This window comes from Neoarius graeffei, chromosome 3 (assembly GCF_027579695.1).
Source record: "Neoarius graeffei isolate fNeoGra1 chromosome 3, fNeoGra1.pri, whole genome shotgun sequence".
NCBI classification, from domain to species: Eukaryota; Metazoa; Chordata; class Actinopteri; order Siluriformes; family Ariidae; genus Neoarius; species Neoarius graeffei.
The window spans coordinates 43,860,609-43,932,697 of record NC_083571.1 but is presented as its reverse complement, the minus strand read 5'-3'; the positions used below and the strand labels follow the sequence as shown (position 1 = coordinate 43,932,697).

At 43.2% G+C, this 72,089-nt stretch overlaps 1 protein-coding gene across 1 annotated transcript; it reads right to left on the bottom strand.

The window, feature by feature from the left end:
* Positions 1-18,281: 18,281 nt before the first annotated feature.
* On the bottom strand, positions 18,282-50,806 carry fbxo28 (F-box protein 28). The gene is made up of 5 exons (XM_060915914.1): positions 50,612-50,806; positions 42,994-43,103; positions 38,072-38,210; positions 22,875-23,070; positions 18,282-19,348 (listed from the first exon to the last, which is right to left on the bottom strand). The coding sequence occupies exons 1-5, from the start codon at positions 50,798-50,800 to the stop codon at positions 18,855-18,857; spliced, it is 1,128 nt and encodes a 375-aa protein (XP_060771897.1). The 5' UTR covers positions 50,801-50,806; the 3' UTR covers positions 18,282-18,854.
* Positions 50,807-72,089: the final 21,283 nt, after the last annotated feature.

The following is a 72,089-nucleotide window of genomic DNA, read 5'->3' as shown; positions in this document are numbered from 1 at the left end:
GTTTCCTCCGGGTGCTCCGGTTTCCCCCACAGTCCAAAGACATGCAGGTTAGGTTAACTGGTGACTCTAAATTGACCGTAGGTGTGAATGTGAGTGTGAATGGTTGTCTGTGTCTATGTGTCAGCCCTGTGATGACCTGGCGACTTGTCCAGGGTGTACCCTGCCTTTCACCCGTAGTCAGCTGGGATAGGCTCCAGCTTGCCTGCGACCCTGTAGAAGGATAAAGCGGCTAGAGATAATGAGATGAGATAATATTTCTGTAATATGTCAAAAAAAAAACAACAGGCCATTCTGTGGCTGGGAAGTTATTTAATTTGACGGGATTTCCAAGTAAATAACGTGCATGAAATAGCTCGTTTCGCGCAGTCAAGCACGCAGAGAAAGTCCATGTGCGCATGTGCAGGTTTACCTTGACTGTGCACCGAGTAGTTACATCATCTTGTCACTAAACGAACAGCTGATCATGCCAAGGTGCTCGCTGACTGCCGAGATTTATTAGTTTGGTCCTGCGTTTCCTTTCCTTCGCAACACAGCATCTTTTTCTTCTCGCTTTCCGTTACTGTAGTCGGGTCTTTTAAGGTTCATTTGTATGCTCACGTCCTCCATTTTTCTCTCCTGTTTCAAATTTGTATCCCACAATGCCTTGCACGAACGGGGAAAGGCCACCACGTGATGCATGACGTAGTCTCTTGTTTTGCGTCATGGTGAAGCAGGAAAGAATAGCGGAGAATATAGGGCCACGTGGCCTTAAATTCATTAATTGTTCTATTTTTAAAAAACGAATAAAATTGGAAGTCTGTGATTCAAATTCAGTAACTTTTGGTTCACTAAACAAAAATAATTGGGTGTCAGGAAAAATTATTTTTATGACCTACACTTGAAAAATCTGAAAGGCAGTACAGCTTTAAATGTTGAGTGAATTATGACATTCGTTCATTGGAACAATTTGGATCAGATCTAACCAGGAATATTTTTTTTTTAATCGCTCTGATTAGACACTTGAAGCACACCACACATTTATGGTTTACAGTTAATGATAATAGTACTATTTATGGATCTTTTTATGGATTTGTAGCTTAATGCGTTTACCCTCCAAGTACACTTTCCTTTAAAGCGTTATCTAATTAGGATCCAAAGATTTTTGTTTCCTTATTTAACTGCTGTTATGTATCACATTGTCTGTGCCATAGTAGTGATTAAACTGCAATAAAACATCAAGTGTTCAATAACATTTGATTAGCAGAGTGTATGTAACTTTGGTATCGTGAATCCCAGTTAAAGTCCAGGGTTCCTTGTCATTTGTGAGAAGGTTCCCGGGAGAGATCGCTGCATGAGGGTGGTATTTATTGCAAACCCTGCATCATGTGTCACTTTTGTTTTGGAAGGTCTCCACATGCATAATGTGTACTGCAAATAGTGATGCTTTCATGAGGCAAAGGTCCCTTGAGGGGGAGTAACGAGTAGAGATAAAAATGGATCAAATTACTTTCAAATTTACATGAATGATACAGTGGTGCTTGAAAGTTTGTGAACCCTTTAGAATTTTCTACATTTCTGCATAAATATGACTTAAAACATCATCAGATTTTCACACAAGTCCTAAAAGTAGATAAAGAGAACCCAGTTAAACAAATGAGACAAAAATATGATACTTGGTCATTTATTTATTGAGGAAAATTATCCAATATTACATATCTGTCAGTGGCAAAAGTATGTGAACCTTTGCTTTTAGTATCTGGTGTGCCCCCTTGTGCAGCAATAACTACAACTAAACGTTTCCGGTAACTGTTGATCAGTCCTGCACACCGGCTTGGAGGAATTTTAGCCCATTCCTCCGTACAGAACAGCTTCAACTCTGGGATGTTGGTGGGTTTCCTCACATGAACTGCTCGCTTCAGGTCCTTCCACAACATTTCGACTGGATTAAGGTCAGGACTTTGACTTGGCCATTCCAAAACATTAACTTTATTCTTCTTTAATCATTCTTTGGTAGAACGACTTGTGTGCTTAGGGTCGTTGTCTTGCTGCATGATCCACCTTCTCTTGAGATTCAGTTCATGGACAGATGTCCTGACATTTTCCTTTAGAATTCGCTGGTATAATTCAGAATTCATTGTTCCGTCAATGATGGCAAGCCATCCTGGCCCAGATGCAGCAAAACAGGCCCAAACCATGATACTACCACCACCATGTTTCACAGATGGGATAGGTTCTTATGCTGGAATGCAGTGTTTTCTCCAAACATAACGCTTCTCATTTAAACCAAAAAGTTCTATTTTGGTCTCACTTGTCCACAAAACATTTTTCCAATAGCCTTCTGGCTTGTCCATGTGGTCTTTAGCAAACTGCAGACGAGCAGCAATGTTCTTTTTGGAGAGCAGTGGCTGTCTCCTCGCAACCCTGCCATGCACACCATTGTTGTTCAGTGTTCTCCTGATGGTGGACTCATGAATATTAGCCAATGTGAGAGAGGCCTTCAGTTGCTTAGAAGTTACCCTGGGGTCCTTTGTGACCTCGCTGACTATTACACGCCTTGCTCTTGGAGTGATCTTTGTAGGTCGACCACTCCTGGGGAGGGCAACAATGGTCGTGAATTTCCTCCATTTGTACACAATCTGTCTGACTGTGGATTGGTGGCGTCCAAACTCTTTAGAGATGGTTTTGTAACCTTTTCCAGCCTGATGAGCATCAACAGCGCTTTTTCTGAGGTCCTCAGAAATCTCCTTTGTTCGTGCCATGACCACAAACGTGTTGTGAAGATCAGACTTTGATAGATCCCTGTTCTTTAAATAAAACAGGGTGCCCACTCACACCTGATTGTCATCCCATTGATTGAAAACACCTGACTCTAATTTCACCTTCAAATTAACTGCCAATCCTAGAGGTTCACATACTTTTGCCACTCACAGATATGTAATATTGGATCATTTTCCTCAATAAATAAATGACCAAGTATAATATTTTTGTCTCATTTGTTTAACTGGGTGCTCTTTATCTACTTTTAGGACTTGTGTGAAAATCTGATGTTGTTTTAGGTCATATTTATTCAGAAATATAGAAAATTCTAAAGGGTTCACAAACTTTCAAGCACCACTGTATGTTATCGCAACAAAAACTGTTATTTACAAAATCAGTTTAAAGGCGTGAATCCGGCGGCACGGTGGTGTAGTGGTTAGCGCTGTCGCCTCACAGCAAGAAGGTCCTGGGTTCGAGCCCCGGGGCCGGCGAGGGCCTTTCTGTGCGGAGTTTGCATGTTCTCCCCGTGTCCGCGTGGGTTTCCTCCGGGTGCTCCGGTTTCCCCCACAGTCCAAAGACATGCAGGTTAGGTTAACTGGTGACTCTAAATTGACCGTAGGTGTGAATGGGAGTGTGAATGGTTGTCTGTGTCTATGTGTCAGCCCTGTGATGACCTGGCGACTTGTCCAGGGTGTACCCCGCCTTTCGCCCGTGGTCAGCTGGGATGGGCTCCAGCTTGCCTGCGACCCTGTGGAGGGATAAAGCGGCTGGAGATAATGAAAATGAGATGAGATGAGGTGTGAATCCTATATAAAGGGTGTTAATTATATGCAGTTTGAGGGTGGTGCAGTGGTTAACACTGTCACCTCACAGCAAGAAGGTTCTGGGCTCGAGCCCCAGTAGCCAACAGAGGGCCTTTCTGTGTGGAGTTTCCTTTGGGTGCTCTGGTTTCCCCCAAGGACATGCAGTTAGGTGAACTGGCTACTCTAAACTGCCACATAGGTGTGAAAGTGTGTGTGAATGGTTGGTTGTCCGGGAACCTAGCCACCGTTTGGCACCGGTCCCAAGCTTGGAAAAAGGAAAGAAGGAAGGGTATCTGGTGTAAAACCATGCTCCAATTAATATGATGTCCACATAGCAGCGACTCCACACACATAAGTGGAAGAAGAATTATTACATGCAGTTTGAAACAATATTTGATCCAATCTTGTGTATTTACTCACATCTTACCATCTATCAGTTTACCTCCAGAATAGTCGAAAACCAACATGAAGAACCTATCAAAAAAACAAACATTATGTGCATGGTGCCCTGCAATGGACTAGCATTCCCCATCCAGGATATATTTCCACCTTGTGCCACGTGTTCCCAGGATCCACTGCAACCTTGGCCAGGATAAATGAGATGACTGAATGAATGTTTTGCAACAAAGGCTTCTATTCAAGGATTAAGGAAGAACATGCCCACTTTTAACAGACTGAAATCTGATGCCTCGGGTACGCAAGAGATGTACAAAGGATGGATTAGGATAAAGCCTTTTGTTCACTTTGCTAGCCAGCTGAAAAGGCTCGGAGACGTCAAAGCAGCTCAATTTTACAAAGCAAATATGCTACCGAGTCCCTTCCTACTTTTCAGTCAAATACTCAGAAGTTATTTTCCTATATGCATCACATAATACATTCGACAAAAGTATTTCTTTGTGGTGACATCCAAGACATCCTACACTGCAGATTCCATCCAACCATTTACCATTACATTAAACAGTCGTAAAGAGCTAATAGATACCAGCTCGTGTGAGGCTAAGCCACCTACATTTCCTCAGTATTTCTGTGCCCGTATCAACTTGTACTCACAACCCATAATCACAAACTTGAGCAGGTTTTTCAGTCAAATGCACATTTTGTATACAAAATATGTGGCCACATAGCTAGCCCAATTAGTTACAAATGAAGTTCCTCTGAACCAGGGGTCACCAAACTTTTTTCTCTGGGGGCCACATTGTTGTTCCTGACTGCGATGGGGGGGCCGGGGTCGGGTCAGCTATATAACATAGAATTGTATGACCCAGACAAATACTGTATGACCACCAGCAGGCCTTATTGTGTAGTAGAGATTACTAGCCTGGCACAGCCATCCCCACTACTATATCAACACTTGATTCCTGGCACATATTTATCTTTACTAGTGGTTTGCAAAAAAGTAGTAATCGAGTCTTCACACTTTGTTTTAATTTGAAATAACACAGATATTCCATTTATTTTTCTAATAAAAATAACATCAAAGCTGTCAAGGTAAGAAACATCTGCCTAGTTGAGGTGATTGACACTGGCAAAGGTGAGTGAAAAATTATAAATTGTAGGTAGGCCTGTTATTATTAATATTTAATAATTGTGTGCAGCACTTAATAAAGGTCAAATAAATAGGCCTATAAAATAAATACATTTTAAACAGTGAAATTATAATAATATGAGCAATAGATCAATAGATCACAGCAGTTGTGCTGTGTCCTGCACGTCATTGCTCTCATCCATGGCCAAAGCAAAAAACTTGAATTCTGACTCCTTCTCATTCAGCTGGTCATACACGTTGTCCCCCAAATCTTCGGTTCGCCTGGTCATAGTATGGTATGTACGGAGAGACTTACCGCGTTGAGCGCATCCTTCTTGTCGGGACACACCTCCTCGGCCACAGCAAGCATGCATACTTTGTTAAAGTCCTCATCAGTAAACGGCTTTCCATGGGTAGCTAGTAGGTGAGCTACCTTATAGCTAGCTCGGACAGCAGCCTGGTTGATCTGGGTTTGGCGAAGGAATACATTCTGTTGTGCAGCCAGTCCGCATTTCATCCTCCGAATCCTATCTTCTCTTGTTTGCCCTCGCAAACTAGCATACTCTTTGTGGCGCGTTTCGTAGTGACGACGCAGATTATATTCTTTGAAAACCGACACACTTTCTTTACATACAAGACCAACTGCACGGTCCTTACACTGAACGAAAAAATAATCGGTGGTCCACTGTTCTTTAAAAACTCTGCACTCTCTGTCAACTTTTCGCTGACCGCTAGCCATTTTGCTGTCCTGAACACTGACTGTTCTCTGCGCGTGCGCTGCCTGTCACTGCTTGATTGCGAGCATATGACGAAAATTCGGAAAATATGAATAGTTCATTTTATAACTAAATATAAATTTTAATTTATAAAATCAACAAAATACAAGATGCAGACATGTTATTATTTGCCAAAAAGCTATTTTAAAAAAATAGGCCATGACCACTTTTGGGGATTGCCTCATAGGGCCGGAGTCAGCCCGCGGGCCGTAGTTTGCTGACCCCTGCTCTGAACTATGTATATCGATCGTGTTGGCTAAATTTAAAATGTATTTTAATCCTATATCAAACTTAACGGAAGAGCTAATCACAGTGATTATACACAGCATTGTATATAACGATACAGTACAAACGATAATCAACTACCCTGTGTATCTTCCCAGTAGAAGTCACACCACTGACTTAGTATAATGTACAGTAAGTTATTAAAACGGTATAACCAGAGTCAATATTTGCTTTTCTCCAGCCACATTTGATTGACACGTCCGTTTACACCAGCTCAACAGTAGGTAGAACAACTTTATTCATCACACGTTCACTTGTGAAATTCCTCTCTGCATTTAACCCACACACACACACACCCAGAGCAGTGGGCAGCTATGCTACAGCGCCCGGGGAGCAGTTGGGGGTTAGATGCCTTGTTCAAGGGCACCTCAGCCCACAGCCGTCCCACGTTAACCTAACCGCTGTGGGGGAAACCCACACAGACACGGGGAGAACATGCAAACTCCACACACAAAGGCTGCTCAGCTGACTTTAGCCCCCAGGCTCGAGTATGAATGACCCTGCTGTTATCTTGAATACTTGTGCCATTGTTAAACATTTTAAAAAGAGAGTGTCAGTTGTGCTTGAAAAAGAAAAAAAAAAAAAACTACACCAGAATTGCAATAAGAACGTTAGTAGCCTAAAATCCCAGACCTTTAAGACTATTTAATACTTAATTCTAATGGGTTGTAAAACAATTTCAGATACAAGTGGTTTTTTTTTTTTAATCTTAAAGGGGACAGATTATGAAAAACTCACTTTTTCAGTGCTTGTGCACATACATTTGGGTACCCAGAGCCACAAACTCTGAAATAAGACAAAACGCAGTCAGTTTGTTCTGGGTTACATATTTCAGAAAACGTGTTTCAACAAGCCGTTCAGATTTGTCTCCCTTTTCTGTGTCACAATGGGGCGATCATTAGAATCATACTGCTCTCTAATCTGATATGAGTATCTCCACTCAAGGCTTCAGAACAGCCTTTGGAAATTAATATTTAAGAAAAAGTGCTATGTGATTGGCTGGCAGAAGAGGGGGGTGGAGTGAGCAGTGGCTCATAATCATTTAAAGGAACAGGCACTCATATCAGCCATTTTGAACAGGGCTGTTTATACAGAATGAGAATGGAGCTGTGGTTCTTTATCCTTGTGGTATTTTGATAAACGTATATCACAGATATCTGTGTTATTTACCAGCTTAAGTTCGGTCCGTATGGTGAAATACCGTGACCAAGGTCTTGAAAGTACTGACGGAGGCCCTCTGGGCCGAGGTCACAGTATTTCACCATACAGACCAACCTTAAGCTGGTAAATAATATATTTATTTTTTTCTTTACCAAATTCTAACAGAAAACGAGAGCGTCCGAAAGGGAAAACCAAGCCGAGCCGCCATTTTGAATCCTCATTCACGGCTGTAATGCAAATGGTTTCCTCCTCGGTATACAAGTGCACTTCCATGGCAGGAAAAAAGAAACTCCAATTTGCCGCCTACGTAGTCCCCTATTTATACAAATAGGAGTCATTCAGGATTCAGCCATGTTTTTGCTCGGCGTTTGCAAGTTAGAGGTTTTTAGCTTTCTCCTGAAATGTTTTCTTTTATTTCTTCTTCCTCAGGGTAGTAAAACTCACTTTCGCTGTGAACACTGTCATTATCGCTATCCATGCTGTAAAATTAATGCTATTCTCCTGAGAAATGCTGGCAAAAACATAAGATTTTTGATAATCTTATAAATCTTATTAAAAAAAAGATCAACATTGACAAAAAATGCTACCATGTTTTTTGTTGTTGTGAACGAGCAAGTCGCCAGAGGTCCGTAACCGGGGTCCGTAACATAGGCTATGGACCCACTCGCCAGCCAATCAGAGCACAGGATTTGATGGAACCCGCACCGCGAAAAAAATAAATTTCATTAAGACCTCAGGGAACCGTGTCATGTTTCATCAAATTGCATTGCTTTTCTGAGCAAGTTTTGCTTCTGAAGTCAACACTGATGTCGAGTCTATGCCAGCAGGCCTAGACCTATAGACGGGTCAAACACCTTTCACCTAAGCAACTAATATGCTGGAACTGTCTAAGACGCCAAATGGGGAATGGTGAGGGAAAGTTATTTAGTGATGACATGCTATCATTTGAGGGCGGCACGGTGGTGTAGTGGTTAGCGCTGTCGCCTCACAGCAAGAAGGTCCTGGGTTCAAGCCTGGCGGTTGGCGAGGGCCTTTCTGTGTGGAGTTTGCATGTTCTCCCCGTGTCCGCGTGGGTTTCCTCCGGGTGCTCCGGTTTCCCCCACAGTCCAAAGACATGCAGGTTAGGTTAATTAGTGACTAAATTGACCGTAGGTGTGAATGTGAATGGTTGTGTGTCTCTATGTGTCAACCCTGTGATGACCTGGCGACTTGTCCAGGGTGTACCCAGCATTTCGCCCATAGTCAGATGGGATAGGCTCCAGCTTGCCTGCGACCCTGTATGACAGGATAAGCGGCTACAGATAATGGATGGATGGATATGACTGTATTTATTCTCAATTTTAAATAGCATCAGGAAACAAAAAAATTTTTATACATAGAGAACCAGTCAAGGGTGGCACGGTGGTGTAGTGGTTAGCGCTGTCGCCTCACAGCAAGAAGGTCCTGGGTTCGAGCCCCGGGGCCGGCGAGGGCCTTTCTGTGTGGAGTTTGCATGTTCTCCCCGTGTCCGCATGGGTTTCCTCCAGGTGCTCCGGTTTCCCCCACAGTCCAAAGACATGCAGGTTAGGTTAACTGGTGACTCTAAATTGAGCGTAGGTGTGAATGTGAGTGTGAATGGTTGTCTGTGTCTATGTGTCAGCCCTGTGATGACCTGGCGACTTGTCCAGGGTGTACCCCGCCTTTCGCCCATAGTCAGCTGGGATAGGCTCCAGCTTGCCTGCGACCCTGTAGAAGGATAAAGCGGCTACAGATAATGAGATGAGATGAGAACCAGTCACAAGTATGGACACCTCTACTCATTCAAATGTTTTTCTATATTTTGACCATTTTCTACATTGTAGAACAATCAAACACATGGAACTTGTATGGAATTATACGTGAAACAAACGTGTCAAAAAACCAAAATGTTTCATATTTTAGATTCTTCAAAGTAACTCCTGTTTACCTTGATGACGCTTTGTACACTACTGGCATCATCCTAACCAGCTTCATGAGGCAGTCAACCTGGAGTGCTTTTCAGTTAACAGGTGCCTTGTTAAAAGATAAAAACTTCTTGTCTTCTTAATGTGTTTGAAATAATCAAACAGTAAATAGTAAACAACAACAACAACAAATACAGTACAGTGCCCTCCACGATTATTGCCCCCTGTAAAGACTAGCAAAAACGGTTAGGAAAAGAAAAAAAAAATCCACCTTTTGGTGAAGTCGCTTCATCTCACACTGAAAAAATGAGAAAAATCCAACCTTTATTTGAAAAATGTATTCAGAGAAAAACAAGTATTTAACAAAAACACAGTGCTAATAATTGTGGAGAGCACTGTAAATAGTCCTATTGGTCAACTGTAGTAATCCATATCATGTCAAGAACAGAGGTGGAAAAAGTACTGAAAAATTGTAATTAAGTAAAAGTATCTTTACTTTGCTTAAATTCTACTCAAGTAAAAGTACCCATCTAAAAATCTACTCGAGTAAAAGTAAAAAAGTACTCAATTTAAAATGTACTTTGAGTAAAAGTTACTTAGTTACTTTCAATTATTTGATGTAAAAAAAGAAAGGACAAGTCATAAATCAAATTGTTTTTAATGAATTATTGGTCCACATAACCTTTCAGGCAGTATAATGTATAAAGCTTTGTTTGGACTACCCCATAAAACATTTTCAAGTACAAGTGGCATAACTTGTAAATTCTATCATCCACATATATATATATATATATATATATATATATATATATATATATATATATATATATATATATAAATTATACGTGTGTGTATATATACACAGAGTCTACCTGTAATGTGCAATTTTTCCGAGCCTCTCAATAAGGCAATTTTTCTATACTTTTTCACGGTAGATAATGCAAATAGCCCTCTGTATTTAATCCTTCGTTTGTCTAATTTGTATTTCAGTTTTATTTGTTATCTGTTTGACATTTTCTTGCTACTGTAACACGTGAATTTCCCCGATGTGGGATGAATAAAGTGAATCTAATCTAATCCAAACTATTAAAGCCAGCAGACTTCCTAAATGACACATATGAAACGTAAACCAACCAAACTCAAAGTGTCCTGGGCTCTAACGATTTAAAAACAGCTAAGCGATTCCTTAGTAACACTGTGCTCTTCCTTATATAGAAAATATAATTGACAAATTAACTGCATAATGTTTAGAACCTGTCGAGAGGTAATGTGCAAACTATTTTGAGACCACCCCATAAAACATTTTTAAGCAAAGTGCCAAATTCTGAATTGCATGGTCCAACTCAACACCACAATAAAAAATGAAAAGAAAACCAAACTCAAAGTACCCAAGACAGTGAAAATGTTTTGATGGCCTATCAGTGACCTCCCAAAGCTCTAGTCTAGGCTACAGCTAACAACCCAGGAGCTAGTCTATACAGGAATTAGGATTTTTTCATAAGAGACCAATTGCAACTAAAACCATGCACTCGTATTATTTCTGACTGTCGTTCTGATAAAACAAATTTGTAAACGTGAGGTGATTCATTTCATTTAGGCTACTTCACTTGAAACGTTAGTGATCAGTGTGGATGCTCGGCGGCCAAAAGAATTGATAATGAAGGCACATTTTACTTAACAGTGGAAGGTTTTAACCAAACAAAATATAACGTTTGGGATACACAGGAAAACGCACATATCTACTTACCACCACATGCTTCCACAGATTTGATGTGGAAGTTTTGTAGACTGATAGCTCTGTATGGCAGGGCAGGCACATTTTGCATTGCATTATTATGTTACTGCCTCGTTTGCATTTGAATGCAAAGTACTGGCTGAGATACGGCCAAGGATTTCCCTCGCTGTCCGGCGCATCTGTTCCACGGGAATTCTCTTCTTGGCAATCCTCAACCTCCTCCATGACCTCCTCTATCTCTTGCTCGGCTACCTCGGCACCAGCCATCATCCAACCATACATGTAGGCTAATATGGATATTCCGTGCGCGCACCTGCACCAGTTTCCTTTCAGTTCAGGCCAATTGGTTTTTTTCCCCGCATTTAAACTTTTTTACTCAGTAACAGGCAGTTTTCGAATGTAGCGAAGTAAAATACTTGGTTCAAAATGTACTTGAGTAAAAGTAAAATTACCCATTTCAAAAACTACTTAAAAAATTACAAATTACACAAAAAAAAATCTACTTAATTACAGTAACGTGAGTAAATGTAATTCGTTACTTTCCACCTCTGGTCAAGAACCGCTCAGCTAAGAAAATAGAAACGACATCCATCATTACTTCAAGACATGAAGTGTCTTAATTAATAAATATAAAGAAAAAACATTGAATTCGAAGGTGTCCAAACTTTTGACTGGCACTTTCTGTTAAAAGATGTTTCTCAAGCAACATTCTTAACAAACATAAGAGAAATTCTTCAATGTGCCTTCCAAACAGAAGAACGCTCGTTTCATTTTATGACTTTTTTTTTTTAAATAAATGCAGTGTCTTTTAGAATGGGGGGGGGAAAAATTGTGTTGTATACGCATACAATTTCTACAAGGAAGAAAATATAGTTAAAGGGCAATTCCACGAAATGGTCAAACCAAGGGGTGAGAATTCATTTTGTATATATGGTGTTAAATTTGATTGGGTTATTATTAGTAATGATTGGTTCATTCACTGCAGTCAATATTTTTGTGCTGAACTCATGTCACGTGACCGGTGGCCATTTTGAAATTGGCAGATCCAAGCACATACTTCAAACCCAAAACTAACAGACACAAAAAGGAGTACTCAAACTGCTGTCAAAACCATCTGCAGCTCAACACCTCGAAGACCAAGGAGCTGGTCATTGACTTTGGGAGGTCCAGACCAAGGTCACGACCAGTTCTGATCGAGGGAGTCGAGGTGGAGGCTGTGGATTCCTACAAGTACCTCGGGCTGTGGCTGGACAGCAAGCTGGACTGGACTTGCAACACCAATCACTTATACAGGAAGGGACAGAGCAGGCTGCGGTCCTTTAACATCTGCAGGAAACTCCTGTGGATGTTCTATCAGTCTGTGGTCGCCAGTGTCCTGTTTTACACCGTGGTGTGCTGGGGGGCAGCATATCCAAGGACACATCCAGGCTGGACAAACTGATCAGGCGGGCCGGCTCTGTGGTCGGCATGAAGCTGGACTCTCTGGTGACGGTGGCAGAGAAGAGGTCTATGGACAAACTATTGAACATCATGGACGATGCCAGTCATCCTCTGCACACCGTCATCAGCAACCAGAGGAGCCTGTTCAGTAACAGAATGCTCCTTCCCAAGTGCAGGATGAACAAACTCAAAAACTCCTTTGTCCCTCATGTCATCAGACTGTACAACTCCTCTCTGGGGGGGAGGAGGGGGAACAGGAGGACAGAGGACGGGAAGGAGCAGCAGCCTAGCCTAACAATAAGCAATACCAGACAATGTGCAATATCTTTCCTGCCGCCCCCTTCCTCTCCCTCATATCTTATTCTTTTTATATTTGTATATGTAAATACTTAATTTATTTTAATTTATTTATAAGTTTTCTCTATTTCTTTTCTCTGTTTATCCTGTAATGATGCTGCTGGAATCTTAATTTCCCTGAGGGAACCTGCCCAAAGGGATCAATAAAGTTTTATCTAATCTAATAGTCCTCACCAGGTAAGTTAAACTGCGTTTTATATCAAATGGACCTTATTCTTGACATCTCCATGAAAATATTTATTCCATTGAGTATCACAGCTTTGGGGCCTTTTCGATCTAACAAGTAGCTTTGTTCACTGATTGATATTATGACTAAAAGAGAAAATTACCACATTTCATCTCTGGACATCAAATCATATGTGAATTTGGGAAGTGTTGCGTCAGTTCCCAAGAATGTTGCGCGAGTTATTGTGCATTCCATGATCTCAACTGTCAGTTCTAAACATTTTTCATAGTTTATTTCTTTCATTGTATCGTATGGCATGTGAAAAGCAAAGCTGGAAAAAAATATTAATACAATTGCAACAAGTTTCACAGAAATTAGCGTTTGTACTTGCGTGTTGTCGAATTCTCCAAGTTGCGTCAGTTACCAATGTTATCTGCATGCCAGTAAATTAATTATTCATATCTGGGAAAAACTCCGTGTTGTCCAAGATGGCCTTTGGGCCTTAAGTCATAATACATTTGTTTGAGTTTGCTCTTTCTATAATAGCCACACAGTTTCATTTTAAAGTGCATATCACGGGTAAATTCAGGAGCAAGCTCAATGTAATTCTCCTATTTTATATTAAACTTTGGTCAAATATCTGTAACATTCTGCATTCTCTGCAATTTTTTTTACCTTGCGCAATACCAGAAAAATTCAGTTGAAATCAAGCCATTTGAGGCGAATTGGTCCGCCTCTGAAAAAACTTGCCATTTGGATTTCCTGGCAAACACTGATTTTCGTGACGTCGCGTGTGGGACGCCTCCCTCTGAATCCTACGTCAGCGCTGGTTTGTTTATGAGGAAACGACCTGGTGGTTTTCTGCAAATTTCTTCAACGTTATCGCGTAATTATTAAAATGGTTAACAGATGTATCGTAGGAGGGTGTAGCAACACCAATCTTGATGGGATTAGTACTCATCGTTTTCCAAAAGACCGGACAATGAGAGAGAAATGGGAGCGCTCCGTACGAGGCACCCGGAAGCCGAGGACCAAAGCAGAGCCGAGAAAAAGACCAAGAAAATCGGCGATTCACAAGTTGACTGTTGCCAGGATAAGAAATAAGAGAGACTATACTCTAAATTAGGTGTTCCTGTGTTTGTGTGGTACACGGATAATGTTATTTATTGACACACACAAAAGTGCTGGGCAAGAATACCCTTACTTCATATGTGTCAAGGGATGTGTGTGTTGGGGTTTGAGATCTTGGGACCTGTCAAACAAACCCTGCTTAGCCGATTCCATGTGTGTAGCTTATGAAATCTTTCTCCTACAGTAGCCAGCACTCTTCTAAATGAATATATAAATACATAATAGTAATTAGAAAAAATAAGGATAAAGCGGCTAGAGATAATGAGATAATAATGATTTATGTAACAATAGATAGATGAGCATTGATACATGAATCCATGGGTTTAGAAGCTCAGGCAACAATTCCATATTTCAATGCAAAATCGCTAGCTGCTAAACTTGGTCTACACAGACTGTGCACTGAACCCATGCAAGCTCTCTCAGCCTGCTGGCGGATCCGCACGTGACATCACGAATCTGGCTCCAGACTCCCTTCAGATTTTTCCAGACGCATTTTTTTTTCTGCTGTAGGCAGATGTGCAAAATTACCCTTCTGGATGAGTGTGTAATGGGACATACTTTCATATAAAAAAAACCCCATGAAACTGGTCCAGGATGTGCACTTTAAACCCTCTGAATGTTGTGTCAGTTACCCATGGAACTGCCCTAATCCAAGTAATCAATTCTTAACATATACTACCGTTCAAAAGTTTGGGGTCACTTTGAAATATCCTTATTTTTGAAAGAAAAGCACTGTTCTTTTCAATGAAGATCACTTTAAACTAATCAGAAATCCACTCTATACATTGCTAATGTGGTAAATGACTATTCTAGCTGCAAATGTCTGGTTTTTGGTGCAATATCTACATAGGTGTATAGAGGCCCATTTCCAGCAACTATGCCCATGTTTACATTAGACCGTATCAGCGGATCATCAGATTAACGTTTTCAAAACGATTAGTGTGCACACAGCAACACCAATACACGATTTGCGTGCACACAGCAACACCAATACACGGATACGCTCGGCTCCGCAGGCATCCTGCGCTCCAAATCACTCCGCCCTGAACAGCGAGTGCCCTCTGGAGGGTGCGCACTCCGGCCCTGCGCAGCTCACAGAGCGCGCGAGTGAAGCGCACGAGCAGTGATTCGGGACTGAGCCGCTGTGTGTGTGATCCCAGCGCATATCACTTAACACTTGCAAGTGGAAGGATGGCAAGCCTAAAGACAATCATAACTACACAATGGGCAGTATTTGCAGTATTTTCATACTTTTATACTCTTTAATGAAAGGTGATACAAGGCGGAAGTCCGCGCCGTTTTTCAGCAGTCGTGTCACATGACCAACGCCAGCGAATCAGGAAGGTGGATGTCACAGTGACGTTGTCCAATGACGACGCCAGCTAGAGCTCAGCACAGCGTATCCGCATATCTCAATGTTTACACAGCACCGGAGCTGACATGATCTGGATTGAATACGTGGACGCTGGCGGATTCCCGTTTCCCGGCGTTTCCAGGCGGTTTAATGTAAACGGACAGTGCATCCGCGAAGAAAACGAGACAGATACGGTCTAATGTAAACTTGGCCTATCACTCCAGTGTTCTAATGGTACAATGTGTTTGCTCATTGCCTCAGAAGGCTAATGGATGATTAGAAAACCCTTGTACAATCATGTTAGCACAGCTGAAAACAGTTGAGCTCTTTAGAGAAGCTATAAAACTGACCTTCCTTTGAGCAGATTGAGTTTCTGGAGCATCACATTTGTGGGGTCGATTAAATGCTCAAAATGGCCAGAAAAATGTCTTGACTATATTTTCTATTCATTTTACAACTTATGGTGGTAAATAAAAGTGTGACTTTTCATGGAAAACACAAAATTGTCTGGGTGACCCCAAACTTTTGAACGGTAGTGTACGACTGAATAAACACTCATTACTCATGGACCAAATGGTTCTGCCTTAATGTGATTTAATAGGATTCATTTGTACATTTTTTAACAGTAATATGTGCAACAACTTTTTTCCTCTCTGCCACAAACAGGCGAATGTACAAGATTAATTTCCCCTTATTACATACATAAAATAATCCAGTCTTCTCTCTGAAGTACATGTTTACAGTACAGGCTTTTTGTTTTCTAAAATGAGACAGTCTTGCATTAAGCCACAAGTTATAAAGTATTTCAAGTGTGCCCTGCTTATAATATTAAAACATACATGCGAATCTAAAGCAAGGTTTCAGAAAGTCGAGCTTGCACGCGTTCATGACGTCTGCTTTTAGGATTAATTGGATCCCCCTCAACATCAACCTGGAGTTACTTTGTGTGGATAAACCTTAGCAAAAATGGTGATATAGTTCATGAATAAGGAGGAATAAGCTGGTTGGGGTTTAAGACAACCTTGTCTGGACCCTGAATGGTCTTTCGAGAGAAAGAGATTTTCCAAATTAAAAGTAAACCCAAACAATGCTAATATGACTCACAAAAAGAAAGTTATTAATGCTAGCAAGGTAACAAGCTAGACTGTCTTTTATTCACTAATGGCCATTATTATTATTATTATTATTATTATTTGACTGAACTGACTGCAGTGTTTCTCTACTCGGAGGTTTCTTTCACTTCTAACCTTTTACGACAGGCAGAAGTAAATAATTTACAAGTTGGTCGAGTTAAAGAAATGCACCCTGTTAGTTCCACTGTGTGAAACTGTGTGTTTATGCGGTCAGGGTCGAGATTTCAGTCATACTTCAGTAATGTCAGGATCACAATGATATTTACACGACAAGCTAACCACGATGAATGTTGTATCTCGGTGACGGAGATAAACGATGATTAAACAGCCTTACGGTTATGCTTTAAAGAATCAAGTTGTCAACACGATATAAAAAAAAAAAAAAAAAAAAAGCACTGTTCCAGGGAAGCGAGGGCTAATTATTGTGCAGCACTGCAACAAATTCCTTCAGGGTTTAGCATCACATGACCAGGACTAAATCTGGTTCTTATGTCTTTAATTAATTTAAATGCAAGACTTGCACTTGTTCTTGCTTTAAGATCTCCTCTACTTCATGAGCATTTTGAAGAATCTCTACTCGGTAAAGAAGGATAGCCAAACGGGCAACATAGCAAATGAAAGCTAACATTATTCAAATTAAAATTAAAAAAAAAAAAGTACTAACCAAACAGCATTGGTTTTCATTTAGCTACAAGATGATTGGGGAATGGAATAACGAAAATGTAGCAAGACGAGAGGAACAGAAAAAGAAATCGAACGTTAATATGTCGTGACAAGGCTTTCAACAAGTCTTATTGCACTCGCAGCTCTATTTAGTAAGCGACTGTACAACCGCAAAAAAAAAAAAAAAAAGGTAGCTAGAACATCGTCAAAGGTGTCTTTTGCAATAGCTAGGGATTGGTAGGATGCGTTTCGAAAATCATCTTAAATTCTGACGTTCTGGATATTTATCGTTTCAACGAAATATGCAAACACGTGCTTTACATAACTTAGATTTTTACGGCCACGCTTGGGGCAACAGGTTCCGTGTTGCAGCCAGTGCGTGTGTGTATATATATTATTAGATAAAGTGCTCTTTCTCACCTTTCTCTGAAAGTTCAATTTTTCAGCAAGGGAAGTAAAGAACATGCTCTTGGGCTTGACTCAGCAACAGATGTTTAATTACAACTTATCTTTCTTCCTTTCACCATGAATTGCAGGATCGACGCCGTAACAACAGCAGCAGACACAGAAGGCGAGCGTCGCCCATGGATGCAAACGGCGCGCCTTTTGGCGGATGCCGCCTTTTTCACGGCTGTCTGGGGGACTTGTGTGAATCGCGCAGATCCGATGAGTTTTTTTTTTTTTGTTGGGGGTGGGGGGTGGGCGTTGGAGTGTCTGATTATAATTTCATCAGAGTAAATTCTGTATTAAAATTACTAAATAAGCAAATGCCGTTACAGTCCATGAAACATAGGAAGTATAAGTATGAGAAGAAAACAGTAAATCAGAAAGCTGCGCACGTAAAGCCAATTACGTAACTTGCGTTGGACTGATGGAAATCCTTGCGCGTGCCGTGAAGTGCAGCCGGCAGCAGATAATGGCGCGCAGCCAACTGGCTTTACGTGCGCAGCTTTCTGATTTACTGTTTTCTTCTCATACTTATACTTCCTATGTTCCATGGACTGTAACGGCATTTGCTTATTTAGTAATTTTAATACAGAATTTCCTCTGATGAAATTATAAATCACATTCATTATGTCTTCTTATTAAATCAAGTCATTAGTTTTCTTTTGTTACAGACATGTAAAAGTTTTTTCCTTTACCTGACAGGTTTCATGTAACATCAGCTGATTATAAAAGCACGTCACACACCAACATCCGGGTGACCCTCTGATGAAGACGGAAGTTACACCGTCGAAACATGTCAGGTAAAGGAAAAAACTCTTACATGTCTGTAACAAAAGAAAACTAATGACTTGATATAATCAGACACTCCAACGCCCCCCCAAAAAAAATCATCGGATCTGCGCGATTCACACAAGTCCCCCAGACGGCCGTGAAAAAGGCGGCATCCGCCAAAAGGCGCGCCGTTTGCATCCATGGTCACCTAAAGCCATTACACCATCAGCCTTCAGGCGTATTAGTGTATGATACAAAGGGACACAATAGCATTTGCTTAAAACACATAAAAACGAAAGCAGATATCCATCACGCTCTGTCCAGGTTTCGTGCCAAATGTGGGCGGGTGCAAAGAAAACAGATTGGAGAAAGCTAGAAAAGACCCTCCAATAACACCCCCCCCAAAAAAAAAGAAAAGGAGCAACCCATCAAAACTAAAAGACATCCCTTTACTTCTTGCTCCGCAGGCGTTTGGAGTGGCGTGGTAGGTCTGAATTCTTGCGGCGCCGTTTGACAGGGATGCCACCTTCCTCCACTATGCTCGCTGCTGTTGTGCCCAGGCTGACTGAAGAAGTGGATGCTATGGCTACGTCGCCAGTAGATGAGGAAGTTGAGGAGGAAGAGGAGGAAGTGGGCATGGCCCGAGGTGCACTGGCACCCACGGCACTCTCCATGAGTTCGCGCAGCTTGTGCTCGAGCTCAGCAAGGCGTGCGTTCTGCTCGCCGATTACCTGCGTCTGTTCCAGCAGCTTCTGCTCCTGGTCCTGCAGCTGCTTCTGCTGCTCCAGCTGCTTGACACGAACCTCCTGCATCTCACGCCGCAGCGCTGTCATGGATGCTCCGTTCACCTTCACCTGCTGCTGCACCTTGATCATCTCCGTGCGGGACGGCGCGTTTTTAGCCAGCAGCGTCATGGTGCTAAGAGAGCTGGACGGCCCGGCCACTGAGGAAACCGAGGTTCACAGGTCAGGGGGTTAAGAAAACGTCATGTTGTATTTAATACCTTGTATTGACTTGATTTATACAAGCAATCTGTATCCTCAAGATACAGTGGTGCTCGGAAATTTGCGAACCCTTTAGCGGTTTCTATATTTCTGACCGAAAACATCGTCAGGTTTCTACACGAGTCCTAAAAGTAGAACCTGAGAAACAAGTTACAATATTTGGTAGTTTGTTTAATTGAGGAAAATGATCTAATATTTTCCGATAACCATCATCTTTTAAGTGCATCTGGGTTTATCTTTGGACCAACATTGTTGATCTTAACTTTAATCCAGTGAACGCCTCGTATGTGAGGTGTTTCCATGTCCTTTGGGTATCACTGCTGGGCATTTTTTTTTAATATGTTTTCGATACTTGTGCGCGCGCACGCCAAGTTCTGGGGCAACTTTTACCTGCCAACTGCTCGCCACACCTTGAGCATGACATCACAAGCACTTGAATATTCCCTTGCTCAAAGGGCCAGCAGCGGCAGGTCACACTGACTAAAAAACGTTAACCGTTAAAGGGGAAATGAAAGCAAATTTATCATCAAAATTCTATTTCTCTCATTTAATAAAATGTAGGAATGCATCTCTGATAGCTATTTTGTCGCTGCTATAGCAAGTTATGAGTGTCTGAAATACGCTCTGTAATATATCAGTCCATATGTCAAAGCAATGGCTGTAAACGAGATTCACCGAGACCTGTGCGAGACATCGTAGGACAGAAGTAAAACGTACAGCGGAAATCAAAGTCCCCGACATCTGCCAACATTATCAAAAGATGCGCACGCCCTCTTTCGAATGCGGACGTAATCAAGCCGGAAGTTTCCCGTGTCCGAAATCGCTCCCTACTCACTATATAGTGTGGACGCCATTTTGTAGCGCTGTCCGAAACCTTAGTGAGGATCATGTAGGAAATGCGCTCAGTATAATGTGTATTTATCACAAAAATACATACAGGCATGTATTTATTATTTTAAAAACCCACCAGCCGCCTAATCTGGCATGTTTTAATTGCGCGACAGTAATGACGTAAATACCAGCGCAACGGACGAGTCCTTATCCCATCGTCTTTCCAACTCTTCTCAGTTGAAGTCGTATGAAATAATGTCCGTGTCACGTACACGAGGGAGGCGGCTGCATGTGTAGAAGTACACAGTTGAATAAAGTGCAGAATATATACACAGTGAGAGAATATATACACGGGCAGGCGTGATCAAAAACGAGAATACAGGCAAAAGGGTCAGTCGAGACGCAAACAGTACGTCAAAGGCTAAGCGAGGACAAGAACAAGAAACAGGAAATCAAGACAACTGGTAGAAAGGCTCGGTAATGTGTACAGTAATACTTCGAGATGCAAATGCATCAGCACAGTCCTTAAATAGGCAAACACAGTTCCTTAATTGAGCTCAGGTGCGCACGCAACCCAAGGCGCGCCTTCAGGTGCACGCGCTACAGCGCGCAGGACTGACACTCCATCACTGACGAAGCTGGCAAATCTCGAAATTAATCTAAATTGGAACGATACGGCGATCTGGCCGCCGTGTAAACAGTTTTCAAAATGGCGGCGCCGACACTTCACGTTTGAAGTCTCGCACAAGTCTCGTGAAGATCGCGCGGATAAGCGACGCCTGCCGTGGACCAAACGAACTACATTCAACACGGCTAAAAACCCAAAAAGGCCGATAAGTGTACAACCCCGATTCCAAAAAAGTTGGGACAAAGTACAAATTGTAAATAAAAATGGAATGCAATAATTTACAAATCTCAAAAACTGATATTGTATTCACAATAGAACATAGACAACATATCAAATGTTGAAATTGAGACATTTTGAAATTTCATGACAGCAACACATCTCAAAAAAGTTGGGACAGGGGCAATAAGAGGCTGGAAAAGTTAAAGGTACAAAAAAGGAACAGCTGGAGGACCAAATTGCAACTCATTAGGTCAATTGGCAATAGGTCATTAACATGACTGGGTATAAAAAGAGCATCTTGGAGTGGCAGCGGCTCTCAGAAGTAAAGATGGGAAGAGGATCACCAATCCCCCTAATTCTGCGCCGACAAATAGTGGAGCAATATCAGAAAGGAGTTCGACAGTGTAAAATTGCAAAGAGTTTGAACATATCATCATCTACAGTGCATAATATCATCAAAAGATTCAGAGAATCTGGAAGAATCTCTGTGCGTAAGGGTCAAGGCCGGAAAACCATACTGGGTGCCCGTGATCTTCGGGCCCTTAGACGGCACTGCATCACATACAGGCATGCTTCTGTATTGGAAATCACAAAATGGGCTCAGGAATATTTCCAGAGAACATTATCTGTGAACACAATTCACCGTGCCATCCGCCGTTGCCAGCTAAAACTCTATAGTTCAAAGAAGAAGCCGTATCTAAACATGATCCAGAAGTGCAGACGTCTTCTCTGGGCCAAGGCTCATTTAAAATGGACTGTGGTAAAGTGGAAAACTGTTCTGTGTTCAGACGAATCAAAATGTGAAGTTCTTTATGGAAATCAGGGACGCCGTGTCATTCGGACTAAAGAGGAGAAGGGCGACCCAAGTTGTTATCAGCGCTCAGTTCAGAAGCCTGCATGTCTGATGGTATGGGGTTGCATTAGTGCGTGTGGCATGGGCAGCTTACACATCTGGAAAGACACCATCAATGGTGAAAGGTATATCCAGGTTCTAGAGCAACATATGCTCCCATCCAGACGACGTCTCTTTCAGGGAAGACCTTGCATTTTCCAACATGCCAATGCCAAACCACATACTGCATCAATTACAGCATCATGGCTGCGTAGAAGAAGGGTCCGGGTACTGAACTGGCCAGCCTGCAGTCCAGATCTTTCACCCATGGAAAACATTTGGCGCATCATAAAACGGAAGATACGACAAAAAAGACCTAAGACAGTTGAGCAACTAGAATCCTACATTAGACAAGAATGGGTTAACATTCCTATCCCTAAACTTGAGCAACTTGTCTCCTCAGTCCCCAGACGTTTACAGACTGTTGTAAAGAGAAAAGGGGATGTCTCACAGTGGTAAACATGGCCTTGTCCCAACTTTTTTGAGATGTGCTGTTGTCATGAAATTTAAAATCACCTAATTTTTCTCTTTAAATGATACATTTTCTCAGTTTAAACATTTGATATGTCATCTATGTTCTATTCTGAATAAAATATGGAATTTTGAAACTTCCACATCACTGCATTCCGTTTTTATTTACAATTTGTACTTTGTCCCAACTTTTTTGGAATCGGGGTTGTAATATAATAATATGCCAGTACGAGTCATGATATAAGGTTTCTAAAACCGAAAACGTAATCGAAATAAGACGTTAATTAAGAAATAAAGCAAGTTTAAAAATGACTTCAGTTCCCCTTTAAGATACCACTCTCACTCTGGAAGCCCTCTCGGTCATCTTACAGTGGATGGAGTGCTAGATTTCTGTACATCTTCAACTGGAGTGCACGTCACCTACCAGGTGCAGATCCTATAAGGCGGCCAGACAGGTCAGCACCTGGGAGCTTCTTCTTAAGGATGGGGACAATCTTCTCGTCAAAGTACTCCATGGCCATGGATGAGATGTCCCGCAGCTCTTGAAGCACCTCATGAGCCCTCTGTGGTGCACGAGTCGAGTTTACATAGCGTAATACTCGGTAAATTTCATCTATCACCTGAGAGAAACAGGAAACAAGGGGTTTGTCAAGTTTTTTTTTTTTTATAATAGGAAAATCACGACACAGCCGGAATTTAAATAAAATTTTAATTCGAAAAAAGGGTTTTATATATTAACTGAAAGTACAGAAATAAAAATCTACATTTAAAATGTATGCATATTACTTTTCTAAATAGTATGTTTGTAATAAACATTTGATATTCTAATATATTTGCATTACTCAGTTTACTTTTCTTTTTTGCTCATGAAAATTTCAGGCTAGCTTTTGGAACAATAACTAGAAAACGATAGTGTAGTGCACCGTTTCTCAAAGTGTGGCCCGCAAGTTGAGGTCATAAAATATCACGTTTTATCAGTGTTTCTCAAATCGCCCGCAAAGCCAAGTTATGAGTAGCACAGACGAGTTGAGTTGTTTTCTATATTGTATAAAAGTCGATGCAAATTCAAATAGTAGCCTATTATCGGAATTTGTCCGACATGAAGCAAGCCAACAGTTTTGCGACACTGCCTATAGCTACAGTAGCATGCAAAAGTTTGGGCACCCTTACTGAAAATGTCTGTCACTGTGAATAGTTAGGTGAGCAGAAGATGAACTGATCACCAAAAGGCATAAAGGTAAAGACGACATTTCTTTTCAACATTTTCTGCAAGATGTGTATTATTTTTGTTTTGTACAATTGGAGAGTGAAAAAAGAAAAGGAACACCATGCGAAAGTTTGGGCACCCCAATACATTTGAGTTCTCAGGTAACTTTTACCAAGGTTCCAGACCTTAATTAGCTTATTGAGCTGTGGCTTGTTCAAATTCTTCGTTAGGAAAGGTCAGATGATGCAGATTTCAAAGCTGTATAAATTCTCTGACTCCTCAAACTTGTCCCTAAAATCAACAGCCATGGGCTCCTCTAATCAATTCCCTCGCATTCTGAATAATAAAATAATTGATGCTCACAAAGCAGGAGAAGGCTACAAGAACGTAGCAAAGTGTTTTCAGGTAGCTGTTTCCTCAGATTGTAATGTTATTAAGAAATGGCAGTTAACAGAAACAGTGGCGATCAAGGTGAGGTCTGGAAGATGAAGAAAACTTTCTGAAAGAACTGCTCGTTGGATTGCTAGAAAGGCAAATAAAAACCCCTGTTTGACAGCAAAAGACCTTCAGAAAGATTTAGCAGACCCTGGAGTAGTGGTGCACTGTTCTACTATGCAGCAACACCTGAACAAATACGACCTTCATGAGAGAGTCATCAGAAGAAAACCTTTCCTGCGTCCTAGCCACAAAATTCAGCGTCTGAAGTTTGCAAATGAACATCTAAGCAAGCCTGATGCATTTTGGAAACAAGTCCTGTGGACTGATGAAATCAAAATAGAACTTTTTGGCCACAATGTGCAAAGGTATGTTTGGAGAAAAAAGGGTGCCAAATTCCAGGAAAAGAACACCTCTCCAACTCTGAAGCATGGGTGTGGATCGATCATGCTTTGGGGTTGTGTTGCAGCCAGTGGCACAGGGCACATTTCATTGGTCGAGGGAAACATGGATTCGAATAAATACCAGCAAATATCACACCATCTGTAAAAAAGTTGAAGTTAAAAAGAGGATGGGTCCTACAATAAGACAATGATCCAAAACACACCTCAAAATCTACAATGGAATACCTCAAGAGGCACAAGCTGAAGGTTTTGCCCTGGCCCTCACAGTCCCCTGACCTAAACATCATTGAAAATCTGTGACTAGATCTCAAAAGAGCAGTGCATGCAAGACAGCCCAAGAAACTTGTAGAACTGGAAGCCTTTTGCAAGGACGAATGTGTGAAAATCCCCCAGGTAAGAACTGAAAGATTATTAGCTGGCTACAAAAAAAAAAAAAAAAAAAAGTGTTTACAAGCTGTGATACTTGCCGGGTGTGTGTGTGTGTGTGTGTGTGTGTGTGTGTGTGTGTGTGTTAGTGTTACTAGGTACTAACCATGCAGGGTGCCCAAACTTTTGCGTCAGGCCCTTTTCCTTTTTAGTCATTTTGAAAATATAAAAGATGAAAAAAAAGTTTTTGCTTAAAATATAAAGTGAATGAGTCATCTTTAACTTCATGCCTTTTGGAGATCATTTCATCTTCAACTTGCTTAACTGTTCACAGGAACAGCAACTTTGACCAGGGTGCCCAAACTTTGCATACCACTGTACGTCAGTTTATATTACGCTTTCATATCAACGTCACTTCTGAATGTGGAGGAACCAAATTAGACTTAACATAAACCGTCAAAGATAATGGATCAATGGCTGAAGACCGGGTCAGTCAAAAGAAAAGCACAAGAAACATCCGACACGAGCAAAGACACGATGATTCATTGTTTGAGAAAACAAAGCAGCGCAACCGGATCAGTGTGGCCCCTGATATGAAATTAAAACTGTCCAGTTTGGAGCCAGACAGATGCATCAGAATAAGCAGCACCATTCTTCCCATTAAGAGGACGACAACAATGACTGAGCTGGCTATACTGTTTGTAAAATTGTCATTTCCTTCGTGTGTAATTCGTAATATACTGATGAAGTAGGCTCATTGCTTTTTGTTCAAAGATATTTAGGGGCTTAGGTGGTCAGCAAAATTGTTTTTTTTTTTTAAACGGATAAAGCGGTCCTTGGTCTGAAAAACGTTTGAGAAACACTGGTGTAGTGTGTGTCCATGTCCAAATCATTCTTTGCTGGAGCCAGTGCACCTTCTAGTGGCCAAAAGTGTCTATTACATTAGGTGGCTTCAATAATGAAATCATTTCTACCTCGCGTCCCTGAGGAACAATAAAACAAAAGAGTTTGTCTGAATATTGCTCATGAGGTTAACATCACGCGCACACAGTATTTCTGGTAAATAAGAACACGAAGCATAGGAGAGTACGCACTGTGGAGAAATTACTACACAACCAGCAATAATGGCAGGGCAAGACATACTAGTGCATCTCAAAAAATTTGAATATTGTGAAAAAGTTCAATATTTTCCATCAGTTATTTAAGAAAGTGCAAATGTTATATATTATAGACTCATTACACAAACTAAAATGTTTCAAGCATTTTTCTATTTTAATTTTAATCAGTATGGCATACAGTACAAAAACATAAAAAAACCATCTCAAAATATTAGAATATTTCATTTCAAGTTTGAGTAAAACAGTATGAACACAGTGTATCTCTCTGTCTAATTCAGTACACACAACCACAATCATGGGGAAGACTGCTGACTTGACTGTTGTCCAGAAGATGATCACTGATGCCCTCCACAAGAAGGGTAAGCCACAAAAGGTCATTGCTGAAAAGGCTGGCTGGAAAAGGTGCACAAGCGACAGGGATGGCTGCAGTCTTGATTGTCAAGAAAAGTTGATTCAAGAACTTGGGAGAGCTTCACAAGGAGTGGACTGAGGCTGGTGTCAGTGTATCAAGACCCATCACGAACAGACATCTTCAAGAAAGGGGATACAACTTTCACATTCCTAATATCAAGCTACTCCTGAGCCAGAGACAATGTCAGAAGTGTCTTATCTGGGCTAAGGAGAGAAAGAAATGGACTGTTGCCCAGTGGTCCAAAGTCCTCTTTTCAGATGAAAGTACATTTTGCATTTAATTTGGAAATCACGGTTCTAGAGTCTGGAGGAAGAGGGGAGAGGCACAGAATCCAAGGTGTTTGAAGCCCAGTGTGAAGTTTCCACAGTCTGTGATGATTTGGGGTGCCAGGTCATCTGCTGGTGTTGGTCCACTGTATTTTATCAAGTCCAAAGTCAACACAGCCATCTACCAGGAGATTTTAGAGCACTTCATGCTTCCATCTGCTGACGAGCTTTTGGGAGATGCTGATTTCCTTTTCCAGCAGGACTTAGCACCTACCCACAGTGCCAAAACTACTACCAAATGGTTTGCTGACCATGATATTACTGTTTGACTGGCCAGCCAACTTGCCTGACCTGAAAGATTCTCTATGGGGTATTGTCAAGAGGAAGATGAGAAACACCCGACACAAAAATACAGATACGCTGAAGGCCACTATCAAAGCAACCTGGGCTTCAATAACACCTCAGCAGTGCCACAGACTGATCACCTCCATGCCACACCGCATTGATACAGTAATTCATGGTAAAGGAGCCCCAACCAAGTATTGAGTGTATAAATGAATATACTTTTCAGAAGTTGGACATTTCTGTATTGTAAATCCTTTCTTTGATTGATCTTAGGAAATATTCTAATAATTTGAGATACTGGATTTCTGATTTTCATGAGCTATAAGCCATAATCATCAAAATTAAAACAAAAAAGGCTTTAAATATTTCACTTTACATGTAATGAATGTAGAATATATGAAAGTTTACCTTTTTGAATTAAATTATGAAAAAAAAAGGAACTTTTTCATGGTATTCTAATTTTTTGAGATGCACTTGTATATATTATTTACCAGCTTAAGTTCGGTCTGTATCGTGAAATACCGTGACCGAGGTCTTGAAAATACTGCCTTGGTCAGCATTTTCAAGACCTCGGTCACGGTATTTCACAATACGGACAGACCTTAAGCTGGTAAATAATACATTTACTTTTTTCTTTACCAAATTCTAACTGAAAACGCGAGCACCCGAAAGGGAAAACAAAGCCAAGGCAAGCCGCCACTTTGAATCCTCATTCACGGCTGTAATTCAAATGGCTTCCTCCTCGGCATACAAGTGCACTTCCATGGCAGGGAGAAAAAAAAAAAAAAAAAAACTACATTTTGCCGCCTATGTAGTCCTCTATTTATACACAATTGAGTCATTCAGGATTCAGCCATGTTTTTGCTCAGCGTTCGCAACAGTTACAGGTTTTCGGCTTTCTCCTTTAATGGTTTCTTTTATTTCGTCTTCCTCAGGGTAGTAAAACTCACTTTTGCTGTGAACGCTGTCGTTATCGCTATCCATGCTGTAAAATTAATGCTATTATACTGAGAAATGGGAAAATAAATGTTGACAAAAAATTGCTACCATGCTGTTTGTTTGTTGTGAACAAGCGAGTCACCAAAGGTCCGTAACCGGGGTCCGGATCGTAGGATTCCGGACGGCTCGCGAGCCAATCAGTGCGCACGATTTGATGGAAACTGGACCGCGAAAAAAAAAATCGTCAGTTATTTCTGAAGAGTTTGTAGAGTAAATTTTCCTTTTCTCTGAGTGTTGCCTCTTCAAGGACGAACGACTCAGAACATTCTGCACCGAAACATGTTCATCATGCTCATTACGTGCGTACAAGCCAGCGATTAGAGACGATCCAATCAGCTTTAGAGCTGATCACGCTCCTGGAGCATGATCAGGGCATGCAAATTGCAATGATGTAATGCAATAGAGGTCTCTTTTTATCTAGTAAAGAGTATATATAGATTTGAGAACAAAGGGACGGTATGACGGGTGTGCCGAACCCTCATCACCATGTGTCTGTTTCTGCAATAAACCTTCTTTCACTTGCAAAAGGACCAGACTGGTGTTGGTATTTGGTCATTTTTATGGCAAAAACAAAATCTAGAAATACACTACCGTTCAAAAGTTTGGGGTCACTTTGAAATGTCCTTATTTTTGAAAGAAAAGCACTGTTCTTTTCAATGAAGATCACTTTAAACTAATCAGAAATCCACTCTATACATTGCTAATGTGGTAAATGACTATTCTAGCTGCAAATGTCTGGTTTTTGGTGCAATATCTCCATAGGTGTATAGAGGCCCATTTCCAGCAACTCTCACTCCAGTGTTCTAATGGTACAATGTGTTTGCTCATTGCCTCAGAAGGCTAATGGATGATTAGAAAACCCTTGTACAATCATGTTAGCACAGCTGAAAACAGTTGAGCTCTTTAGAGAAGCTATAAAACTGACCTTCCTTTGAGCAGATTGAGTTTCTGGAGCATGACATTTGCGGGGTCGATTAAATGCTCAAAATGGCCAGAAAAATGTCTTGACTATATTTTCTATTCATTTTACAACTTATGGTGGTAAATAAAAGTGTGACTTTTCATGGAAAACACAAAATTGGCTGGGTGACCCCAAACTTTTGAACGGTAGTGTATACCCTCACTGTTCACTTTGTTAGGAAAACCTGCGCACCTGCATATTAATACGGTTACCCCGTCAGCCAATCATGTGGCAGCAGCGTAATTCATAAAATCATGCAGATACAGGTCAAGATCTTCACCTAATGTTCACATCAAATCATCAGAATGGGGGAAAAAAACGTGATCGCTGACCCTCACCGTGGCACGGTTGCTGGTGCCAGACCTGTAATTTTCCAAAATCTTGGAATGAATGGAATCTCTTGACCTGTATGATTTTATGCACTGCGTTCCTGCCATGTGATTAGCTGACTGGAGAAGTGCATGAATGAGCAGTGTGTTCAGAGCCGTGTAGCCTAGCAACCTGAGCTTAATTTGGTTAGAATTTGATTGAAGAATTAATCCAGAAATTTATTCAGGAAGCAAACTGACAGCTGATAAAAATCGGCCCATGTATTATTATGGGGAAGTGCTAAAACACAGGGAGTGCGATTCGGCCAAAACACTTTCAAATGGTGGAACTCGAGATGATCATTACGGTTTGAAGTGACTAAAATGATCCTAAGCTATGCTTAATGACTGGACATCTAGACATCTCGTAGAAACTTGCAGCGTTTATACTGCTCGTCTCGTCTTCTTCCGCTTATCCAGGACCGGGTCGCGGAGGCAGCAGTCTAAGCATGGAAGCCCAAACTTCCCTTTCCCCAGACACCTCGGCCAGCTCCTCGGGAAGAACACCGAGGCGTTCCCAGGCCAGCCGAGAGACATAGTCCCTCCAGCGTGTCCTGGGTCTTCCCCGGGGCCTCCTCCCGGGGGGACATGCCTGGAACACCTCCCCAGGGAGGCGTCCAGGAGGCATCCGAAAAAGATGCCCGAGCCACCTCAGCTGGTTCCTCTCGATGTGGAGGAGCAGCGGCTCTACTCCGAGCTCCTCCCGAGTGACTGTGCTTCTCACCCTAAGAGAGCACCCAGCCACCCTGCGAAGGAAACTCATTTCAGCCGCTTGTATCCGCGATCTTGTTCTTTCTGTCATTACCCAAAGCTCATGACCATAGGTGAGAGTCGGAACGTAGATCGACCGGTAAATTGAGAGCTTCGCCTTTTGGCTCAGCTCCTTCTTCACCACGACGGACCGGTAAAGCGACCGCATCACTGCGGAGGCTATGTTTATACTGCAATAGATATAATTGAAAAGCCTACAAGTAGGCATGTAACGATTCACCCGATTCATGATTTTATTCGAAAAAAATTACATGAAAATTTTATTACCAAAAATGCGACATTTGGTCTTAGTTGATGTGGTTTCTCCTTTACATCGATAGCAACAGACTGTTGGTGCGCCCAAAGACCGACTTTCTTCCGATTTGAGTTTATGTCAAGCGTACTGCATTAACACCGACACATATCTGTTCCCGATTAGTCTGGTTAACACCAGACCATATCACAAGTGAAATATGGTCTGGAATCCACCTATTGAATTTCTCGTAGGGGAGGTGTGGTTTACGATTGTCAACGGCCATTTATTGGACGTTGCGAATGTCTATCATTTGGCGTATACGTAGCCCATGGCCAATCATGGCAGTTGTACCCGGTGACGTAGTTAGAGCGACGAAGAGGCGAAGAAGAGAAGGAAAGAGAAAGAGAAGGCAAAACAAAAATAGGAAAACAATGGCACCGAACTTATTTCACTTGTGATATTGTCTGGTGTTAACCAGACTAATTCAGAACAGTGTCTAAAGCTTGATCAAAAGTTTGGTTCGTATTGCTCGCCGCCATGTTAAATGTGATCCGTAAACAGTCCCAAATAAACTACAAGCTTCCGTTTGTCGAGTAGTACGCGTCATCGTCTTTCCACCCCTCCCCACTCTCTGATTGGCTCCCTAACTCAGGCGAGCCTTTAGACCATAGTTTCCATGCTGTCTTTTCAGATCGGAACGATTGTGCAAAGCAGCATGGGATTTCCCAGGCTAGTTCCCGATTGTCTTTTTGTTTGAATTCCAATGCCGAGGAAGATATTATGGTAAAGACTAGTTCATGGTACGGCGATGGGTTCACCTGTTTCTGTTGTGGTGGCCAATCTTGTTATGGAGGACTTCGAGAACAGAACATGAACATTTTTGAACCCACCTGGAATGTATTGCAGGTATATGGCTGATATAGCTTGTATGATACAGAGAAAGGATTCCACAAAATCACAAGATCAATATGTCAAGTTTACACTTGAACGATATGATTCTGAAGGTCTTCCATGATTGGACACTCTGAACGTTGTACAAGAGGATGGCGGTATTAATGTATCGGTCTATCGCAAGAAAACAGAGTTTCATCCTAACGACTCTCGAGGCCATTCACAACCAGCCCCCAGTTGACCCACACCAACAGGATGACTCAATGGCACCTTAGATAAGCTTTTCATCCATGAGAGGATAAATACCTGATGCTCCCTACCGGTCAGACAGAACTGAAGAAGCCTTTCGGATGAGAGGTGAAACGTCTTCAAGAATCTTCAAGCAAGTCCAGTTGCTCTCTTTTACCACCCACAGTTTACTATGACCTGGATGACTGAGAATCTTCACAGACGTACAGAGTGCACGGCTCGAAATTCGCAGTGGTCCGGTCGCCTGAGGCGACTTAATTTGTCATTTGGCAGGTACACTACCGTTCAAAAGTTTGGGGTCACCCAGACAATTTTGTGTTTTCCATGAAAAGTCACACTTTTATTTACCACCATAAGTTGTAAAACGAATAGAAAATATAGTCAAGACATTTTTCTGGCCATTTTGAGCATTTAATCGACCCCACAAATGCGATACTCCAGAAACTCAATCCGCTCAAATGAAGGTCAGTTTTATAGCTTCTCTAAAGAGCTCAACTGTTTTCAGCTGTGCTAACATGATTGTACAAGGGTTTTCTAATCATCCATTAGCCTTCTGAGGCAATGAGCAAACACATTGTACCATTAGAACACTGGAGTGAGAGTTGCTGGAAATGGGCCTCTATACACCTATGGAGATATTGCACCAAAAACCAGACATTTGCAGCTAGAATAGTCATTTACCACATTAGCAATGGATAGAGTGGATTTCTGATTAGTTTAAAGTGATCTTCATTGAAAAGAACAGTGCTTTTCTTTCAAAAATAAGGAAACTTCAAAGTGACCCCAAACTTTTGAACGGTAGTGTAATTCCTGTCACTAGCCAGCCTGGCTGGCTAGTTGAAAATAAAAAATATATATATATGAAGCGAAGATTCAGACACACCGTCAACTAAAGCCGCCACATATTAAGCACGTGCTGTGTCTGTGTTTATTGACAGGACGGAAAATACCAAAGAATTCTGAATCATATCGTGTACGAGTCAGGCTCTCAGTTTTTTCACTACTGCACATGCACATAACGCATCTCGTTGAATATCGCGGTAATCGCGTTATCAAATTCAATAGATGTGGCCACATTATTGCCCATTTAAACACGTGTTTTTGTTGTTGTTTACATCTACATCTGCCAAAGCTACGTTGCGATGTGGAATTTTCTGAAAGGTGTACAGAAACCGCCAGAGACGGGGACAAAGCGACCTCGGTCTGAAGAGGAGAAAAAGGCCACCGATAAAGCGTACGAGAAGGAGAAACAACAAAAGGACTTAAGCAAACGTAGGAGCAGGGTAGGCCTTGGCTGTGATCTGATTTTTATGGAATAATTAATTTTTTTCAAGTTGATTCCTAGTCACTATGAAGCTCCTAATGCTTTCTCTCTCATAAATGGTTAAATACAGAAAGCATGTTGGACATATTTTGGGTGCGATAGTCATGATAGTAAGTAAATTTGCTTTCAATACTCATACACCAAATTGCCAAATTTTCCAATATATTATTTGTTGATATTTTATTATGGTGTCGTGTTGTTCTCATTTATGTATTCAACAGTATCAAAATACTCGGGTCTTGAAAAAAATGCACATTAGTCATGAACAATGGTAACTACTCTCTTTTGTGGCATTTTTGACAGAAGTAAAATTCATACATGAACAAATTTTGGCGAGTTACTTTGGAAGGTAACTAGTCCAGCTGGCTGGTGGAAAAATATATGAATTTCTAGGCCTGGAGTGCTTTAGATTTTAAAGTGCGTATCACGGGTAAATTCAGGAGCAAGATCAATGTAATTCTCCTATTTTATATTAAATTTGGTCAAATATCTGGCAATTTTTTACCTTGCACAATACCAGAAAAATTCAATTGAAATCAAGCCATTTGAGGTGAATTGGTCCGCCTCTGAAAAAACTTGCCATTTGGATTTCCCGGCAAACACTGATTTTCGTGATGTCGCGTGCGGGACGCCTCCCTCTGAATCCTACGTCAGCGCTGGTTTGTTTATGAGAAAACAACCTGGTGGTTTTCTGCAAATTTCTTCAACGTTATCGCATAATTATTAAAATGGTTAACAGATGTATCGTAGGAGGGTGTAGCAACACCAATCTTGATGGGATTAGTACTCATCGTTTCCCAAAAGACCGGACAATGAGAGAGAAATGGGAGCACTTGGTCTACACAGGCTGTGCACTGAAACCGTGCGAAGCTCTCGCAGCCTGCTGGCGCTTCCGCAGGTGACGTCACGAATCTGGCTCCAGACTCCCTCGGGATTTTTCCAGACTCGTTTTGTTATTTTATTTTTTTCTGCTGTAGACAGATGGCCTTGTGCAAAATTACCCTTCTGGATGAGTGTGTAAAGGGACATTCTTTCATATATAAAAAAAAATAAATAACCACACGAAATTGGTCCAGAATATGCCCTTTAATAACCATCACCTACCACACCATAAGGCATGCGTTGTAAGGACTCTATCATAGAGCCTGCAACATTTCTATAACAGATGAAGACAGGAGAAAAGAGGAGAAACACCTGAGACACTGACAAATCAACTTCAACTCAATGGCCATTTTATTAGGAATATTTGCACACCACATATTAGCCATTAGCATGCTAGCTGCTAACATGTTACCCATTTGCATATTAGCACGCTAAACACAGCACGGTGGTGTAGTGGTTAGCGCTGTCGCTTCACAGCAAGAAGGTCCTGGGTTCGAGCCCAGTGGCCAGCCGGGGCCTTTCTGTGCGGAGTTTGCATGTTCTCCCCATGTCCGCGTGGGTTTCCTCCGGGTGCTCCGGTTTCCCCCACAGTCCAAAGACATGCAGGTTAGGTTAACATGGGGCGGCCTTGGGCTGAAGTGCCCTTGAGCGAGGTACCGAACCCCTGACTGCTCCCCGGGAGCTGTAGTGTGGCTGCCCACTGCTCTGGGTGTGCGTGTGTTCACTACTTCAGATGAATTTCACTGTGCTTGAAGTGTGCAAGTTGTTTCTTCTTCTTCTTCTTTTAAACTTGGCATGCTGGCATGCTAGCTGTTAGCATGCTAACAGTTTGCCTGTTAGTCGTTAGCATGTTAACGTGTTCACCATTAACATATTAGCATGCCAGTGGTTGACGTTCACCATTAGCATGTTAACATGCTAGCTGTTAACATTAACCTTAACATGTTAGCATGCTAACAACTAACATGTTAGCCATTAACATGTTAGCATGCTAATTTAACATGAGCATGATCGCTGTTCTGCTACAGCTCAGCAAGCACACTAGTTTGGCTAAATGGGAGATCTCGGCTTTAGCGGACCATGCCACCAGCCTGGGCCATGACGTAGCGTGGGATAACAGCAGTGTACTCATTTCTCAAGACCACTGGTTAGAGAGAAAAATTGCTGAAGCAGGGATGATCGCTTGTGATAGCAGTGCACAACGGACTGCGGCAGGAAAATACCTGCAAGTTATCCGCCTTTGATTGAAAGGATATAATTTACAGCACGGGAACTTTGTGTGGGGTTTTTGGTTTGTCTCATCGCATTTATTTATTTGCGGGTTTTTTTTTTCACCTCAGTTCAATATTTATTGTGGATTTTTTTTTGCAAGCATGTGACCCATCATGATGCAAGTGACAGTTTTGTTATTTTCGATTAAACTAGTTTGTTGACATTTGTAAACACACATTCCATTCTGCTCCTCATGATGGACCGTAGGTCCAAAAGCTCGGAATAGAACTTCATAAATTTATGTGGAAGACACGTTTTTATTGACTTAATATGATTCCCGCATACAAACTTTGGATATAAAAACCCTTTTGTTTCATTTTCTTAATAACCAACAATTATTTACCCACATTTGTAATGGTTGGAGTAAAATATAATAACCTATTAACTAAAATATTAATTTGATTTAAAAATAAGTCAACAAATGGGTCTTTTCTTAATAAAGCTTTTATGTACATTTGTACTCCCTCCATTTGCTTCTCTTTTCTTTAGCTTTCAGCAGTCTGTAAAAAGAGAGCTCTGAGTTCTTGTTAAACTATTTGTACAGTTAACCACACAACAGCTCTTTCCCATTTTAGATCGTGTATGCGTATATGCTTTCTCTGCGGCATTCGCGCTGTGTTACTTCCGCCTAGGTTGAAGTCTCACACATTCATGTTATTGTACATTATTGCCCTCTGCTGTATAAATAATGCAATTACAGCTAGGAACCACTAAGATATTCTGCAGCTTGATAATTATTGCAATTCATTTTCTTATTTCATTGATTTGAACTGTCATAAATCTGTATCGTGATTTATCATCACACAAGATATCGTTACATGCCTACCTCCAAGTCTCTTGATGCTTATTAATTTGTTGTTTGTGGGCATGTTCAGGACAATGATTTACAATTCAAACATCGAGGATGCAGTCACGCTGAAAGCCGAGGTGCTGCCCAACCAGATTTACAGCAACTCGTTTGTTAGCTAAACAAAATTAACTAGCTAAAACATGTACAGTGCTCAGCATAAATGAGTACCCCCCCCTTGAAATAATCTCAATGAACACAATTTCCAAAATGTTGAAAAGACGAAGTTTAATATAACATCTGTTTAACTTATAACGGGAAAGTAAGTTTAATAATATAACTTAGATTACACATTTTTCAGTGTTACTCAAATTAGGGTGGTGCAAAAATGAGTACACCCCACAACAAAAACTCCTACATCTAGTACTCTGTATGGCCTCCATGATTTTTAATGACAGCACCAAGTCTTCTAGGCATGGAATGAACAAGTTGGCGACATTTTGCAACATCAATCTTTTTCCATTCTTCAACAACAACCTCTTTTAGTGACTGGATGCTGGATGGAGAGTGATGCTCAACTCTCTTCAGAATTCCCCATAGGTGTTCAATTGGGTTCAGATCAGGAGACATACTTGGCCACTGAATCACTTTCACCCTGTTCTTCTTCAGAAATCCAACAGTGGCCTTAGATGTGTGTTTAGTCATGTTGGAAAAGTGCACGACGACCAAGGGCACGGAGTGATGGTAGCATCTTCTTCAGTATAGAGCAATACATCTGTGAATTCATGATGCCATCAATGAAATTCAGCTCCCCGACACCAGCAGCACTCATGCAGCCCCACATAAGGACACTGCCACCACGTTTCACTGTAGACACCATGCATTTTTCTTTGTATTCCTCACCTTTGCGACACCATACAGTTTTGAAGTCATCAGTTCCAAAAACATTTATCTTGGTCTCATCACTCCAGAGTATAGAGTCCCAGTAGTCTTCATCTTTGTCAGCATGGGCCCTGGCAAACTCTAGGTGGGCTTTTTTGTGCCTGGGCTTTAGGAGAGGCTTCTTTCGTGGACGGCATCCATGCATGCCATTCCTCTGCAGTGTACGCCGTATTGTTTCACGGGAAATAGTCACCCCAGTTTGGCTTTCTACTTCTTTAGATAACTGCAGTGAACTTGCATGCCGATTTTCTTCAACCCTTCTCATCACAAGACACTCCTGTCGAGGTGTTAACTTCCGTGGACGACCTGGACGTCTCTGTGAGATGGTTGCAGTTATATCTTTCTTAAATTTTTGTACGACTTTTGCTACAGTATTCTGACTGATAAGTAAAGCTTTGCTGATCTTCTTGTAGCCTTCACCTTTGTGGTGGAAAGAAATTATTTTCTTTGGGGAATTCTGAAGAGACAAGTTGAGCATCACTCTCCATCCAGCATCCAGTCACTAAAAGAGGTCATTGTTGAAGAATGGGAAAAGATTGATGTTGCAAAATGTTGCCAACTTGTTCATTCCATGCCTAGAAGACTTGGTGCTGTCATTAAAAATCATGGAGGCCATACAAAGTACTAGATATACAGGTAGTAGTTTTTGTTGTGGGGTGTACTCATTTTTGCACCACCCTAATTTGAGTAAAACTGAAAAAAGTTATATTATTAACCTTACTTTCACATTATAAGTTAAACAGATGTTATATTAAACTTTGTCTTGTCAACATTTTGGAAATTGTTTGTGTTCATTGAGATATTGTTTAAAATGTTACTTTTCAAAGGGGGTGGACTCATTTACGCTGAGCACCGTAGAGTCGAGTCATTAGGTCTGTGTCTGATAAATCGTCTGGATAATAAAATTGACCTTTACTGTGCTCAGTTGTGTCGCTCATTTTTCAAAGTAACAACTCGGAGCAAAATGAAAACGGCAGAAGCGAGGGAAACCGGGTCGGGGCTGCATACGGCTTTTTCCAGACCGCGTTCAAAAATCCGTATCTGCCCAGTCACGCGACTTTTCCCAATGGTTTTATTAAGAGCGCACGCGTGAGTCCGTACGGGTCATATGACAAAGATGCGCTTATGAATATTTTTCGCAACATTTTCGAAAACAAATTCTGGCTTATTCTGGAAAAATCAGTCTCGAGTCCTGGCTTTGTTTTTGCAACCGGGAGGCGTGGTGGATGTCAGAGTGACGTGCATCACTCAGGCGCGGGTGTTAGATCCACGTTAACTTAATGATAAAATCATGGCACATTTGCATCACAGATAGCCCAAATGGTCTGTGTGCAGCGACTTTAGCGAGGCTTGAAATTAACGTCACAAAGTAAATAAGAGCGGGCACCTTGCCAGGTATGAAGCAGCACAGACTGGAGTCCACATATTTCATGAAGGTCATATTGAGCAGGGATAGGCGTGTTTCCACTGCAGCTAAGATGTCTGCATGGCGAGCTAGGGAGTGGTTCCTCCTCTCAGATTCCCGCCTAAGGGGCACATCAGAGCAGAAATTATCACCACACCACTTATTTTAAATAGTGCTTTTAAAAAAGTGTAGGCTTACTGCTGTATAATACATTGATTGCTTGCTTTATTCCAAAGAGTAAAGATGATGTATATATATAAAAAAAAAAAAAACAAAAAAAAAAAACAATGAATCCAAACATCGTCATAAACAAACAGAATAGCGTAGCCACAAGGCAGTAACATAATCATGTTTGGAAAGGATTAGGAAGAAGTAAATAACTTATCAAATCCTAACCCTCTATACCACCGCTAATCAAACGTCACTTTCTAAGCAATCAATTTTGTGACAAAATGTTCATACAATACTTTTGAAATATCAAACAAAAACGACAAATCAAAATACAAAAAAAAGAGTCAATTTTTTTTAGACTGGCAAATTATTCGTGTAATCGTGCAAAATATCAGTCTATTACTCTTCAGAAACCTTTTATCTTTGTTCCGCGTCTTTCTCAGTTTTGTTTGACGTAATTTATTTTGGCTGCGATTCCAGCTTTCTCGTTTGCGCTCCCTGACTTTTTGCTTGCAGTTTTGGCACAAACTTGACGTGTGGGTGGGCTGTCCAGGAATGCATTCCCATTGGCTAACTTGTGTTTGACTGACACCTACGCTCACCGATTCCCCCGGAGGCTGTTGCGGCCATTTCCTACTCGGATTCTGGCGGACTGTTTGACAAGTGACCGATCCATTGACGGTAAAACAAGGATCGAGTGGACTTCAGTGGCGACTATGATATTGAATTTACACTTTGTTGAATTAATTCAATATCATAGTCACCACTGAAGTCCACTCGATCCTTGTTTACCGTCAATGGATCGGTCACTCGTCAAACACTCCGCCAGAATCCGAGTAGGAAATGGCTGAGCATAGCTGTCAGTCAAACACAAGTTAGCCAATGGGAATGCATTCCTGGAGAGCCCGCCCACACGTGAAGTTTGTGCCAAAACTGCAAGCAAAAAGTCAGGCAGCGCAAACGAGAAAGCTGGAATCGCAACCAAAATAAATTACGTCAAACAAAAACTGAGAAAGACGCCGAACAAAAGACTGATATTTTACACGATTACACGAATAATTTGCCAGTCTAAAAAAATTGACTTTTTTTTTTGTATTTTGATTGGTCGTTTTTGTTTGATATTTCAAAAGTATTGTATGAAAATTTTGTCACAAAATTGATTCCATAAATTTCCGCCATAATAAACTATATATACAAAAGAAAAGAAAAAACAAAACAAAAAAACCACACATGGTATAATATCGACCAAATCATATACACAGATACTTATGCATATATACACACACATACAATACATATATACAGTACATACATATACACATACCTATAACTATACACATCCATATAATTATGCATATATATTATATACAGTTATGCGCGCGCGCGCACACATCTCCGTACGTACCCATACCCACACTTATATTATCAATAGAATGTTATTGTAATTCCTCCTCCCTATACCTCAAAGATCTGTTCCTTATACCTTTTTTAAACTGGTTGAACATTTCATGAGCTCCACATTCAAACTGTTCCGTAGCTTTACGCCACAAACAGAGATACAGGTTGTTTTACAATCATGGTACGCAAGCTAAACATCACATTTAACACTTATTATCTTCAATATCAAAAGGCTTGACTAAATAAACTTGGTTGTTTATTGTAGCCCTGTGATAGCTCTATTTACCATGCAAAAATAAAATTGGTGATAACATTATTTTTGGTGAATGTATGGCAATATGTCATATTTAGCAAAATTACTCGTGTCATTTAGAAAAAGTGCTTTTTTGACCACAGGTAGCTCCAAAAGGGATGCACTTCAATCATTCTTTATACCATAAAACAAATATTTGGTTCCATATCATTGGAAACATAGTTAAGTTTTAATGTTGAATGCCAGTAAGTTTTCAGACTATTTTGATCAAATTAGTATGTAATTGTGTCAAAAAAAAAAAAAAGTCCTCTCTGAGACAGCTAATTTTTCAATATAAAATAACATATCTAAAATGATTATTTTCATCCTAAAATTTGGTCAAGATATCGGGACATAAATATTCGAGACAACTAACACAAAGCTTACAGCCTTATATTTAAAAGCACTATGGAAGTAGTGGATTCTGAATTGTCAAAAAAAAAAAAAAGTCCTCTCCGAGAATCACTTCATTTGTTTCTCCCAGCCCTGCTTAAAGCTACACTTGATCTTCTTTATCTTATAGCAGATTACACAAAACTACCATACACACACGTCAAAAAATTACCTGAAATCTGTTCTTTAACTTGTCCTTCACTTAAAAACTGGTACAAGAACCAGTTTGAATCAATTTGAATTTTGGACCCCTGTGACACAAACTTTGTACCCTGATTGTAAAACAACCCATACTGAACATTTTTAACGTTGCCCTGGCACTGCGAATTTTACATTTCAATTTCCCCCTAAAATTATAGCCCCCCCCTCTATCCGAGAACATTGTTTGGATATTCCTTGGTACTTTATAATTCCTTACTTTGTACATTAAGGCAGTTTTAGATTCTAGAATATCCCTGAATTTTAAACATTTTCAATTTAAAAATAGTGAATTAGTATGATCTCGGCAACCAGCGCTATGAATTATTCATTCACATCACTTCATTAGGCCACACCAATCCGATTAGTTGGTTCTCGGAATCGCTGCTTGAAGAAAATGCAAAATGAAGAAAAAAAAAAAATCTGAAGACTGCAGGTTGAGGTCACGTGACGTCGAAAACCAATCAAATCGCCCCTTTCACTTTAGATAAAGACTTGTGGAAGAAACATGCCTGTGGAGGGGAATCCTGCAAAGCCCGTGTTTGTGATTGTTAGGATATTCACCGAACAGAAGCGTCGAAATTCAAGAGGGCATGTTGATGAATATTCATCTTGGTTAAATTGATCGCGGAGTTTTAGTCACATAGGCTACCGTCCGCATATCTGGTGAAACAGCGCGATCTTGTCGTTCTAATGCTATTAGCTCACAAGACTGTTGTTTCAGACTTTTATTTTCAATTATCCTTAATGCATATGGGTGGAAATAAGATAAGCTATTAAAAGAGCCATATGAAATGTGTAACAATAATGTATTGTCTGCAGAGACTCATTGTTTTGCAGGTCACGGGGCCCACAGGGCCCCTCCTGGGAAAAAACAGGGGCCCAGTTCTACAATGGGGGGCCCAGTGATTATCCTTCAGTTGAAGCGACCCTAGTGAGTGAAGCGAGCCCAATGAACAGCTGGGGCAGCCCAGGGGCTGTTTTTTTCTTCTCAAGTCTGTTTTTTTTTTTTTGGTATTAGAAGCCATATGAAGCAATGTAGATGACAAAAATCAATGCTTCAACCAAATATACTGAGAGATTGTTTAATCAGTGGCAATATTTTGGAATTCAACCACAGGCCACTATATATCCCATCTATATTATCTCCTCCTTGTAAATTATAGCAAAAGAATGGGTTTGTTTTTTGCATGCTGTGATGGTCTAATTCTGCTCGTCTCTACTTCTAATTTCATTAATTTATTTTATTAACTTGTTTTCAGTTTGGTGTAGGTCTATAGTAGTAGTTGCTGTTGTAGTAGTTGTAAATCTAGTATGACTAATTACCTTGGGTATCGGGGTATTAGTTTTTTCAGGTGACTGTACTCTCTTTCTGCCAAAGAATGACAAAATAGATGTATTTTTCTTTTTTTTCTTATCCATGTTTTCTTGTCTCTTTCGAATATTCGTACATAGACCATAAGACGCCACCTAGCGAAAGACTTGGATCAGGTTTTACTCGCTTGGGACGCTACAAACAGGACGGCGTAAATACACGAACGGGTCCGAAGTATATTCAATATGGCTGCGGTCAAAACAAATTCATCCGATGCTGAAATCTGTTGAATATCCAGATAATTAATGTTGGAAGTTGCATATTTGTGCAAGATTTTCGATATTGAGACCATGAAGTCAAGTAATACGCCACGAAACGTTCCAAATAGGGTATAAAATGCTCGCGTCCATATTGGCCCCTGCCCCTCTCGACAATGCGTTCATTATTCGAAATAGTGCGTCTAAAGCCTAGGTCACAACCGGATGTACGATTTTTTGGCCGTGCGATTTTTGGCGTTTCCCCAAATCGCTGCGTTTTTTTTTTTTTGTTCGTGGAGAAAGACGCACGTTGGCCGCAAGTTTGTCTTGCAACCTGAAAAAAACGTAAGCGCCCAAAGAGTTTGTTTGACATGACAAAGAACCTCTGTGGCCGGTCTACGGCTTGAAAATCAGCACGTCACACGCGCGCCCTCCGTGCGTTTCTTGCGTTTTTTGCACGTAGACCTGCCGTAGGAGCACGTACGGTGGGTTGTGACCGAGGCTTTAGACGCGGGCGCGCCAACAATCTGAGTCTTTGTGTCTGTTTTGTTTCTCTATTATGAAAGCCCTCTATTTCCACCGCAAATTTTACCATCAGAGCATTTTTTTAATTTTATTTCGCTCGCTCGCTTCATATTTTTCCTGAAAAAAAATCAGAGAACCAACTAATTGAATTGGTGTGGCATTAATTAAAAAAAAAGCCTGAGCATGCATCTTGATTACTCAAGAGACTGATTACTCAGACCTTTCTGACTGCGCTCAAAAGGAAGCTGATCAATCCCACCCCTCCAAGAAACAAATACAAGAAAGCCATTAAGGTCAGTGTACTGTGTCAGCTGTCTGTGGAGAACAGCTCTGAAATTTTAGGGTTTAATCTCACCTGGGCAGCTGGGCTTTGACTTGTTTTTGACAGAGGCTGTGATAACGCTCCACTCTGAGGAAACCTTGGTTAAGCATACGTTGACAAATCATGTCCATGCGCTTACATACCTAAAAAGACAAAAGCTATTCAGCCACAATATTTTGTCCTCGTACCCAACATGATAATGGAGTGTCAATAAAACAATCGTTATAAAATATAAAAATCATGCTGAGTGACTATAAACCATCCATCCATCCATCCATCATCTATACCGCTTATCCATCAGGGTCGCCGGGAAAGCTGGAATCAATCCCCAATGACTTTTGGTGAGAGGCGGGGTGCACCTTGGGCAGGTCGCTGATCTATCACAGGGCTAACGCCGATGAACAACCATTCATTCATTCACATTCACACCTATGAGCAATTTAGAGGAGCCAGCTGACCTAATCTGCAAGTCTTTGGACCGTAATAGGAAACTGGAGCACCTGGACACAAATGCCCCTTTTCCACCAAAGCAGTTCCAGGGCTGGTTCGGGGCCAGTGCTTAGTTTGGAACCGGGTTTTCTGTTTCCACTGAAAAAGAACTGGTTCTGGGGCCAGAAAAACCGGTTCCAGGCTAGCACCAACTCTCTGCTGGGCCAGAGGAAAGAACCGCTTACGTCAGCGGGGGGGCGGAGTTGTTAAGACCAACAACAATAGCAAGATCGCGAAAGATCGCCATTTTTAAGCGACGAGAAGCAGCAGCTGTACAAACGCGAAGTCATCCATTACTGTTGTTTTGATATTCGCGCCAAGGTTTATGCAAACGCAGCGACGTAACTGACGTATAGTGACGTAATGACGTGGCTCCCCTTAGCACCATGAGCTATGGAAAAGCAAACTGGTTCTTAGCTGGCTTGCAAGTTGAACGAGTTGCGAACCAGCACTGGCTCTGAACCAGCCCTGGAACTGATTTGGTGGAAAAGGGGTAAAAGACTGGTGGTAAATTCAGACTGTGACACCGGTTTTTCTGGCCCCAGAGCCAGTTCTTTGTCAGTGGAAACAGAAAACCCAGGCCATTATTAAAAAACGTTCCGTTTCCGGTCCACCGGCCGGGTGAGTGCCGTTTGTGTGGTTGAAATTTTTTTTTTAACGCCGGTTTATCGACATTTTTTGGGGGGTTCGTAAATCTAAAATCGAACTTAACATTTACACATTCTGTGCAGAATATAGAATTGAATCAGCTCTGTGCATGCGCCGTGCGGCACAAAAAAATGGCAGCCACCATGAAGGAAGGAGATCCGGAGTTTTCAAACATTTGCTTAAGCGTGAAATCGCAAAATGGTATTCTAGCGAACAACAAAATAGTAAAGATTCAGAAAAACAAATCATTCAGTGATCATTTTAATAGTGTAATTTCATCCGAACTAGGCCTAACGCTCGATTTAGAACTACAGAAAGTCCGCGTGTCGGACCATCACAACTGGAAAATTCATTTGATCTTGATCCATCCAAGACGTTACAAACAGCTTTTGAGTTTTGTTATGCGAAATTCATTACCTACTTTGTTAATGACCCTGACAGATCTGTAGGAGAACCTAATAGATCTATTCAAAATGAGAACGGAACGGAACAAAAAAAAAAAAAAAAAAACGCGTTTACGGAACTAATGCAGGTTGGCTGGACAGAATTAAAAACTGTGTCTGTAGCAAATAAAGTTTTTGTACAAGTTTCAATTGATTAAACTGTCATATTTTATGAAATGTGTCTGCTTTTGAGCAATTCCAGCATTATGGACGTGACACTTGAACTCAAAATGGCAACAAATGACCCAGTGCATGTTTTATTGTCTCCCAGTATTTAAACAGGTGTTGCATATTTTAAGGCTGTACCATACTGGAGAAGTGATAGAACAAGAACAATTCCCATAGTACATCTAGGGCATGCCAGAAAATGCCGATAAAAGATGCGTTATGGATGTGACAGAAAAAGTATCACTTTTCTTGGGTGACTGTACATTTTTATCAAACTCTGTGAAATTGTAAACCTAATGTCAAAATGGAGATATCCGTTTGATAGAGGGGTCCAAGGTGAATATTAAAAAAATCTTTGTTTAAAATATTTTGTATTTCATGCAGAGTTTCGGAAGGAAAAGTCAGCGTTATGGATGTGATGAAATTCCGTTATGGATGTGACGCGTCTGAAATAGACATGGCATATGTTTAGAAAATCAGCAATTTAACCACCATAACCCTTTGAAAAACTCTCTAAATATCAGCTAAAACTATCAAAGTTCTTAAATAATATTTAGGATGGCTATTGTTTTGCTGTTTTGTGGATTTGAGCATACATTTCTGTGGCTTGTGGCAATAATATAGAATTGTACATGATCAAAGTTGATTTTAGCTTGGGTTTTACATTATAAGAAAGAAAGACTGACATATTAAGGCGAAGGGAACAATTCTTGTGACAAATTGGTTCAACTTATTCACATCTGTAAAATACAGGCCGAGGTGATATCTCTGGGAGTGGTTTTGATGTATTACATGTTGCTTTATTCTTGCATGGTGAGGTTGACATTTACATGGAATTGCCCTTTTGTACAACCCCGATTCCAAAAAAGTTGGGACAAAGTACAAATTGTAAATAAAAACGGAATGCAATGATGTGGAAGTTTCAAAATTCCATATTTTATTCAGAATAGAACATAGATGACATATCAAATGTTTAAACTGAGAAAATGTATCATTTAAAGAAAAATTAGGTGATTTTAAATTTCATGACAACACATCTCAAAAAAGTTGGGACAAGGCCATGTTTACCACTGTGAGACATCCCCTTTTCTCTTTACAACAGTCTGTAAACGTCTGGGGACTGAGGAGACAAGTTGCACAAGTTTAGGGATAGGAATGTTAACCCATTCTTGTCTAATGTAGGATTCTAGTTGTTCAACTGTCTTATGCCGCTTTTCCACTACCAACGCGGCTGAGTCGGGCTGAGCCGTGCCGTGCTGAGTCGAGCTGTGTGGGGCTGTTGGAGTTGCATTTCGACTACAACCGCGCTGAACCGTGCTGGCTGGAAGTGGGTGGACACATTGGGTGGAGTTAGCGAAACTGGGTGGACGTCACGTGATGTTGTTAGGCGGCGCAAACAGTGACATCAGTGATCTTTTAAGCGGTAGTCTCACGACCCGGAGAGTAAACAAACATGGAGGACATGGAGTCGTTAGTGTTGCTGGTCTTGGTGCTGTGGCTTGTTGTCGCCGACAACGCCAACAGATACTGGCAAGAGCGTATAGATGAGGCGAGGCGCATAAGGCTTCATAATTCTCGTAATTCTCCTTCTTCCGGGTTTACGGTGTTTACAGATCCCAGCGTGCTCGTGGGGCGTGAGGACACTCCTCCTCACCAATCAGTGCACAGGGGAGTGTCTCCTCATGCCCCTAGCCTCACTCAGCTCGGTTTGGCTCGCTTCAGCCCCACTCCAAAACCGTGCGAGTTTTGGGGGCTGAGCAGGGCTGAAGCGAGCTGAGTCGTGCTGTTCTTAGATAGTCGAAACGCGAGCCGTGTCGGGCTGAAGTGACCTGAAGCGAGCTGAAAAAGGGTAGGGGAAAAGGGCCATTAGGTCTTTTTTGTCGTATCTTCCGTTTTATGATGCGCCAAATGTTTTCTATGGGTGAAAGATCTGGACTGCAGGCTGGCCAGTTCAGTACCCGGACCCTTCTTCTACACAGCCATGATGCTGTAATTGATGCAGTATGTGGTTTGGCATTGTCATGTTGGAAAATGCAAGGTCTTCCCTGAAAGACACGTCGTCTGGATGGGAGCATATGTTGCTCTAGAACCTGGATATACCTTTCAGCATTGATGGTGTCTTTCCAGATGTGTAAGCTGTCCATGCCACACGCACTAATGCAACCCCATACCATCAGAGATGCAGGTTTCTGAACTGAGCGCTGATAACTTGGGTCGTCCTTCTCATCTTTAGTCCGAATGACACAGCGTCCCTGATTTCCATAAAGAACTTCAAATTTTGATTCGTCTGACCACAGAACAGTTTTCCACTTTGCCACAGTCCATTTTAAATGAGCCTTGGCCCAGAGAAGACGTCTGCGCTTCTGGATCATGTTTAGATACGGCTTCTTCTTTGAACTATAGAGTTTTAGCTGGCAACGGCGGATGGCACGGTGAATTGTGTTCACAGATAATGTTCTCTGGAAATATTCCTGAGCCCATTTTGTGATTTCCAATACAGAAGCATGCCTGTATGTGATGCAGTGCCGTCTAAGGGCCCGAAGATCACGGGCACCCAGTATGGTTTTCCGGCCTTGACCCTTACGCACAGAGATTCTTCCAGATTCTCTGAATCTTTTGATGATATTATGCACTGTAGATGATGATATGTTCAAACTCTTTGCAATTTTACACTGTCGAACTACTTTCTGATATTGCTCCACTATTTGTCGGCGCAGAATTAGGGGGATTGGTGATCCTCTTCCCATCTTTACTTCTGAGAGCCGCTGCCACTCCAAGATGCTCTTTTTATACCCAGTCATGTTAATGACCTATTGCCAATTGACCTAATGAGTTGCAATTTGGTCCTCCAGCTGTTCCTTTTTTGTACCTTTAACTTTTCCAACCTCTTATTGCCCCTGTCCCAACTTTTTTGACGTGTTGCTGTCATGAAATTTCAAATGAGCCAATATTTGGCATGAAATTTCAAAATGTCTCACTTTCGACATTTGATATGTTGTCTATGTTCTATTGTGAATACAATATCAGTTTTTGAGATTTGTAAATTATTGCATTCCATTTTTATTTACAATTTGTACTCTGTCCCAACTTTTTTGGAAGTGGGGTTGTAATAAAAAAAGTACTGAAAGAAAAAGCAAACACAGCATTGCGATTTCTTATCCATCCATATATACAAGTGCTGTCAAAAATGTCGCGTTATTAACGCGTTAACTTGACTCAATTTTAACGGCGATAATTTTTTTAATCACGAGATTAACGCTCTGTGGCATGATGTAGGTTTTTCATAAGCTTTTGAAACTGCCAGGAACTTGGAACAGAGACTTTGGTTAGAAAACCGATAGCAGCTAGACTGTAATGCCACGCCCCGCACAGCCAGAGTCCTCTGCCCCCCAAGAACCAGCGCGGGCAGGGCGCGCTAGTAGAGATGGGATTTATGGCTCTTTGATGGGATCCGCATCTTTGTGATCCGTTCTTTGAAAAGAGCCGTTCAAAAGACTGGCTAATTTGGCTCTTTTTAAATATTTATTCAGTTTTAAGAAGACAGCGTCTAAAGAAGCCAGATCCCTCTGAACTGTAAACTCAATGCTATCCCAGAAATCCTTCCTGTAATATGCAAATTTGGCCGCCTCTGATTGGACAGCGCGACGCATCAACAGGCAGAAAGTGTAAAAGTACAAAATGTGTTAAGTGAGCTGAAACAGTAAAGATCAGATTCAATGCAATATTTATCAACAAACAACTTAAACTTAATATAAATAGTGTACTTTATATTATAATCAAGCATGTCAAGCCTACCGTCACTGTGTAACCTGTCTCTCTTTAGTTGTAGACTAACTCAAACAGTAGATCATTTCACTCATGGTTCTTTTGCTAGCCCCGCGCCGGTGCTCGGCTTAGGTTTCACTTTGCGGTGGCTGTGTCAAGACGTGTTATGCTTTGCAATAAAAACAAAACAAAACATTGGTACAAAGCAAGCCCATTCACTTTTTTATGCTGATAAGAGAATTACAATGGTTTTTTATGTGACAAAAAAAGTGCGATTAAATTGCGATTAATCGCGAGTTAACTATTGGCCCTTTCCACTACCCTTTTTCAGCTCACTTCAGCTCGCTTCAGCTCACTTCAGCCCGACACGGCTCGCGTTTCGACTACCAAAAACCAGCACGACTCAGCTCGCTTCAGCCCTGCTTAGCCCCTAAAACTCGCACCGTTTTGGGGTAGGGCTGAAGCGAGCCAAAGCGAGCTGAGTGAGGCTGGGGGTGTGAGCAGACACTCCCCTGTGCACTGATTGGTGAGGAGGAGTGTCCTCACATGCCCACACACGCCCCGCGAGCGCGCTGGGATCTGTAAACACCGCAAACCCGGAAGGAGAAGAATTACGAGAACTTCTGAAGCCTTATGCGCCTCGCTTCATCTATACGCTCTTGCCAGTATCTGTTGGCGTTGTCGGTGACAACAAGCCACAGCACCAAGACCAGCAACACTAACGACTCCATGTCCTCCATGTTTATTATTCGGGTCGTGAGACTACCGCTTAAAAGCTCACTGATGTCACTGTTTGCGCTGCCTAACGACATCACGTGACGTCCACCCACTTTCGCTAACTCCACCCAATGTGTCCACCCACTTCCAGCCAGCACGGTTCAGCGCGGTTGTAGTCGAAATGCAACTCCAACAGCCCCACTCAGCTCGACTCAGCCCAACTCAGCACCGCACGGCTCAGCCCGACTCAGCCGCGTTTGTAGTGGAAAAGCGGCATAAGACTGTCGCGACATTAATCGCGATTAAATATTTTAATCGCTTGACAGCACTAATATATATATATAAAAAAATCCCTCCCTCCCGAAAATTTTTTTGCTCACCCGGTGGACAGGAAACGGATTTTTTTTTAAGGATGGCCCTGGTTCCAAACTAAGCACTGGCCCCGAGCCAGCCCTGGAACTGCTTTGGTGGAAAAGGGGCATGTGTGGAGTTTGCATGTTCTCCCCGTGTCCGCGCGGGTTTCCTCCGGGTGCTCCGGTTTCCCCCACAGTCCAAAGACATGCAGATTAGGTTAACGTAGGGCAGCCTTGGGCTGAAGTGCCCTTGAGCGAGGTACCGAACCCCTGACTGCTCCCCGGGCGCTGTAGTGTGGCTGCCCACTGCTTCAGATGGGTTAAATGCAGAGGATGAATTTCACTGTGCTTGAAGTGTGCATGTGACAAATAAAGGTTTCTTTCTTTCTTTCTAAAATGCTGACAAATAAATCCCAGACACATTGAACAAAGCCTGCACACAGAAGGTCATATGATCGAGACTCCTGATTCTCTGTATTTCAATCATAACTCATTCAACAGCCATCTGATGTGTAAAGATTATTATTATTATTTTTAACTTATATGAATTACCACTTGACTCACTGACAATATAATAGCCTAGTTATCAAGCTGAAGTCTCTGTACATCACTGAGAGAAACTGAAACATTGTGCAAAAGACACGTTACTGAAGATTATTTCTAGTTTTCTTCACCGCCAGAACGAAGGAAGGACAGCTGCTGTGGAGAGAACACTTAGCATTCAGCTAGCTAGCTAACTCCTCTACTAACTTTAAATCCTCATGTCCTCTCAGGAAATAAAACGTGTCGGTGGATTAAAAGTGGGTTTTACTCGCTTAACAGGATAAACAAACCCAACAGACAGTCATTCAGACTTAAACACCCAATTTCTGCTTCATATTCAGGCTTGCTAAGTTGCTCAGGCAGCCAGCTTTACTGCACTCGCTCAGAAAGCGCATACTTCCATACTGCGCAGTATGGCAAAGCAGTACGCGAGCACGAGTGGCATTCCGCTCTCACATACTACTTAGTACAGTAGTATGCGCTGTTTCTCCTCCTAGCCTTTGTTTTTGTTGTAGTTTAGCTCACCAGGCGCAGCACACTGATTTCATCATAGGACAGGAAATTTAAAATGGTCTCGACGGCCACGATGGGAAGTCCGAGGAGCGGGTTGTTCTGGTGAGGCTGATCGGGCGGTGGAGAGGGCAATCTGGGCGAAACCGAGTCGGAATCAACAGACCCTCCACCTCCCTCAACTCTCTCCACGATAGCCGCCATCTTCTCTAGCTCAAGACGGGAGGAAGTGACGTCTGATTAAAAAAAACTCCACAAAAATAAAATAAAACAAAAACAACAGTGGAATTGAGAGACATGTTTTCAAGTGTTTACTGGATCACAGCAAATAAATAATAATAAATGAGTTAGTCCTCAGGAGCCAAAACACAGGGTAGGGGAGAGCGGGGACATCTATCTATCCATCCATCCATCCATTATCTCTAGCCGCTTAGGTCATCACAGGGCTGACACATAGAGACAAACAACCATTCACACTCACATTCACACCTACGGTCAATTTAGAGCAACCAATTAACCTAACCTGCATGTCTTTGGACTGTGGGGGAAACCGGAGCACCCAGAGGAAACCCACGCAGACACGGGCAGAACATGCAAACTCCGCACAGAAAGGCCCTCGCCAGCCACTGGGCTCGAACCCAGGATCTTCTTGCTGTGAGGTGACATTGCTAACCACGACACCACCGTGCCGCCCCATCCATCCATTATCTGTAGCCGCTTATCCTGTTCTACAGGGTCTCAGGCAAGCTACACCCTGGACAAGTCGCCAGGTCATGGCAGGGCTGACACATAGACACAGACAACCATTCACACTCACATTCACACCTACGGTCAATTTAGAGTCACCAGTTAACCTAACCTGCATGTCTTTGGACTGTGGGGGAAACCGGAGCACCTGAAGAACATGCAAACTCCACACAGAAAGGCCCTCGCCAGCCACTGGGCTCAAACCCAGGATCTTCTTGCTGTGAGGCGACAGTGCTAACCACGACACCACCGTGCTGCCCCATCCATCCATTATCTGTAGCCACTTATCCTGTTCTACAGGGTCGCAGCAACCTGGAGCCTATCCCAGCTGACTATGGGTGAGAGGCGGGGTACACCCTGGACAAGTCGCCAGGTCATCACAGGGCTGACACATAGACAAACAACCATTCACACTCACACCTACGGTCAATTTAGAGCAACCAATTAACCTAACCTGCATGTCTTTGGACTGTGGGGGAAACCAGAGCATCTGGAGGAGAACATGCAAACTCTACACAGAAAGGCCCTCGCCAGCCACTGGGCTCGAACCCAGGATCTTCTTGCTGTGAGGCGACAGTGCTAACCACGACACCACCGTGCTGCCCCATCCATCCATTATCTGTAGCCACTTATCCTGTTCTACAGGGTCGCAGGCAAGCTACACCCTGGACAAGTCGCTAGGTCATCGCAGGGGTGACACATAGACAAACAACCATTCACACTCACATTCACACCTACGGTCAATTTAGAATCACCAGTTAACCTAACCTGCATGTCTTTGGACTGTGGGGGAAACCAGAGCACCTGGAGAACATGCAAACTCCACACAGAAAGGCCCTTGCCAGCCACTGGGCTCAAACCCAGGATCTTCTTGCTGTGAGGCGACAGTGCTAACCACGACACCACCGTGCTGCCCCATCCATCCATTATCTCATCTCATCTCATTATCTCTAGCCGCTTTATCCTTCTACAGGGTCGCAGGCAAGCTGGAGCCTATCCCAGCTGACTATGGGTGAGAGGCGGGGTACACCCTGGACAAGTCGCCAGGTCATCACAGGGCTGACACATAGAGACAAACAACCACTCACACTCACATTCACACTTACGGTCAATTTAGAGCCACCAATTAGCCTAACCTGTATGTCTTTGGACTGTGGGGGAAACCGGAGCACCTGAAGGAAACCCATGCAGACATGGGGAGAACATGCAAATTCCACACAGAAAGGCCCTCGCCAGCCACTGGGCTCAAACCCAGGATCTTCTTACTGTGAGGCGACAGTGCTAACCACGACACCACTGTGCCGCCCCATCCATCCATTATCTGTAGCCGCTTATCCTGTCCTACAGGGTCACAGGCAAGCTGGAGCCTATCCCAGCTGACTATGGGTGAGAGGCGGGGTACGCCTTGGACAAGCTGCCAAGTTATCGCAGGGCTGACACACAGAGATAAACAACCATTCACATTCACACCTACAGTCAATTCAGAGCCACCAATAGGCTATTTGCAGGAATTGGTCACGTGTCAATTTTCCCCACAGCAACAAGCCCATGGTGGGCAAGCTAACTTGACATTCTTTGACAACCATAAGAGTTTGACTGGCAATGCGAAGCAATCCATTTCTATAATAGCTGTTTTTACCTTTTCTGCTGTCTTTTTTGACCCGAATTTTCATGCATACTTGGAAAAAGTTTGTGGTTTTAACTTCTGTCATAAGTTAAAGCGAATCACTGGCCGTAAACGAGAGTTTTTTGGACTCAATTGGTTGCCGCCGAAAGAAATTCACATGCAAAATGGCGGATTTCTCAGGTATGGTTATAAATTATAATTTAAATGATAAAGGTAGAAAAGGAGAAATTATAAGTAATAAACATACCTGATAAATCCACCATTTCGCACGTGAACTTCTTTTGGCGGCGTCCAACTTGAGTCCAAAAAACTCTCTTTTATGGCCAGTGATTCGCTTTAACTTACGACAGAAGTTAAAACCACAAACTTTTTCCAAGTACACACAAAAATTCGGGTCAAAAAAGACAGTAGAAAAGGTAAAAACAGCTATTATAGAAATGGATTGCTTCGCATCGCCAGTCAAACTCTTATGGCTGTCAAGGAATGTCAAGTTAGCTTGCCCACCACAGGCTTGTTGCTATGGGGAAAATTGACATGTGACCAATTCCTGCAAATGGCCTATTAACCTAACCTGCATGTCTTTGGACTGTGGGGGAAACCGGAGCACCCAGAGGAAACCCATGCAGACACGGGGAGAGCATGCAAACTCCACATAGAAAGGCTCTCACCGGCCATTGGGCTCGAACCCAGGACCCTCTTGCTGTGAGGCGATGGTGTTAACCACCATGCCGCCACTGTTTTTCTATCCATCCATCCATTATCTGTAGCCGATTATCCTGTACAGGGTCACAGGCAAGCTGGAGCCTATCCCAGCTGACTATGGGTGAGAGGCGGGGTACACCCTGGACAAGTCGCCAGGTTATCGCAGGGCTGACACAGAGACAAACAACCATTCACACTCACATTCACACCTACGGTCAATTTAGAGCCATCAGTTAACCTAACGTGCATGTCTTTGGACTGTGGGGGAAACCGGAGCACCCAGAGGAAACCCATGCAGACACGGGGAGAATGTGCAAACTCCACACAGAAAGGCCCTTGCCGGCCATTGGGCTCAAACCCAGGACCTTCTTGCTGTGCTAACCACTACACCACCATGCCACCCCTGTCTTTCCATCCATCCATCCATTATCTGTAGCCGCTTATCCGGTTCGACAGGGTCGCAGGCAACCTGGAGCCTATCCCAGCTGACTATGGGCGAGAGGCGGGATACACCCTGGACAAGTCACCAAGTTATCGCAAGGCTGACATAGAGACAAACAACCATTCACACTCACATTTACACCAACGGTCAATTTAGAGCCACCTTTACGGGGGGCAATAATTGTGGAGGGCACTGTACTGTTATTATTATTATTATTATTATTATTAACTGGCGGCACGGTGGTGTAGTGGTTAGCACTGTCGCCTCACAGCAAGAAGGTCCGGGTTCGAGCCCCGTGGCCGGCGAGGGCCTTTCTGTGTAGAGTTTGCATGTTCTCCCCATGTCCGTGTGGGTTTCCTCCGGGTGCTCCGGTTTCCCCCACAGTCCAAAGACATGCAGGTTAGGTTAACTGGTGACTCTAAATTGACCGTAGGTGTGAATGTGAGTGTGAATGGTTGTCTGTGTCTATGTGTCAGCCCTGTGATGACCTGGCGACTTGTCCAGGGTGTACCCCGCCTTTCGCCCGTAGTCAGCTGGGATAGGCTCCAGCTTGCCTGCGACCCTGTAGAACAGGATAAAGTGGCTAGAGATAATGAGATGAGATGAGATTATTATTGACTATTTGATTATTTCAAACACATTAAGAAGACAAGAAGTTCCACATATTATCTTTTGACGAGGCACCTGTTAACTGAAAACCATTCCAGGTGACTACCTCATGAAGCTGGCTAGGATGATGCCAATAGTGTACAAAGTGTCATCAAGGTAAACAGGAGTTATTTTCAAGAATCTAAAATATGAAACATTTGGTTTTTTAACACTTTTTTTGTTGTTTGTTTCACATATAATTCCATATACATTCCATATGTTGTTTGATAGTTTTGATGTCTTCAGTATTGTTCTACGATGTAGAAAATGGTCAAAATATAGAAAAACATTTGAATGAGTAGAGGTATCCATACTTGTGACTGGTTCTCTATGTATAAAAATCTTTTTGTTTCCTGATGCTATTTAAAATTGAGATTAAATACAGTCATATCCATCCATCCATTATCTGTAGCCGCTTATCCTGTCATACAGGGTTGCAGGCAAGCTGGAGCCTATCCCAGCTGACTACGGGCGAAAGGCGGGGTACACCCTGGACAAATCACCAGGTCATCGCAGGGCTGACACAGAAACAAACAACCATTCACACCTATGGTCAATTTAGAGTCACCAGTTAACCTAACCTGCGTGTCTTTGGACTGTGGGGGAAACCGGAGCACCTGGAGGAAACCCACGCAGACAGAGGGAGAACATGCAAGCTCCATGGCCGCTGGGCTCGAACCCAGGACCTTCTTGCTGTGAGGCGACAGTGCTAACCACTACATCGCCGTGCCACCCAAGAGTTGGGACAAATTTTCAAAAATTCTCTGCAGGTAGCTTCACATTCATATTGCCTTAGAAAGTATTTACTATACCCTCTTGCCACAAGATTAGTTTCTCAGCTTATCACATATACTGGCCTTCAGACTTCACTTTTTCTGTCGTTATTTTTTTGTGGAGAGACATGAAACATTGAGGGGAGGCATGGGACTTTATTTTGGGAGACTTGGGACACAGTAGGGAGACATGGAACAAAAAATAAAATACCTAGGCATACATGTTTAATTTTTTATTTATTGAACTGTATGAACACACACTGCTAATACCGCGACAGAAAATGTCAGTTTACCCAAAACCTGACTCAACAAAAGAGTTCCATTCTCAAGAAGAAATGAAATAAGCTTAATCCTCATGCAGGTACATGCCCACATTTTTAACAACAACAACAACAACAACAACAATAATAATAATAATAATAATAATAATAATAATAAACAATTTTACATTTGTAACCTCTAACATGAACTGTCCCAACTCTCCCCAACTCACCATTAAAACATCCCTAAATGTTTTTTTCCCTCCCAATAATTTAAGTTTAATAAATAATACTATATATGGTAACTCTAGGCTACATACTTTAATTCCTGATAAATCCCGAGTTTACCAGCAGACATTACACCGGAGAATGGAGGTGGACTGTGAAGTAGAAAATACAAGTTTCGATTGACAAACTATTTAACTTCACAAACCTTGCTGCAGTGTCCAGGTTTGTGGCTCCAAAGGAAGTAGGTTGCTCTAAGGGGCAACATCTAACTTCTGATGGAATCTAAAACCTCATCTCATCTCATTATCTCTAGCCGCTTTATCCTTCTACAGGGTCGCAGGCAAGCTGGAGCCTATCCCAGCTGACTACGGGCAAAAGGCGGGGTACACCCTGGACAAGTCGCCAGGTCATCACAGGGCGACACATAGACACAGACAACCATTCACACTCACACCTACGGTCAATTTAGAGTCACCAGTTAACCTAACCTGCATGTCTTTGGACTGTGGGGGAAACCAGAGCACCCGGAGGAAACCCACGTGGACACGGGGAGAACATGGAAACTCCGCACAGAAAGGCCCTCGTGGGCCACGGGACTCAAACCCGGACCTTCTTGCTGTGAGGCGACGGTGCTAACCACTACACCACCGTGCCACCCTTTATCACCCTTCTATATCCTTTAATTCATCCCTATATATCAACTAATTTTACTACTCCTTCAACTATTAATAAAACAAAACACACCCTTATTTGATCTATCTATCTATCTATCTATCTATCTATCTATCTATCTATCTATCTACAACCCTGATTCCAAAAAAAGTTGGGAAAAGTACAAATTGTAAATAAAATCAGAATGCAATAATTTACAAATCGCAAAAACTGATATTGTATTCACAGTAGAAAATAGACAACATATCAAATGTCGAAAGTGAGACATTTTGAAATTTCATGCCAAATATTGGCTCATTTGAAATTTCATGACAGCAACACATCTCAAAAAAGTTGGGACAGGGGCAATAAGAGGCTGGAAAAGTTAAAGGTACAAAAAAGGAACAGCTGGAGGACCAAATTGCAACTCATTAGGTCAATTGGCAATAGGTAATTAACATGACTGGGTATAAAAAGAGCATCTTGGAGTGGCAGTGGCTCTCAGAAGTAAAGATGGGAAGAGGATCACCAATCCCCCTAATTCTGCGCCGACAAATAGTGGAGCAATATCAGAAAGGAGTTCGACAGTGTAAAATTGCAAAGAGTTTGAACATATCATCATCTACAGTGCATAATATCATCAAAAGATTCAGAGAATCTGGAAGAATCTCTGTGCGTAAGGGTCAAGGCCGGAAAACCATACTGGGTGCCTGTGATCTTCGGGCCCTTAGACGGCACTGCATCACATACAGGCATGCTTCTGTATTGGAAATCACAAAATGGGCTCAGGAATATTTCCAGAGAACATTATCTGTGAACACAATTCACCTTGCCATCCGCCGTTGCCAGCTAAAACTCTATAGTTCAAAGAAGAAGCTGTATCTAAACATAATCCAGAAGCGCAGACGTCTTCTCTGGGCCAAGGCTCATTTAAAATGGACTGTGGCAAAGTGGAAAACTGTTCTGTGGTCAGACGAATCAAAATTTGAAGTTCTTTATGGAAATCAGGGACACCGTGTCATTCGGACTAAAGAGGAGAAGGACGACCCAAGTTGTTATCAGCGCTCAGTTCAGAAGCCTGCATCTCTGATGGTATGGGGTTGCATTAGTGCATGTGGCATGGGCAGCTTACACATCTGGAAAGACACCATCAATGCTGAAAGGTATATGCAGGTTCTAGAGCAACATATGCTCCCATCCAGACGACATCTCTTTCAGGGAAGACCTTGTATTTTCCAACATGACAATGCCAAACCACATACTGCATCAATTACAGCATCATGGCTGCGTAGAAGAAGGGTCCGGGTACTGAACTGGCCAGCCTGCAGTCCAGAGCTTTCACTCATAGAAAACATTTGGCGCATCATAAAACGGAAGATATGACAAAAAAGACCTAAGACAGTTGAGCAACTAGAATCCTACATTAAACAAGAATGGGTTAACATTCCTATCCCTAAACTTGAGCAACTTGTCTCCTCAGTCCCCAGACGTTTACAGACTGTTGTAAAGAGAAAAGGGGATGTCTCACAGTGGTAAACATGGCCTTGTCCCAACTTTTTTGAGATGTGTTGTTGTCATGAAATTTAAAAATCACCTAATTTTTCTCTTTAAATGATACATTTTCTCAGTTTAAACATTTGATATGTCATCTATGTTCTATTCTGAATAAAATATGGAATTTTGAAACTTCCACATCATTGCATTCCATTTTTATTTACAATTTGTACTTTGTCCCAACTTTTTTGGAATCGGGTATCTATCTATCTATCTATCTATCTATCTATCTATCTATCTAGTTGTTAATAATAATAATAATAATAATAATAATAATAATAATAATAAAGTAATGGAATTAATAATGTTTGTGTCGCCCATTAGAATACAGCTGCTCAGCAGAATATTAACCATTCTTTACAGTTGCTTCATTAGTGTAGATTAGCAATAATAATTTTCCATTTCAATGATTCAGAAAAAGCTTAATAACTTCATAAATTTACTTCGTTATAAGGTAAGTGCTAAAAAGAAGTGTTTTGTGGAGTTTTATGTCAACTACTGCAAAAGGTTTTGATTCTTGAACCCTGATGTTTTCCGTGGTGTATTTCCCTGGGACAACACTAATCTGACATTGTTGTAGTAATTTAACTTTGAATTTCACAAGTCACTACAAAGCTATGACAGTTAGTCATATCCCTGCTGTAAAAAGTGCTAAGCTTTGGACATGTTAGAGTTTTGCTGGGATTCAAACCCAGGTCGCTGGTGTGATAATCCAGCAAACCCCCACTAGGCCGCCAGGGGTATGACTCAAGTGCAGAGGCGTGAGGCAAAAGTAGAGTATCAAAAACAGTTTATTTACAATATTTACAGTCCAAAGGAAAAAACAAAAGGATAATCCAAAAGCTCAGAAGATATACAAAAATAAAAATATCCAAAGGTTCAATGTCCAAAATCCAACTCAGAAAAGAAGAGGCAAAAACTCAAATGCTCAGAAGATCCAAAGGTCAAAACAAAAATCCACAAAGTCCAAAAGAAAGTAACAAAAAACAAGAATACTAAGGCACAGGCAAGGTACATGGGACAGAGGGAACTAGCACTAACAGCATAGCATAAAGACTCCGTGACTAGGGACTGAACTGAGGGAGTATATATACACAAAATAAATGGGAAACAGGTGACACTAATGAAGGCAAACAGGCAATCAACACAAACACAAAACACAGGAACAGTGGCGGCCTCTAGAGGCCAAAACAAACATGACACAAAAAGGAAATAACAGCGGCCCCTAGAGGCCAAAACAGTCCCAGTCCTAACAGGACCCCCCCCTCTAGGAGCGTCTCCTGACGTTCCCAGGGTGATCCGGATGGGCCGAATGGAAGTCCCGACAAAGTTCCTTATCTAATATGTCCCGAGCTGGGACCCAGCAGTGCTCCTCAGGGCCATAGCCCTCCCAGTCCACTAAATATTGGAGCCCACCGCGGACCCGGCGGGAGTCAAGCAGGCGATTCACAGTGAACACAGTCTGACCCTGGAAGATGCGGGGGGATTCCTAGGGGCAGGGGCATACATGGACGACAATACGGGCCGCAACAGGGAAACATGGAATGTGGGGTTGATCCTTAGTGTTCGTGGTAACTGGAGCCGGTAGGAGACAGGGTTCACCCTGCGCACAACTTTGAAGGGGCCAATGTAGCGAGGAGCAAGCTTGCGGTTCTCCACCCATAGCGGAAGGTCCTTGGCGGACAGCCAAACCCGCTGCCCAGGACGGAAAATGTGGGCAGGCCTTCTATGGTGGTTGGCCTGAGTCTGGTTGGTTCTGGAGGTCTGGATGAGGGTCCTCCTGACCTTGCTCCAGGTCTTGCGACACCGTCTCACATATTGGTTGACCGAGGGCATCCCAGCGTCCTCCTCCTGGTCCGGGAACAGAAGTGGCTGGAACCCGAATTGGCACTGGAACGGCGACAGCTTGGTGGCCGATGACTGCAGGGTGTTGTGGGTGTACTCTGCCCATGGCAGCCAGGTGCTCCACGATGTCAGGTTATCCATAGCCAGGCCTCGCAGGGTGGTTTCCAGGTCCTGGTTGAGCCTCTTCGTCTGGCCATTGGACTGGGGGTGGAACCCAGAGGAGAGGCTGGCAGTGGCTCCGATGAGCTTGCAAAACCCGTGCCACACTCGGGAGGAGAACTGGAGCCCCCGGTCTGAGACGATGTCCTGTGGGAGACCAAAGACTCGGAAGACATGATTAAATATTAATTTAGCTGTTTTCAGAGCAGAAGGGAGTTTGCACAGTGGTATGAAGTGGCAGGCCTTCGAGAATCTGTCGACTATAACCAAAATGACAGTGTTACCTTGAGAGTCTGGCAGGCCCGTGATGAAGTCGACCGCCACATGGGACCAGGGACTCCGGGGAATAGGCAGAGGATGCAGGAGACCCTGGGGACACTGTCGAGGATTCTTGGTTCTGGTGCAGATATCACAGGACAGGACGAATGACCTCACTTCCTTCTCCATGTTTGGCCACCAGAAACGTCTTTTCAAGAAGTCCAGGGTCCTCAGAGCTCCCGAGTGGGCGGTGAGAGGGGAAGAGTGACCCCACTGGAGAACCTTGGCCCGGGCTTGACGAGGGACGTACAGGAGGCCCGGTGGCCCCGTCCCAGGACCAGGGTCCTGGCGTTGAGCTTGTCGGACGACCTCCTCAACACCCCAGTGGACAGGGGCCACAATCCGGGACACAGGGATAATAGGCCCAACTTCACTCTCCCTGTTGTTGGGCGAGAACAGCCTGGAGAGCGCGTCTGGTTTGGTGTTCTTAGAGCCCAGGCGGTATGAAAGGGTGAAATTGAATCGGCTGAAAAACAAGGCCCACCTAGCCTGTCGTGGGTTCAGCCTCTTAGCTTGCTGGAGGTACTCCAGGTTCTTGTGGTCCGTCCAAACCAGGAATGGATGTTGCGCTCCTTCCAGCCAGTGCCTCCACTCCTCAAGGGCCAGTTTCACCGCAAGCAGTTCCCGATCCCCCACATCATACAGGGACTCCGCAGGGCTCAGGCGGTGGGAGAAGTATGCGCAGGGGTGCAGCTTACCCTCCGAGCGTTGGGACAGAACCACGCCGACACCGCTGTCCAAGGCGTCCACCTCGATGATGAATGGTTGAGAATTGTCCGGGAGGACCAGGATGGGTGCCGTGCAGAAGCGGTGTTTGAGGTCTTTAAATGCCTTTCCACCTGAGGAGACCAGACATAAGATCCACCAGTCCTTTTGGTGAGATCTGACATGGGTGCTGCTATGGAACTGAAGTTCCTGACGAACTTGCGGTAAAAGTTAGCGAATCCTAAGAACCGCTGCACCTCCTTGACGGACTTGGGAGTGGGCCAGTCCCGGATGGCCAGGTTCTTGGCTGGGTCCATTTGGAGTTGTCCCGCCCGTACAATAAATCTCAGGAAGGAGACCTCGGGAACATGAAACTCGCACTTCTGGGCCTTCGCAAACAGATTGTTCCGTAGCAGCCTCTGGAGAACCTGGCGGACATGGTGGCGGTGCTCCTGCAAGGTCTTAGAGAATATTAAGATGTCATCGAGGTAGACAAAAACATGCTGATTGATCATGTCCCTCAAGACGTTGTTGATAAGGGCCTGAAAAACAGCTGGTGCGTTGGTGAGTCCGAAGGGCATCACCTGGTACTCGTTGTGCCCTGACAGGGTGTTAAAGGCAGTCTTCCACTCGTCTCCCTGTCGGATACGGATGAGGTGGTATGCGTTCCGTAAGTCCAACTTAGTGAAGACGGAGGCACCTTGGAGCAGGTTGAATGCTGTGAACATCAGCGGAAGGGGATAGCGGTTGCGCACAGTGATCTTGTTCAGGCCCCTGTAGTCAATACATGGTCAGAGACCCCCATCCTTCTTGCTGACAAAGAAGAAGCCGGCACCAGCAGGTGAGGTGGAGGGTCGAATGAACCCCAAGACCAGGGCATCCTTGAGTATTCCTCCATGGCCTTGCATTCTGGCTGAGAGAGGGAGAACAGTCTGCCCCGAGGAGGGGTAGTCCCAGGGAGCAAGTCGATGGCACAGTCGTAGGCACGGTGCGGAGGAAGAACGGCGGTTCTGCTTTTGCTAAATACCTCCTTCAAATCCCAGTACTCTGTGGGAACTTGAGATAGCTCAGTGAGATCACGGGGCTCGACAGGAGACACAGGAGAGCTAGAGAGCAGACAAGAGGCATGGCACGCAGGGCCCCATTCCACAACCTGGCTTGTTACCCAGTCTATGCGAGGGTTGTGGCGGGTAAGCCAAGGAAGGCCTAGAATCACTGGGAACTCTGGTGAATGAATAAGATGCAGGGATATCTCTTCCTTGTGACCTTGAGACTGGAGAAAGACTGGAGAAGTAACTTGGGTGACTCTTTCATCACCTAACGCTTGGCCATCGAGGGCAGACACAGACAGTGGGACTTCAAGAGGTGCAGTCGGGACATTGATACTTTGGGCGAAGTTGACATCCATAAAGTTTCCAGCCGCCCCGGAGTCTAACAAGGCTTAACAAGAGTGGACGGACTCATCCCAGGAGATGGAGACCGGGATGTAGACTCCTTGGCCAGGAAGTTCAGGAGAGAGGGTAGGCCCTGTCACAACCCTCCCTTGGCTGGACGGGGCGGTCCTTTTCCCGAGAGCTCAGGACATGGTGCTCGGAAGTGGCCAGGCTTGCCACAGTAGATGCAGCACTTGTCCCTCCTTCTGCGCTCCCTTTCAGCTGTGGAGAGATGAGTCCGGCCAACTTGCATGGGCTCTGGACAGTCACTGGAGGAGGTAGACGGGCTCCAGGTCGAGGCAGTGAGGCTGGGGGAGGCTCAGGACTTGGCGGCATTCTCTCATCCTGTTGTCAAGATGAATGGCATGGGAAGTCAGTGTTTCGAGGTCACTTAGGCATCCGATAGAGGCCAGGCCGTCTTTGATGGGGTCAGACAAACCATGGTGAAAGGCTGAAACCAGGGCAGCCTCGTTCCATCCACTGACTGCTGTGAGCATCCGGAACGATATGGTGTAGTCTGCGATGCTTCCTCCTTGCCAGATGGACATGAGCTTTCTGGCTGCATCTGTACTGATGTCCGCCTGATCGAAGACCCGAAGCATCTCTTCTGTAAACAGTTCAAAATCAGAGCACTCAGGTCCCTGTCTCTGCCAGATAGCTGTTGCCCAAGCTCGTGCCTTCCCAGCTAACAAGGTTATCACAAAGGCAATCTTGCAGCGATCCATAGTGTAGGTGGTAGGCTGGAGCTCAAAGGTGAGTTGGCACTGGGTAAGGAACTTCCAGCACTCACCGTGCTTGCCGTCATACCTCTGTGGTGCAGGAAGGCTGGGTTCGCAAGGTGAAGGAGGCAGAGTGACAGGAGGTGCCAGATCAGGATGAGGAGATGCGGGCAGAGGGGTCAGCTGTGCCAGGGTTTTCCCAATCTGCTGAAGCAGTACCTCGTGGCAAGCAAGGGCCTCACGTTGGCTTGCAAGCATACATCCATGAGCACTCTGAAGCATGTCAAAGCTGCCATAATTCCCTGAAGGTTGGCAGGGTAGACAGTTGAAGCAGCCTCTGCTGAGTCAGTCATGACGGAGTCTTTCTGTTAGGGTTTTGCTGGGATTTGAACCCAGGTCACTGGTATGATAATCCAACAAACCCCCACTAGGCCACCAGGAGGATGACTCAAGTGCAGAGGTGTGAGGCGAAAGTAGAGTATCAAAAACAGTTTATTTACAATATTTACAATCCAAAGGAAAAAACAAAAGGATAATCCAAAAGCTCAGAAGATATACAAAAATAAAAATATCCAAAGGTTCAATGTCCAAAATCCAACTCAGAAAAGAAGAGGCAAAAACTCAAACGCTCAGAAGATCCAAAGGTCAAAACAAAAATCCACAAAGTCCAAAAGAAAGTAACAAAGACCAAGAATACTAAGACACAAGCAAGGTACATGGGACAGAGGGAACTAGCACTAACAGCATAGCATAAAGACTCTGTGACTAGGGACTGAACTGAGGGAGTATATATACACAAAATAAATGGGAAACAGGTGACACTAATGAAGACAAACAGGCAATCAACACAAACACAAAACACAGGAACAGTGGCGGCCTTTAGAGGCCAAAACAAACATGACACGAAAAGGAAATAACAGCGGCCTCTAGAGGCCAAAACAGTCCCAGTCCTAACAGGACAGTTTTGGAAACACTGTAAATTTTTTAGTCATACAGTTTAGAGTCATACAGAACAGACAAATCAGATAATTTGCTGTTCATGCATGTTGTGAGGAATCACGGCATAGAACTAAACCAGCTCTCACTGACTAAATCTTCTAGAGCATTGCCTTGGCTACACAATGGAGAGCAAGACAAGAGTGTGCGGGAGAGCATGGAGAGGTTATTGCAAAGCTTCAGCATGAAGTTCAAACACTGAAGACCAGCCTTATCACACAAGAGCATCCTCTGGAAAATGAGAGGCCATTTCACGATCCAAACACTTCTTCAGATCCCAAAAGCAGACAAAAATGCTGGAACCTGTGAAGCAGTGGTATAGTCTACGTGATACGCAGGTATACGCCGTATGCCCACTGGAAAAGCTCAACGATTTCCGTATACTCACTGAAGAGCTCAGTGATTTGCGTATGTGCATACGCCTACCGAAAAATATTTTCGTTATTTGAACTGGCCAAACCAACGTCAACATTGTCAGATGAATGTTCCACAGTTCCATTCCTAGATGCCTGTGTCCACCAAACGCGCTTTAGCGCTACAAGCGCCTATTCAATTCAAATCCTATGGGCTTCATTTATTAATAGACGCTGACAGAGCCCGACTCAGCACTCAAGGCGTTGCGAGTTGATCCAAGAGCAGAGAATTGACCCTTCCGGGAGCTCCGCCCCCCATAGCAACTGTTGCTATGTCAGTCAAGCCAGCCGTCTGTAGACCCCTTTGCAGTAAACGTCATTCATACGTAAGAGTAAATTGCGCGCGCAGCCTGGACCCAAAAAAAAAAAAAGCTTGGACTTGCTGTCAGCTTCTGCTGGGTCCCAGCTCACACTGGCCTTAAGGGCAATGAGATAGCAGATAAAACTGCTAAGAAAGCTTTAGATTGTGTGTGCACTGATATTTATATTCCTTTAGGAAGAGGGGAAGCTAAATCCATTATAAAAACAGAGATCATGAAAAGATGGCAAGAAGAATGGGAGGCAGGAACAAAGGGTAGACAATACTTCAATGTACAGCGTCAGGTTGGGGGTAAAAGAATTACATATATAGGACTTGGCAGAAGAGAAGAAGTGACATACACAAGATTAAGGTTGGGACACACTGGTCTCAATGCCACATTACATGTATTAGGGAAAACTGATGAGCTCCGTGTAGAGTGCAAGGTCAAGGAAGATGTGGAGCATGTTCTTTTTCACTGTAGAAAGTACAATGTCCAGAGAGAAACATGGATAGAACAAGAGGGTGAAGATGGAGACATTAATACTATTCTTAAGGAAGAAGGTATACAAGTAGAAAGAATTAAAGCCCTTATGTCATACCTTAATGATACAAAGCTCATAGAAAGAATTTAGGAGGTTTTTTTTTTTCTGCCCAAATGGATTTGACATGATCATTTCACACACTCCTGTGCAGTAGTTGGCGATATACAAGTACATTGTGATCTGCCATTACTCAAAAGAAGAAGACCCAAAAAAGACTCAGCAATGGTAGAGACGAGAAGAAAGATTTGGAAGAAATGCCTAGTTGTTGTGTTGTCGGGTGTCAGAATCGTAGCAGTGATGGGGTTAAAATGTACAGAATTCCAGCAGGATCTCACCCATTCCAAAAAAATCGCCGACGTCTATGGCTACAAGCCATCAAACGTGTAGACTGGGATGAAAGCACTATCAAAAATGCACGGGTTTGCAGCGCCCACTTCATCACAGGTAAGATCAGGCTATTTATTAAATCTTTCTTTTTTATTCTTTCTAGTCTTCCTTTATTGATGTAGCAAAATACTTTGGTAACGTTTGTCTGATTAGCTGGGTCATAGTTACACAATGTAATGAATATTGTTAGCATGTTAACTTAGCTTTGCATGCAATTTTGTTTGTAGGAGAGCTCTCGCTTGACTCAAGCAGTCCAGATTTTGTGCCATCGTTATTTGTGTATGCCGAAAATCACAATTTTAAAGCAAGGATGGAAAGGTAAAATTGTGTGCCCTCACTCTAAATGCCAACTTACGTTGACTGCTCTAACCTAGCTCCCGCCCCGTTCAGTTTCATTTCTGCTCTCTGCCTCTCGCTTTTTACGCGCTCTGATTTCTCTTAGCTGCACTCTTTACACTATCATTGTGGATATGTTGGATTATGTAGGCACGAAGTTTTTCGTGGGTGTACACTGAAGTCTTGTCAATAAGGTACGAGTATATATCTGGCCATTGTATACCAGGGAACTTACTAACATCGTCCGTCCACTCTTTAATTAAATACGGATCCGGTAGGCGATGTCCACTTCTCATCTCATCTCATTATCTCTAGCCGCTTTATCCTTCTACAGGGTTGCAGGCAAGCTGGAGCCTATCCCAGCTGACTACGGGCGAAAGGCGGGGTACACCCTGGACAAGTCGCCAGGTCATCACAGGGCTGACACATAGACACAGACAACCATTCACATTCACACCTACGGTCAATTTAGAGTCACCAGTTAACCTAACCTGCATGTCTTTGGACTGTGGGGGAAACCGGAGCACCCGGAGGAAACCCACGCGGACACCGGGAGAACATGCAAACTCCGCACAGAAAGGCCCTCGCCGGCCCCGGGGCTCGAACCCAGGACCTTCTTGCTGTGAGGCGACAGCGCTAACCACAACACCACCGTGCCGCCCCGCGAAGTCCACTTGTTAGAGTTAACTTATTTATGTAGCATTCTCGATCTTGTAACGACAATTGTTTTGCATAATCTGACAGCTCATAATGCCGGTCTATGGGCAGCACCATTGTTTGAGTCCAGGCTGCGCGCACATCCTAGCAACAGTCGGTTTGTTTACAAACATGCGAAGGGGTCTAGTTGCTAAGCAACAGTGCTTATTCAGTCATGACAGACCACGCGGCATTATCTAGCATTCAATCAAGCTTGCGAAATCATGAAACGAAAACAAACGACACTATTTCAGTGTTTTCAGAAGTGTCCTCAGCCATCACTCTGCAACACAACCAAGGAGGCAATGCAGACCTCAAATGCCAGAATATAAAAACACCTGGAAAGTCCTGTAGACCTTTTTTGCAGGGCTTGTGGACTAACATACTGAAGGGCATTGCGCATTTGTTAATTAAATTATTTTTTTCTTCTTTGAAGCAAACATTTGTTTTAGCACATCTAGGATGTTTTCTTGTTCATTTAAGCTGATGTGCTGAATAGATAAGAAATAAAAAATGCATTTAATATGTTAAAATATATTATTGTGTGATATGTGTTTAATTTACATGTCAATATGTCAAATTTTCTTGATACATGAAAAATAAAAAAAACAATGATGGAAAAGCCCACTTATCTTAAGTTGAACGGTGAATCAAAATTTTATAAATTTTGTACATTTAAACCACATTTGTTTTGCATACAGTAGATCTGTACACAAAACCAGTTTCAAGATGCATATTACTATGCATTAGGCAGTGATGGTGCTCATGAGGTGTTGCTTTCAGGTTATCGGACAGTTACAAGATGGATGAGTACAAGTATAACAGTATAGCCACAACACACACACACACGTGTGTGTGTGTGTGTGTGTGTGTGTGTATATATATATATATATATATATATATATATATATATATATATATATATATATAAAATGTGTGTGTGAGTATAAATTTTTTTCCCGGGGGGGGGGCGTTGCATGGCAAGCACTGAGTATACCCACTGCAAAAAAGTAGACTACACCACTGCTGTGAAGTTTTTCACGATCATTTTATTCTTTAGTGAGGTCCCATTGAGGGTTTAAAAAGAGGCTAAATTCATTCAACTCCAATAGAGTGATTAGTGTAGCTGTTCTCTCAGGTGGCATAATCAAGAGTAGAATCAAGGCATCCATGAAAAAGAGGATTTACAAGGTTGCAGTGAGTTAGAAATTAGCAGTAATGTAGGTGGCTAGTTGACATCTAAAAATGATATGCGATGTTCTGGCAAAAACATATAAGACTGCTATAACTTTTGATGTAAACAAATACGAAAAACTCAATATCTAACTGCCCGGTTTAGAAGGGTTAGTGAATTAGGCTAGTTGACATAATGATCAGACACCCCGTGGCTAGCTACAGGAGTTAGGATAATATAAACACAACACTGGCAATGTTTTTTTTTTATACCGAGCCCCTAAAGTCCCAAAAGCTATTATTATTATTATTATTATTATTTTAAGTCTTGTACACACAAGATTTTTTTTTGTACTATGGAAAAATCACGATCCCAAGTGTTATCTCTGTACTGAAATTTTAGTGATTCATATTTTCTGAAGCATTAAAGGAACAGTCCACCGTACTTCCATAATGAAATATGCTCTTATCTGAATTGAGACGAGCTGCTCCGTACCTCTCCGAGCTTTGCGCGACCTCCCAGTCAGTCAGACGCGCTGTCACTCCTGTTAGCAATGTAGCTAGGCTCAGTATGGCCAATGGTATTTTTTGGGGCTGTAGTTACTGTAGATGCGACCAAACTCTTCCGCGTTTTTCCTGTTTACATAGGTTTATATGACCAGTGATATGAAACAAGTTCAGTTACACAAATTGAAACGTAGCGATTTTCTATGCTGTGGAAAGTCCGCACTATAATGACAGGCGTACTAACACCTTCTGCGCGCTTCGGCAGTGCATTGATAAGGAGCTCAGATATCAATGCGCTGCGGACACAGGGAGAACATGCAAACTCCACACAGAAAGGCCCTCGCCGGCCCCGGGGCTCGAACCCAGGACCTTCTTGCTGTGAGGCGACAGCGCTAACCACTACACCACCGTGCCGCCGCCGCTGCCAATCATTACTATAAATGATGATATCGTCTAGGTAAGCGGCCACATAGGTGGCGTGGGGCCGGAGGACCCGGTCCATCAGCCGCTGAAACATAGCGGGCACCCCAAACAGCCCAAACGGAAGTGTGACGAACTGGCGTAAGCCGAACGGTGTGGAAAAGGCCGTTTTTTCCCGGGATAATGGAGTCAAGGGGATCTGCCAATATCCCTTCGTCAAATCCAGTGTCGAGTAAAAGCGAGCCGTGCCTAGTCAATCGAGCAGCTCATCAATACGAGGCATTGGGTACGCGTCGAATTTAGACACCGCGTTGACTTTTCTATAGTCCACACAGAACCGGACCGCATGCCTGATGAAGATCCAGGGTGATCAAAACGTTGCTTGTTTTAATTAAATAAAGTTTATTTTTTGGAGCGTATCCAGCAGTGTGCAGACCTACTTTCTTTTATTAACTCCTCGACGATGCCCATTTCAAGCATGGCCTGAAGTTCTTCCCGAACCACCTTTTTTTTGTGTTCGGGTAATCTATAAGCACGGCTCCGCACTACCACCCCCGGGGGCATCTCTATGTGGTGTTCTATGAGGTTAGTGCGACCGGGCAGGGGCGAGAACACATCCGAAAACTCGGCCTGCAACTGGGCGACCTCCGTGAGTTGGGTCGGGGAGAGGTGGTCTCCACAGGGGACCGGAGAGGTACGTGATGCCAATGACCCTTTTTGGACCTCCGGCCCCAGCTCCGCCTTCTCCGGAACTACCGACACCAACGCCACGGGGACCTCCTCGTTCCAGAGTTTCAGCAGATTGAGGTGGTAGATCTGTAGTGCCCCCTCCCTGTCCGTTCACCTAACCTCATAGTCGACGTCCCCGACTCGCCGTGTGACCTCAAAGGGTCCTTGCCACTTGGCAATTAATTTGGAGCTCGACGTGGGCAACAGGACGAGTACCTTATCTCCCGGAGTGAACTCTCTAAGGCGCGTGCCCTTGTTGTACAGGCGGGCTTGCCGTTCCTGGGCCTGCCGCAAATTCTCCTGAGTTAGGTGGGTGAGCGTGTGGAGTTTTGCGCGCAGATCCATAACGTACTGAATTTCGTTTTTGCTCTGTGAAGGTCCCTCCTCCCAATTTTCCCGCAGTACATCTAAGATGCCACGCGGCTTACGCCCATATTCAAACGGGAAGAACCCCGTGGAGGCTTGGGGGACCTCTCGCACTGCAAACAACAAGGGTTCGAGCCACTTATCCCAGTTACGTGCGTCCTCACTTACGAATTTTTTGATAATATTCTTGAGGGTGCGATTGAACCGTTCAACTAAACCGTCCGTCTGTGGGTGATAAACGCTGGTGCGGATCGGCTTAATACCCAGTAGCCCATACAGTTCGCTCAGTGTTCGTGACATAAACGAGGTGCCTTGGTCAGTCAGAATCTCTTTCGGGATTCCAACCCGGGAGATGACATGGAAGAGGGCCTCCGCAATACTGCGTGCTGAGATATTGCGAAGAGGCACCGCTTCCGGGTATCGCGTTGCATAGTCCACCAGAACCAATATAAAGCGGTACCCTCGTGTTGACCGATCTAATGGCCCGACGAGATCCATCCCAATTCTTTCGAATGGGGTCTCGATTAATGGTAGGGGGCGCAAGGGCGCTTTTGGAATGGCCACTGGATTTACTAACTGGCATTCGCGGTACGCCGTACACCACTTACGGACGTCACCGCGAATCCCCGGCCAATAGAATCGGGCCATTATCCGGGCGAGTGTCTTATCCTGCCCGAGGTGTCCAGCCATGGGATTAAAGTGAGCCGCCTGAAATACCAATTCCCGGCGGCTCTTTGGAATTAACAGTTGGGTGACTCGCTCTTTCGTCTGAGTGTCCTGCGTCACTCGGTATAACCTATCCTTCAAAATGGAAAAATAGGGGAAGGACGGGGTGGTGTTCGGCTGGAGCGTCTGACCATCGATTACTCTCACTTGGTCAAACGCGTGTCGCAGAGTCTCGTCTCGCGATTGTTCCAGTGGGAAATCCGCGAGGGATTCCCCAATAGAAAGAGGAGGGGCCGGTGGCTCCTCACTCCGTCGCAGAGATGACGTAGACGGCTCTGCGACCGCAGCTCCAGCCAAAGCGACACCGGGACCTTCCCCTGTTAACCAGCAGGACCCACTCTTTACTAGGCGTGCCATTAAACCCTGAAATCCCGGCCAATCAGTCCCCAAGATCAAAGAGTGGGTAAGGCGAGGATTAACCGCCGCCTTCACTGTCGATTTTCCCCCTCTGAAATGTATGTGGACCGACACCAACGGGTAGCTGTGAATATCCCCGTGCACACACAACACCTTCACCCCTTGTGCTCCCCCCAATGCCTCGTCTTGCACCAGGCTTTGGTGGATCGAGGTCTGATTGCAACCTGAATCCACCAACGCCTGATATGTAGCCCCTTGTACACTTACCGGTATGCGATACGCTCCGGCTCGATCGAGGGCAGCCTCTGGCACGTCGGGGATCCGCACCACCGCCCCCACTTCCATCGCTGCACACTGTTGCTGCAGGTGGCCTGGTTCCCCGCAGCGCCAGCAAACCGGCCCGGGCCTTCCCTCTGCAGCTGTGTTCTGGGGCTCACTCACCTGAGGGGGGGGAGAGACAGACACAGAAGGGAGAAACGGGAGGGCACCACGGGTGTGGCGGGCCGGCTGGGGTGGAGCCGGCCCCCGCCTCCGCAGTGGGGGAATGGGGCGAGGACGGGACACGGGAGGAGGGGGGGAGAGAGAGAGAAGAGGAGAGAGAAGATGATGTCGTCCGCTGTCCTGCCGCCGGAACAGCCACCAGATGATCCTCCGCCAGTCCCACGGCCTGATTCAGCGACGCCGGGCGGTGGCACTGGACCCACTCCGCGGTTCCAGCCGGTAAGCGGGTGAT

Bases quoted from the DNA above. Each gene is read 5' to 3' on its own strand.
- fbxo28 (XM_060915914.1), bottom strand. From the start codon at position 50,800: ATGGCGGCTATCGTGGAGAGAGTTGAGGGAGGTGGAGGGTCTGTTGAT. The intron at 38,211-42,993 runs GTGAGATTAAAC...TGTGCCCCTTAG, and splicing joins GTCAAAGCCCAGCTGCCCAG to GCGGGAATCTGAGAGGAGGA. The intron at 23,071-38,071 runs GTGCCCGCTCTT...TGTTTCTCTCAG, and splicing joins GCTGCTTCATACCTGGCAAG to GTGATAGATGAAATTTACCG.